The sequence below is a fragment of the Scomber japonicus genome, chromosome 16 (assembly GCF_027409825.1).
Source record: "Scomber japonicus isolate fScoJap1 chromosome 16, fScoJap1.pri, whole genome shotgun sequence".
Lineage (NCBI taxonomy): Eukaryota > Metazoa > Chordata > Actinopteri > Scombriformes > Scombridae > Scomber > Scomber japonicus.
In genome coordinates, this window is record NC_070593.1 from 13,373,919 (window position 1) to 13,446,007 (window position 72,089).

The window sequence follows — 72,089 nt, forward strand, 5'->3', positions numbered from 1 at the left end:
TGTAGAGAATGCTGAAATAACACTTCTCATTCTGCATTAACCAGCACAGTGCAAACTTCCTGTCATGTACTGTATTATATATGCAACATGTGTCTGTCCGCTTTAATATATATATATTTTTTTGACCTGCATTATATAAGACTTCAGTTTTAACCACTTTGCTGCTAGTCTTTTATCCTCTTTCAATCTTGGAAAATTGTGCATATCTTTGGGGAATGCATACAAGTGTACATTCTTGACATTGTGTAGATTAAAAAAAGAAAAAAGCTATATAAACCTGTTTCTCTTCAGTGTATTGTTTTAAAAAGGTTACTTTTCACAGCAGTTGAGTGGTTATGTTTCAATTCTCCAATGCTTTTGGTGCACTGATGATACTATATGTAAGCTTTTTTTCATCTTACAGCGCTTGACGTAACATTTATGTGATTAGTTCTAAATAGTGGAAGACATTTGTGTTTTGAAACTTGCAGTATAAATGGTACTACTCTTAACTATTCTGTAAACACTGCCTGTTTTTTCTTTCTTTTTTTCTCTTACTTTCACTCTCTCTTCTTCTTTGTGCATATTTCTTTCCTGTGCATCTTTTTCTTTTTTTTTTGCTTTTGAGTTTCTTAGTGCCATCGGCTTTCACATCCTGACAACCTCAAAAAAGTGCCTCACGTCCATCCTAGTTTCCATCTTATAACATCTCTCGTTCTGGTTCTATTGGTTTCTACACGTCTAGGTATTTCTTATCATGGTTCGAGAATACCAAGTATATGATGTAAAATTTATAGTCCCAATAACTCATGTCATAGTTGTATTTTCTTTATACAGATGTAGCTTGTTACTTTCATAAATATATAATGTAAATATGCATACATATGTTTGTAACTGTTTTTATGTTACATCATACACTTGTAATTTGACATATCAAATAACATTATCATAATAAAATGGTGAGTTTTAATCTTTTGTTGTGTGTACTTCATTGTATTTCTGTTAATCCGTCCCACGTCTGGATGGTCGAGACTGGAAGCAGCAGCTGGAGGCCAGATGTAGGTGGTGTTAAGTATGCTGTAGTCTACTGTGACTGGGAGGAAATAGAAGTAACCTACGTCCTCATTTGAAAATATTTCAAGTATAGCTCAGGACTGAAATCTCCAGTGGAACATAATTCTGCATTTTAGTCAATGATATACTGTTCTCAGGATCTGTGAAACTACTTGAAAAATGAAGACAATAATGAGTAATTGTTAAATATGTTTCAAAAGCTTCAAAGAGGTGACAATACACTATTATACTGAAAAGTACATTTAGGGAGTAGCTTATTTTGCAATAAGTTACAAGCTAGAACCTTCTTACCTGATTTCCAATTGCCTCCTATGAAAAAAACATTATCCTCACATTTTTGTAAACGACATGATGATGTTTGTGAAGGAAAACATTTGCAACCGGGAAATTTAATCAAGTACTTCAAGTTAGGCATTACAATAGAGTTTATCATACATTTTACTCTATTATGTACTTTTACTCCACCACCACAGTTCCACTTATTTTGCAGATTAATATTTTACATACATTGAGAAATAAGGTAAGTAAACTGAATACAACTACATGTCAAAATCTACCTCAACAAAAAAAAAACTTAATCTAAAATTTTCTAAATTTGAAGTGTGTTTAAAGATGGGAGTCATACTTATTAATTCAACAGTACAAGGTTAAAACTTCAGTCTATGGAAGCCCATTTCTGCCAGTGTGATGGGAAAAAATGATGTAAGCGATTATAATGAGAAACTTTCTCAAAATAAGTATCCTATGACTTATTAGTATATCATTATTTTGAGATAGTTTCTGATTATTTCTAGATACTAGGTCAATATTTTGAGATAGTTTCTTATTATTTTGAGATATTAAGTCATTATTTTGAGAAGGTTTCTCATTATATTGACTTACAGGATCTTTTTTTCATCACACTGGCGAAAATGGGCTTCGATATGAATCAAATGTAATCTTTTATTTTGATGTTCTACTGTGTCGTTTCTGCCTCAGTCTACATTGGAGCGGAACGTCTGAAGCGGAACTACAGATCGAGCATCACATGTTTCCCACCGGCTAGCGTACGAAACTGAAAAAAGCAAACAGGCATGATGCTAGCGCCTCTGAAATGAATGGACTCAAAATATATCTGCATTGAAACACTTGTAGTCGAAACGTCGTCATGTTATAACCAAATAAACGCTGTCTATCAATAATGGAGTTTGACCTTTTAGACTCTTTAGAGGAGCTCGGGTAAGCTAACTCTCTGCTAGCATGTTAGCTTTGCATGTAGCGTCTCATCCACCGTCATGTTGTCAATCTCTGTGTTGAAATTGATAACGGTGGATTTAAAGTGGCTGCGCTTCACATTACATTCATCTAACACGTCGTTCACGCTGGTTTGACTGTTTTTCTCTCCTCAGCTATGACGGCCCCCTCATGGAGGAGAAGGCGCTGCTCGAAGCTGCACAGGCAGGCCTGTCCTCTCAGGAGTATGTGAACCTGTGCAGGTGGCTGTCATCCAGGTTAAAACTGCTCTGTGACGTGGAGGAGAGCATCACTTCTGGTCCAGGTGAGCCTCATCCACCTCAACTCCTCCATGGATGTTGACAGAGAGGATGCTGCAATTCAGATGTCTTTTTTTAATTTATTTATTTATTAAACGTATTTAATCTTTCTGTGCTCCTCCAGATGACCTGGACAGCCTCCAGGTGGAGATGAGCGGTCTGCTGAGGGAGCTGCACTGTCCCCATGAAGAAGTCATCTCAGGAATTCTTAAGGGCAGCACTCGAGATACAAAAGATCATCTTAAGATCGTCTGTATGTAATCACCTCATGCTCATTCCAGCTATTGTGCTACAAGCTCTGTAACTTTATAATAAGATGTGTCTTTCTTTTTTTCTGTAAGTGTTTCTAAGCTCAGAGCTTCAGGCGGCTCATATCGTGAGGAGCAGACACCTTTCTGATAAACAGCAAGACGAGAGGCCGGAGTTCCAGGAGCTCCTGAAAATCTGTCAAACACTGAACCTTCCAGAGCCCCGAGACCAGGATGCAGCAGGCGTCTTCTCCCAAATACAAGACAAGGTGGGGCTGTTGTCATATAAAGTACATTTAATATCAGGGTCACCACCAGTGATAACATTTGATTTAGGTCACCATTTTGTCTATAAGAAAGTGGAAAATGCTGGGTTGAATTTCTTAAAGATCATTGTGATTTTTTGTGTTTTGTCTGATCAAGCGTCCAAAAATTCAAAGACGCTGTTCCAAACCAGTTTGATGACCTAAGAGCCCAATATGAGCGATCCACTTTATTTTAGAATACACATTATTTTATTTTTTAAATGCAGCCTTTATTTTACTTGAATTGAGAAAGGAACATGTATCTACTGTACCTCAACCTATTATTTATATAATCTGTGTATAATAGCATGTTGTTGGTGTATGTATTCATTCACACCTCACATCAGCTGTATTCATCTCTTAATGCGTTGAAGTTGCTGCTGGAGCCCGTTTCAAACAGGCATATTATTAATGTGCACTAAACTTATGTTTGACAAAGAAAGTTTCAAATCTGTCAGTAAATCAGTGAACTGCAAACAGTGTGTTACTAATGCATTCAACTCTGTGTGTCATCACAGGTTAAAAAGGTACTTGAAGATCTCCCAGACGGTGCCATTGGAAATCCAGTGCTGAAGAAGTCTCTCAGCAGTGAGCAGTGGGTAAGTAGATAAACATGTGAAATGAACAATGCTGTGTGAATTCTCATATCTGTGTATCAGTGACTGGCTGTGTTTTTGTATTATGAACAGTAAAGTTTGAATTGATATCCTTTTTTTTTTTTTGTCTCTACAGGAGAAGTTGAACAACATAAACACAGCTCTGTCGTCGGAGTATGAGTGTCGGCGCAGGATGCTCATCAAGCGTCTGGACGTCACAGTTCAGTCCTTCGGGTGGTCAGACAGAGCTAAGGTATGTTTATCTGTCATACAGCAAACCAATATGTCCCCTTCCTCTAATTCAAATGAATCTAAACTGAGTTAATATAGAAGTGTTGAATCTGTGAGGTGTGGTAATTATAGTATAGTAGTAATTTGAGATCAATATTTTTCCTTTTTCCTGGAGCATAATCCTTTTCTCTGTAGAAGCTGTTTTAATCATGTGCATGTCTGGTTTTTTTTAAGGTAAAAGTGGACAGCATGGCGAAGGCCTACCAGCCGAGGAGACACTCTCTGAGGCCACAGTCGATGGTGGACACGGCCGAGCTGCTTGCCGCCAGAGAAGACCTCTGCAACGTGGTGAAGACCAGCAGCGGCTCCAGCAGAGAGAAAACAACGTGTGCAGTCAACAAGGTACAGAAGATTGTTTCCCTCTTCATTATAAACGTCTTCAATGTGATGTTGTCTTCTAAACCAGGCATGTCTCCTCTCCCCTGTCCACAGATCCTCATGGGGAGAGTGCCAGACCGAGGAGGACGACCCTCAGAGATTGAAGCCCCGCCTCCAGAGATGCCACCCTGGCAGAAAAGACAAGATGGAGGAGGGGGTGGCTGGGGAGGCCGTGGTGGTGGACGAGGAGGACGAGGAGGTGGAGGTGGTGGTTGGAGAGGAGGCGGATGGAACCAAGGAGGACACAGTGGACATGGAGGATACGGAGGAAAAAGAGGACGGTACCAGTATTAATATCCACTGATATTTTCTCGTTTCTACATGAACTCGATTTTATTTCGTCAGTAGAGGAAGAAAACCCATTTTTGAAAGTCAGATGTCAGACAGGCAGCATTCATTCAAAAATCATCTGACTTGGATGATTAATAAATGCTCCTATTTTTACTTTTGGTATAATAGTGTTGTGTTTTTATATTCAGTGTTTTTTAATTGAAACTAGCAGTAATGACGTCTTTACAAATCCAAAAATACATTTGATATCCACATTGTGCCATAATGGTGCATCTTAAACCTGTGTTTAGGTTAGGACTGCAATTAACACATATTTGTATTATTAATTAATCTATTCTTTAGATGAATCAATTAGCTGCTGCTGGCTCTATAAAATGGTTAAAAAGCAGATGTGTGTGTGTTTTTGTCTTGATCAACAATCCACAACCTAAAGTTGACTGCCATAGCAGATTAAAGAGAGGTTGACTTGTAAGAAGCAAACACTAAAGTAAACCTATTGTATAATATCTTTCATAAAATGTCAGTCATGTAGTTTAGTCATGTAATGTGTTGCATGTTACACAGATGACAGTGTTAAAGGGATTTAATGTTGGCATCTGATCTGGTTATTAGTGTCTGTGTGATGACTGAAACTGCTGCTTCCTGTCAGAGAACAAACTGAGGACATTAAGGAGTTCAACCACTTGTGTCCTCTGCTGCAAACAAACTGTAATCCATATGAAGGACAGTAGATTACACTTTTTAAACATTTTACAGGTTTCATTTACATTTCAGACAGCAGATTATGTACCAGCTGTTATCCTGATCTTTTCACCTCTGAATTTATTTAGAAATAAATACATTTTTCTCCAATACTGTACACTCCTTTTTGTGTGATTATGAGTCACTAGCTAATTTCTACCACAAGGTGGCGTAATGCACTGATGTAAATAAAGAGACAGAACCATATAGAGACCAAACCAAAGTTATTTCCAAATATTTATTCTTGGCTGAAAAGATTTTCTACACGTTTTTTTTCTTCCAATGGCATACCGGTTTTGCTCAATAGATACAGTTTATACATAGTTTTGTACAATAACCAATATTTGTCATAAGCAGAATTTTACATTGTGTACATTATGAACAGACCTGTACATGGACAAAATGGTTACACCTTGGCCACAAAAAAAAAGAAAATCATTCTCTTCAGTCTTCACACTAAGACTCAATCAGCATCTTTTTAAAAAGCAAAAACCTGCAGCAAATCCATAAGATCCAGTTAAAATACATCGAAACGTCGTTAAGATGCATTTTTCTCCAGTTAAGTAGGTCACTGCTCATGCGTCTTTGACACCAAAAACTTGTCAAGAAAAACATCTGATTAAGAAAAAATTAGGGATTAACGATCACTTCACTTTGGCCACATTATGAATGAAGTTGGCGTCTTGAATTCGCCGACTATTGTATATATCAAATATATTAAAAACATGTAACTTAATGTAAACGTTGTAGTGCCTGTATGCGTCCTCTCAGCACAGGTTATTTTGAATTGATTACTGAGTTTTAAATACTTCCTGTAGCTGCAGAAAGGAAACAGTCAAATGTGATGGTGCAAGTGGTCGTTAATAGTCAGGAGGCCGTTTAGAAGAGCAGGATGTGTCTCTGCGAAGGGACATTTCTCACTGAGGTGAGAACGAGCAGCAGCCAGAATACTGCAACTGGAGATGGTCGATTCCCTCACTCACACGTTCTACTTCACACTAATACTGAGTGCCGCAGCCAAACCCAACACACTGCACTGAACTCTATTACTCTACTAGATGTTCTCGAGGCTTTGTTTTACTTCAATAAAACAGGTGCAGCTCACATGATTTTAGAGGTCTGAACCAAATCTGATAACTATGAATGTGATAGTTTTCTTTTTGATGTATCGATTGGCATTATTAACACATCACTGCAATCAAACAAGCAATACATGACACTGAATAAGAACATTTTCCTTCATATTATGCAAAAATACAGAGCCCTTTTGACTTTACAATACACATTTAGGCACAAAATAGATTTGAATGTATTTTGTTGTTGCTAAAATACAGCACTCAGTTCAACTATTCAGCAGATCGCAGGATTAAAGATAAAAAAAAAAAGTCATGAAAAATGTGTGTATAAAATAAATTTTCCAGTTTTACTTTCAACCCAAAAACCGTCTGTCGATTTTTTTTTTTACTCCACTACACAGATTTCTGGAACCTGTGCAAAGCATCTCTACTTTCCAACAATCCAGTGTTTTACAAAAACCAATGAGGATCATAATTATCCACTGAGACATCAAATACATTTGTCGTTTGTATCTTTTTATAGGTGACATAAGTATCATTCTGTTAAATGTAAATCTATATATTCTCATTTAGTTAAATGCAGGGCGACGTGCCTTTACCATCAGAGGCCACATGACAAAATCCATCTGAACTCTGGGCTCTCTTATCAGACCTTCTTTTAGACATTTTTCTCTCTCTCTCTCCATCACTCCAGTCATCCATTATCAGAACCAATAGTTACCTAGTCAGCAATCCAGTAACGTTCATTTAAAAAGTGACCTCAGTCCAATGAAAATACATTGACTGTTTTGATAGACATCTACAATAAAGATTGTTTCAATGCAGCTTAACATTGGTTCATTATGTACAGCAAGGTACTGTAAAAGTGCTGGGCTTTATTAAGCAATAATGTATGTAAAAAAAAATAATATAATACTGTTTAGAGGCAGGTCACAAGTCCTTCACGTTCCTTCATGTGGCATTGCTTCTTGTACATCCTCGCATTATTCCATCAGCTTTGTCTGATCAAATACTTGGCCAAAACGGGGTCCATCAAATACCGACTGCTACATTTCAACAGTTGTACATACGGCTGCAGCGATGCAGCGCAGATTGGCACAAACCTGCTAATTCCATTTTACAATCATCCGTGATGACTGTGCGTGTTGGGGAATGAAGATATGTTGCGCTCAGATTAGCCTGGAGCTGCGGAGGTACTGGATGAGGACCCTGTAGATGAAGGTGTACTGAGACAAGGTCTGAACCATCATCATCCTCTGATTACGCAGCTTCGACAGGACAGTTCTGACATCCAGCATCTGAAACAAACAGAACTTTAGCGTGAGACATATAAACCTGGCGACCTTTCATCTGAAATAAGTGAACAAACAGGAGGAGATGATGTACAGTAGATTTGGTGTTGTTAAGGTGACTAAATTACCTCATTGTGTTCTAGACAGGCTATCATGATCTCGGACAGGATGATCACTCCAGTGCGTCCCACTCCAGCACTGCAGTGGACCAGCACAGGTAGGTTGGTGTTCTTTGGGTCACTGATGCTGTTAGTGTGTCTCCTCACAGACTGGATCTCCTCCAGGTAGGCTGGAAAAAAAGATGGGAACATTAGCTTGAGATTTAATTAAATATTAAGTTAATAAATTGTGTTTTTATCATAAATCTTTAAAAAACACTTTTCTTAGTAACATTTTATAACTAAGCTAACATTTTCACTGGCTATAAAGTGTCTACCAAACATAAAAAGATGACGTTTGTAGAAACAGAGATGAAAGCAAGAGACAAACTGATCGTTATCCCACTCACTGAGGAAGCCTTTGAAGTCCTCGGGACAGCCGTGGTCGGGCCAGTCTGTGTACTGCAGGTGCCAGACAGTCCTCTCTTGGCCCGTCAGGAGGTGTTTGATCTTCAGCCCTGTGGTGGCGTAGCAGCCAGACTCTGTGCGGAACCGTGTGGTGATCTTAAAGCGGCCGTATGTCACCGTGTTGTGTCGTGAGCCGAGTCGGGGCCAGTACCGGAAGCTCTTCTCTCTGCCGCTCTCCTGGAGAAACCAAATGGCGTGGGAAAGAGTCAATCCAGGAAGTGACGAGAATTAATAAAATGGGAAACTTTTAAATATGCAATCAGCGTACCTCTTCAGCTGTGACCATGGCGATGATGGATACTCCCTGTTCCCACACCATCTGCCAGAAGTCCTGGCATGTGTTTGACAGGGGACCCTGTGTGGCGATGTAGCTCCACTCCTGTCCACCTACTGTTATCTAAAGAGACAAATATCCCTCTTAAAGCAATTACTCACTTGAAATCATTACAAATATATATCGATATAAGGAGAGGCAGAGCAGCAGAAAATGAAATTATTTTTGGCGGAGTATTGTATTACATAAATTTAAGAATGAAGGAGTGAAATGTGACTCATCAACAGTCATAGTGATCTAACACCACCAAACAGCCCTTGATGAGTAACATGCCTGCTGCTCATGACAAGCTTTTAAATGTCTGGTAATCTGGGCTGAGTAACAGGAATACACTGTGTAGATAAAATGCTTCACCAGTGCAGTTATGTTTTTATTTTATTTAATATTCTTTATACTGCTCATTAAAAATTCTGCCTCAGATATTAAATCAGTCTTTGAAAACTTGAACTTTATGTTTTTAGAAGAGATGGGTGATAAATTCCTCCCTGCATAACTTACTCTAACGTGCGACGCATTGATGTAGCCTGTGTTGTTCTCTTTCGTGGGAACCAGCTCCACTCGGGTATCGTCATAAGGCAGGACGTCTTGGAAGCGGTTTTTGTCTCCGCTCTCTGGCAGCTGGGCGATGGTGCATTCCCCTGACGGACGACGCTTTGGGATACTCTCGTATTCCTTTAACAGCTCGCCACTCTCCATGTGCTGCTCCAGCGCTTTACACTGAAAAACAAGGCAACGGTAAACACAGTGCTGTCACAAATGATGCAGGCATGACTCCTCATGTTGACCTTATCAGGCGGATCAGTTCAACTTCAAAAATACATCAATGCTGTGATGAGATGAAGGGAGACATAATCCTAGTTTTGGTCAAAATGACACATGAATGAATGAGAATTATTGTATTATTAACCATCAACTTCACACTGGACAGAAAGGAGCAGCTAAAATACATTTACTTCCTAGTACTAGTAGTTTTACTGCATGGTTGTGTGCTCACCATCAGAGGAGAGTTTACTGTAAATGTGTGTGAGGTGTCTTGTTACAGCAGGAAACACCAAATTGTTTTGCATGTGTGAGAAAATACAAGTGACTGAAAATATATAGCAGCACCACACGCAGTTATTTCTGAAACTGTCAAAATATTCAAGTATTATTATAATAATACATTTGAATAAAATGTGATTTGCAGTAGTGACATTTTTGCAATAAATAAAGAAGCATGCAAACATCTATTATGTATGACTGACTGTATTCATTTGCGTCTTTTGTTGTTATGTATGAGACATTTGTCAATCTACCGCATGCTCATATATGACACCTTATTAACAATGTCCACTTCATTCCCCGGAGAGCTAAGTATTTTTTAAAGTGTCTGGAGTTTGCCTTCACTTTTAAAGCAACAAGCATCAAGATTAACGAGGCTGACCTGTTCAGCTGTTGCTGTCAAAGTCTGGAAGTTGAACAGTGACTTTCTCTTTCACAACTAAGGCTAACCCAACCAGCACCTCCTGGTTAAGAGCTTTTTCCATAGCAGAGCAAGCAACGTCACTAATTTCACTTTGTATTAACTAAACATTACATTGTAGTTTTACAAACCACTGTTTAACAAGTAACAAATCACTGACAAAAAAAAAAAATCAACATTTCTGAAGCACCCTACCCTCTCGTCATTAGAAGCTCTTTCAGGCTCATCCTTGACCTCGTCGTGCATTGGCTGCCTGGATACTGACAGCCCATTGAGATGAGCCACCTTCAGAGGGCCCATCTTCTTCACCTCTGACCTAGCTGCTTTCTTCATGCCCTGGTACGACAGGAGAGTAGACACGGAGAGAAACTGAGAATGAGTGTGTGATAAAAGTGTTTGAGCCTTCCAGATGGTGAGCAGACAGACAGGAGGGGAGGGACGGCGCAGCCTCTCTAGGTATCTGCTGCAAGAATGTCACCTGTCCGGTTTTCCCAGGTAGCCCGACTGCATTCTTTCAATATGTGTCAAAGTGAACCTGTTTGCGTCATTCGACTCCAGCCACTGAAACTACCTCTAATACTTTCTGCATGCTGATACTCATGTGATGTTGATGATATAAAGCACATATAAGTTACTGAGCAAAAACAAGTGTCTACAACTGACTATATTAGAAAATAAGAAGATTTGTTTGTGTTAAAGCTTAGATAGAAATGACGTGGGTTGACAGCTGTGATATGAGAGCAATAAATTAATCAGACTACTCAACATACTGAAAAGATGAACTAATTTGCTGCTAAATAATCAATTTTGCCTCCAGGAAGTCAAAGCAGACTTGGCATTACTGAACCATGACAGCAATTTAAAATGCAAATAATGTAAACGACGTGGATTATTATAATTAAATACAATTATACCTAATTTCTGGGTTAAAAAAAAGAAGAAAAGACTTTAACAGGATGGCTCTAAGCTGAGAAGGCCACTGGGACCTGGACTCACCGGAGGGGGCAAGCCTTCCACTGTTTTCTTCCCAGGTGGCACATCAGATACAGGCCTCTTCTTGAAGTCTTTCTTAGTTTTCTGCTTGGCGTGGCTGCTCAGGTCTCCCTCTGAGACTGAGGGCATAATCCTTGGCTGCCGTAAATCTGGCGGCAGGTACAGAGGCTCCCCCTCCTGGATCAGGGGGTGAACCTTGTAGGTCATGGAGCCGGTTATAGAGGGGTCCAGGGAGGAACCTATGGGGTATGCAGGAGGAGGCTCAATGGGAGTTTGTTGCTGAGGCGTCAGCGAGGAGAGAGATGTGAAGCTGTGATGCGGTTGTGATTGCTGGTCTGAAACAATTGATGCTATAGCGTCCTGAGAAAGTGGAGTGTGACGTCCGCCGTCATCCTCAAACTCCTCTTCTTCACCACTACTATGAACCAGCATGGTGGCGTCCGAAAGGGATTTCTTGTGTCCGTACTGCACATCGTCCTTAATGTCTCCCCTGTCCTCCGTCTTTGTGCGTTCCAAGAACACGTTGAGCTGAGATCCCTGAGAGCGACCTCCACGCAGGACTGGAGGGGGCGTGGCCGTTTCAGCTGCTGAAGAAGACACGGTCCGCTCTTTGACCCTCATCCCCTCGAAACTATGCGCCAGTCCAGCAATCTCAATGGAATTACGCTTCTGGGCATGATGTGGGTGTCTGTGTGGGGGTCCGCTGAAAAGAGGCTCTGACACCTCTTGTAAGGAGTGAGCCACAGGCAGGCTGTCCTCTTGGAAAGTTTGTACTGAATGGTGCACACGCCGCGTGATGATCAGGTCTGGGTTGCTACTGCTGACGTACAGGTGACGCGACAGGTCAGGTGTGCTGTTAGCAGGACGGGGATGGGCGTATGGGTAAGGCGGAGGTGGTCGGTACACGTGTGTTCTCATTATGTTGGGGGCTGGATACTCTTGGGCCTGCTGTAACTGGACATTTGTGAGCTCTGGGACACTGACTGCCCCCACCACAGGTCTCCTCTCTGTGGGGTAGGGGTAAGGAGACGGGCTGTGGAAGCTGGAACCCAGATGGAAGGGATAGTGGTGGTGGTGTGCTGCTCCACCGTGCTCCCCCCTGATCTCTGGCTGGCTGTAAACTAGAGGGTCTGGCCTGCTGTAGGCGTATGAGTTTCCGATGTTGAGGTTCCTCATGGAGTGACTCTGCCGATGCTCTTGAGACAAAACCATTCCTCCTCCTGTTCCTCTGTTCTTTTGACGCATCACTGTCTCGTAATCAGGAGTGGCGCGGTAGGAGGGTGGGATGAGAGCGCTGTGACGGTGCGAAGGGACGTAGTCCGGCCTGGTGATATCACTGGTGATAGAGGGATTGGAGGACATGGGTGAGGGCTGAAGGTAGTGCTGAGGATTGGTTAGAGAACTGGTGCTGTGGGCGCTGTACACGCTGCCGTTTCGTAAACGTCCCCCGCTGTTGTATTCCAGAGGAGAGCAGTCCAGGCTGGTCTGGGAGTGGTAGTAGTAACCATTCTGACTGTTCATGTACAGGTTGTCTGTCAAAGAGCAAAACATCATCCAAGATGAGCAATAAATTATAATTACAGAACAACCTGACATGTAAATTTAGCTGAACACAGAGTAAAAACAATCATCAACATCATGTCATGATTTCTAATTTTAATCCAACTTGCAAGCCAGTCTCTAGTGTGGTTACCTTGTGATGATGTGTAAGGCTCTGTGAAATGGCCATTGTAGTGCATTTGCGGAGGGGGCATCATGTAGCTCTGAGGCTTTGGCTGTAAATTAACAAGAGGGGGATTCAGTGTCTGCTCATATGATCCAAATACAGGGAGCAAAGAATTAAATATAAACTGCGTCGTAGCACATGTGCGACTTGATTGTGATTTCAGAAAACATCATGTGATGCAATGCAAGCCAGAGATTCAACAGGCATCTACATAAGCATACAAACAGCGAAAAGTTAGTGTGTTTTGAGTGTGCGTAGACATTACCAGAGATATTCTGGTAGAAGATCTCCGTCTGACTGGGTTGACGACTGTGGGCTGCGTTTGACTGGTGGGATAATGAATGTGAGTCAAAAAAAAAAGACGACCTAACCTGATACTACAAATGAGTGTACAACAATAACAATACTTCTTAACTTTGAGGAGTTTTTCTACAAAACCTTTTAATTATTCAGCATTTTTACTTTGAGAATGCTCATACAGCAAGGTGCAGACCAGTGTGAGCTTCAATGAAGGTTCATCAAATTAAAACACAACAACTCTCCAGTACACTAATTTTGGCTATCTTGTTTTTGTCATGTAGCTTTCAATATGGCATAATAGAGTTGTGTAATGTGTATTCATTTTGATGGACATGCTTTTTTTTTTTTTTTTTAAACACGCCAAACTTCTCAATCACAGGTCAACCAATAAAAAGATTTGCAGATACCAAATTAATTTGTTGGTGCTGCCACTGGCCCTCAAGTCAAAAAATACAAAACAATTGGCATCTAATTAATCTTTATTAAACCAATAACGGTAAGAATAAAGATCCCATCCCATTTTAAATACATCAATTCAATGTAATGTAATATAATGTAATTTAATTTAATAGGATTGTCATTTGCTTCATCAAAACACAGGCTATTCTTTCCCAAAATGCGTGGAGTAAAAACAAAACTACAGGCTTCACAACCCAAGGCCCATTTCATATATATATATATAGAGCCTGTTGCTGTGGCATCGTTGGCTAGGTGGTCAGGAAGGGATGGGTGCTGGCACCTGCTCGATAGGCAAACTGTAGGCGGTGGCTGACTGTGTTGCTCACCCCTTATTAGAAGGCAGAGAGGGACGAGAGAGCATTGGAAAGCGAGGAAAGGATAGAGTGAGAAGGGACTTCTGGGAGCCCTCAGAAGGCAGGGGGTCACACTCCTCTCTGAAGAGAGAGGAGGAGAGGAGGATCGGAGTGAGGCTACACCAAAGAGGAGACACATGCAGGAGACGACAAGTAACAAAGAGACAGGAACTGGGCTAGACATGTTAAAACAAACAAAACAAATAAAAAAAACACTTACAGGCTGCTCTTGTTAATCTTATAAAACTTGAGTCTGGCCAGACACATCCGGCACACATATTTGGAGGTTTCCATGTCTTCCTACACAAGAAAGGAGACGGGGGAGAAAAAAAAAACATTAGATAGCAAGATTTTTAATACAGTGTTGGTGTTTGCCTAGTTATCTAAAAGTTAAGAATTCCTGTGTATGCTCTCAAATACCTTTACACTGAGTTTCAGCTAATGGTATGTGACTATATGACCCACACCCACGCACGCACACAAACACAGGTGTATTGTTAAGACTAGCTGATGTAAGCTCCACCACAGAGGCCCATTTCCAATTTGGCTAAATCCAATAAGAGAGTGCGATGTCCCAGGAGAAGGGTATAGGAGAAGAGAAGGTGCAACGACAGCAGAGACTTACGGTCTGGAACTGAACACTCTCCTCTCTGTTGGCTAGCTCCAGGGCAAAGAAAGACCTGTTGTGACTCATGTTGTTAATTTCACTCCACCTACGCAGCCCATTTAAGCGGCAAACAGAAAGAGGGAGGAAAAAAAACACATGATGTCATGGCGGTCACATTTTTAACTACACCAAAAACCACACAGCATTTTTTAAAAGAGACTGTGGCACTGCTTTAACAATGCATAATAAAAGCCATACACGCATGTGGGAGTCAGTCTACAGTATCTAGCACTCATAATGGTGTACATAGATACAGTTCAGCCTAGGTCAAGAATGTTAACTTACTCACTGGAGTGATATATAAAGCTCCCACAATCCTTATCAGCTATCACAATGTACCTGACTCATTTCCTCTTGGGCCACATTCAGGTCTAGAGAGCATTAGGGAACATTTCAGGAGACTACCTCCCCTAAGAATAGCTCAGAGCTGTGCCACACATCCCAATTTACAATGACAGAATCATCTGATCCAATATAATTACTGCTAACAGAGTGCTAGCAGACAAAGCTTTTATTCAGCTCTTCATATTGAGAAGTACATCGTATTTTAGGAACTAGGCATTGCTATGAAGTCAAACCAATCAAACATTGTGATTTGTTTGTTTTTAGACTCACCTAAATAAAAGAAGTGGTCTGCCATTTTTATGCTTGACAAAGATGCCATCGAGGCAGGATCCCAGGGTAACATCTGTGCCTGTATTGTCCTGTTTAGATTAAAAGGAAATGATCAACATTTAGAACAGCATGTTTCACCCAAAATGCTCAAGTAAACAAGTTTCATGCTTCGTCATGTTTGGGCTGTTGAGGATTGCAGCTTGGACTCACCTTGGCTTGATAACTCTCCTGGCCATATCCTTCCATTTTCTCCACTTCCTGCATGTACAGCATCTCTGCCTCCGGGGCTGACAAACCCCTAAGATTAAAAAAATATGTTAACAAAATAACCAACAGGAAGCAATTTAAAAAAAAAAAAGTAATAAGAATAGTCTTTATTGTCATTGTACATGTACAATGAAATTGAAATCATATGTTTAAAAAAAAAGAAAAATTCAATTCAATTCTTGCTGAATTCAAAATGTTACAATGGTAACAAACATCTGCAGGGTAATGACATGAGAGCAACCAAAGAGATAATAAAATAAAAGTTTAGATGTATGTACGTAAAACAGAATTTAGCATTATAAATGAATCAAGATTATGAGATATTAAAAAATTGCCTGGATAGATCAAATGGTGTTAAATGAAAAGGATTGTGTTTTCTTTTGTGAAGCAGTTGGTCTGTCAATCCACACACGGACAGGCTGATGTTTTGAAGTCACCCACCTGAAGGACTGATATAGAAGAGCCACCTTCTGAGTGGCCTCTTCCAGTACTCGCTCATCTTGGATCCAGTCCTGCAAAGACAGTCAATATTGATACAACGCTAGCATAAACATATCTGAAACCTTTTTCATTTGATATGTTGATAGTACAAAAAGAAATGCTTACAATGGGGAACAGCACAAACTTCTGCAGGAACTCCTGGGAATCATATCGATTGAAGTCTCCGAAGTCAGCTGTGGACAAAAAGAAAGATGCACTAAATGAACAAATGCTGCCCAGCATTCTGCACTCTCTGAATGAATCCTATATGAATCCTATGCTATTACATGTCCATTTCTGCATTTAGAACTAAGACAAAAGCTGCATTCAAGAACTGCAGAATGCTGTAATGCCTTTTTGGAAAGCTGCAGTGTATGATGACACAGACTAATTTTAGGAGAGGAGGGGCCCGTTTGTTATGGAAGGGAATTGCTTCAGTGTCTAACAACGTGCAGTCCAAAAGTGTTACAGCTCTAGCCTGCCTGCTGGCAACACTAACAGCTATGTTGGGTATCCCAGGCATCAGTGCTCAAGGCTCAAAAGCTACAACTGCCCTTCACTCCAAATTATCCCGGTCAGGGACACAAAATAGGGCTTTATTTACACAAAAATTGTTGTGATTGCATGACAATTTAACTAGTTTGCAATGTGCAAATAGTTTTTAGGGCTTTTCTCAGGGCACAAACTGCATGCTAGTCACAGTAAGTGATCTCAGTGGCTCTGCTATGCTAACACCTAGGCCAGTAAGTTGAAGTGCCTGATATAACTTTGCCAGCAGTGTTTGAGATTCTTCTGGCTGAGCAAAAGTTGGAGGATATATCAGAGCTAAAGCCTATGAGAGGGGAGCTCTCATTCACAGACAAACACACCCCTGACCAATTTTATAGACTGGTCTAAGTTTCACAGTGCTTGTTAAATACTGTATATTACAGTAATCATGAAAATGCTCTGTGATACCTTAAATAAATGGTTGTAGAGAGCATTCAGACAGACTATTGTGAGCAACAGACACTTGACACAAAACATGGGGCGTAAAAAGAACAATATATTTTTGAAAGTGCTATTCTTTGAGAAGTTAAGATTGCAGAAATATAGTTTCCCTTGCTCTAATGGAAATTCAAGTGGAACTTTGATAATCAATAGGTTTATTGTGGTTAAGTAAAACACTGACCCTTACAAAGTTGCAGTACACATACTTAATGTTTCCAGGCGATTTGAGGAGGAGTTTAGTGTTTGAGCAGGTGTTGTCAGATATCATGATTTATGGAAAATTACTCTGCAAATGCACAAGTTTTAAGCTGCATCAGTGAGACATAAAGCTGCCTGGGTTAGCACCAGGCTTGTAAATCTGAGTCTTCTACTACAAGACTAATGGTATACATTCAGATTACCTTGCACTGCTAGGCTAGCTAAACGGATGGCTTGCTCTAGAGAGCATGAGATCCTGCCCTCCAGAACATCCTTCTTCAGCTGCAGGTAATACTGATATCTGTGAGGAAAGAGACAGGTTATTTAAGAATGGGAAATAAGACATGGGTCCAACAATCAAGTGTGAACTTTGTTTAAGTTTAAAGACACAGCTGTGAAGTCATTACAGAGCAAAACGTAGTATCTGTATTAAAATAACATGAAATCTGAGTTGAAATGGAAATCAGTCACATATTGTGCTGATGAAGTTATTTTTCTACAGGCCAGAGTTTGACAGAAACTAACACCTGAGAAGTTTGCACTAAACTTTGCTTGATATTTATTTCATAACAAAAATGTGCAACTTTTTTGATCCATGTTTTGAATATAAATTTTGAATATAAATTGATACTAAAAGAGTTTAGTGGCTTAGACAAGACACTGACATGTCACTGATGGCACATCACCTTGTGATCTCCTGTTGCAGTTGGGTGACACTGGGTATGTAAAACACAACTCCAAAGTAAACGGTTGGCTCCAGCCCATACTTGTCCAGCTGCTTTTTCAGCGGCTTCTCCAAGTCAATCCATCTCTGCTGGTTCTGCTTGTTGAAGTACCACAGACTGAAGTATGTTATCTAACAAGTAAAGAAAGAAAGAAAACACGAACATTACACCTGAGCCATGCTTTGATCAGTAAATCCTAGAGCAACTTGTAAATCTGGCTGACCAATTTAGGAAGGAATGCAAACTCAGCAAAACTATAAGTTTAGAACAGTAATATACAACTGCTTGAGATAAATGTCAGTTTATAATCCACACACTATTCATAACATGTAAATAAATGTAAATAATTCACTAAAAAATGTGCCCATTGTAAACTTCTCTGGGTGGCACTCCCTGTTCAGTCTTGTGACTGTCTGAACATCTGACAATGAACACTGGTAAGTGAAGTAAGCCCTGTAGGCTCGACGTTTAGGAAGGACAATATGGCTGAAAGATAGCTATTGTAATTTGCTGGCACTAAAAACCACAACTGGGAAATTACTTGCCAACCTAATCATTTAAGACAGATAGCATCTGAGAATAAATATAAGTTAACACTGAGTAAATATTACTCAAGACTTTTTCATTATGAGTTGAGAAAATAACAGTAAGGCAGTAAAGGGCATCTTATTTGCAGAGAAATAACCGTATGTCCTCATTACATCGTACCATCATCAGTCTGGTTCTGAGTGAAAGCAGATCTCAAAGCACAAAGGCTCCACAAAGCAAGTTTAACAAAATCTGAACCAAACGATGAACTCTGACCTCATGCTTTTTGGGTTGCAGAACAGGTGATTAACATTCAATCAACTGAGCACATTAACTATGTGGTTAAGTGAGTACATGATGATCAGTGAGACCCCCAATACTGTAATTCACCATGGTGAAGTGTACATTTTAACCACAGAAGCTAGAAGTGTGAAATATGTGAGTATGCAGACTATCATATATCTGCAGAAAAAACAGCAGTAGCAAAAGAAGTTTTATTAAGCATGGTCCATTCATTTGTCATTTACCAGACTTGAATTTCTTTAATGAAAGATAAAGTAGTCACTCCAGGTTACAGCGACTGAAGATGAAATACTATATATAGATTGTACACATTTTATTTAGAATGACACTTGAAAAAGCTTCAAGGGTAAAACATTTTTAGATATATACATTTTTATACCCCTATTTTAAATACAAATCCTGGCTCAACGACATTCTAGTGTATGTATATTTCAACATGTAGTTAAACCATGAGAGTGTGACCAGTCTGACCACGAGAATATGAGATTATGATTCATTGATCAGTCATTAAAGCTTCAAACTGAGTTTTTGTTAGTTGAACAGAGGATACCACAGCTACCTTATCAATTTACACGGTGTTAAAAATAAAACTTCCACCTGCGAAAAATCTGACTGAAGCATTCTGTAAAGCGAGTCCTTGGGTAACGCCCTAACATCCCACAGATTTTGATTTTCCTCTCTAAAACATAAACCTCTAAAATTAACAATACCGACACAATCAGTAAGGAAATAAAACAGTGTGTGGGAAAAGAGAGAAAAACTCAGTGAGCAGGTTAGGTTCACGGACTAAGGTAACGCAGTAAGAGACACAAAGTGATCTGTTTCGGGAAACCCAGTTTAAACTCAACTCAAAGTTCACAGAGTCAGAGTTTGAAACTATCCTCTGGACTGGATCCCACAACTTGGTACTCTATGAAGGACATGCAAACAATTGTGAATGAAGTGTGACAACTTTGGTTTTATAATCCCTGAACACAAATATCAGTAGTAGTGTGTGTTGCCAAAGTCAGAATAAAACTGTTCCCTAATTCAATTTCACTAACAGAACATGCATGACCTTTGTATCAAAGGCTGGCATCCCAAAGAACCGCATGATTGCACGCTGCTGGAATAAAAGGCAAACAACATGGCATTACCCTCTTCATAATGGAAAAAGGCTACATTTGGGTGTGGGGGTCTGTCATTTTTTCCTGAAGGGTTGTGACTTAAGTGTTCAAGAAAGCACTGCCTGTATAACAAGATGACAAATGTGAGGCGGCTGCTACATTAATTCAGCACAATAACTGAATCTGTCACATACTGTAAGTTCCTGTACCAGGTGGTTTGTATATTCAGCTCTAGTGTTGATATAAGGTGTAAGTGGGTATAAATGCATCAAGTCTGACATCACTTTCAGTTCATGACTAATGTGATGACCAAATGCAAACATCAGGCTTGATACATTCTTCTGTCTCAACTCAGAAACTCTTTTCTTTAATGTCCATGCTCTGTGAGAGCTGACACATTTGTGTACATAAAACCTTCAAAAACATACATCACACGTTTAACTGTTTTCTGATGTGTATGATGAGTTAGTAATGTGCATGTTATAACTTAAAAACAAAGTCTGTAATAGACAAAGTCCTAAATTACGCAGTAAACAGGAAAGAGATTAGAGAGGTTTCATTACAAGAGTAAACAATGACAAACTGGTTATCTCAGTTTCTGTTTACAAGTTCACGTAAGAATGTGACCAGAAGTCAACCTCACCAAAAACACTTTCTTGCTGAGATGGTGAGTTTCAAAAACAAAAATTATAGTTAAGAACAATCAGCACTTGGTATTTGCAGAAAAACACATACCTCTCTTAACTCGAGTCTCTGAGCAACTGCCTCCAAACATTCCTGCCCGGTGCTCTCCACTGAAAGTGTAAACTCAACAAACTCCCCATTGAGCAGCTGAATCCGAGTGACAAGACAGCTCTTGCTTGAAACAGTATACCTTCGAGTCCTTTTGAGTTTCAAGCCAAATGGCAAGGGCATGTTTCACACTTCTTCAAGAGGGAGGTCTTCACTTAGTCCAGAGAAATTATTCTCCTTGCTGTCCCTTCAAAGATGGTGTCTTTATAAGAAGTCATGAGGCTCATCATCAATAGACAAACCTAGAAGACCAGAGAGAAGATATATGTAGTCTAACACTTATTGTACTTTCACTCATTTAACTGTAATAAATACTAGTGTAAAAACACTGTCTGGCCGTTTCTATGTGGTCATCCCCATCACTTCATGTTATGATACTTTTACATATAGTTGTACAAGGTAAAAGACAGTCTTCACACCTCATGTTTAAACAGATGCCACACTAGACAAACACAAGACTCATCGTAAAGTAATCCTCTTAAATACTTCATTTCGTTTTAAGTTACCTAACTTGACTATTTCAAACTTGCTACCAATTTAGTAGAGATTTAGTGAATTTAATATAACATTTATTTCCTTAAGTCTACACTCCAGATATACCAATAAATATCAATGTGTGTGTATTTTACAGCAGTTCGGCTATCTGACCGATGTGATTGACTACAAAAGAGTTTACTGGCTTTGTTGTTAGAATAATCCCCATCCGGTGAATAGCCTGATCCAAGAACTGACAAGAGTGACCTAATTCAATACGCAGCAATCTAGTAGTTAGAGATATTTGTGTTTAAAACTAAGTAAATGTTACACTGCAAAATCCTTGCTGCTGCTTTACTCCTCAGCCATGCATCGTCCATATTACAAACGATCTAGCTAATAGTTAACTAACAACGTTACAACTTTGCTTAATGTTCGCTTAAATGCTACCTTAACATAAGTTTAACTATTTACAGACCAATTCGCTACTTTTCATTGTCAAGTTTGCATGTCTTCATGACATTAACCACAACTAAAACTAGCTCAAATGCTAGCGTGCTAACTTATGTTTCAGCAAATAGACGGCACCTTTGGGAAGCTGACGTCGCCGGTAAATATTTTGGGCAAAAACGTTGACGTTACCGTTAGCCGTGAGATGCCAAATTTAGGGGTCCAACTAGGATTAAGTCCCGAAAGGTTCCGCCATCAAGGTCAATGGATTCTTACTTCTTTTTTTTTTTTTTTTGATATTTAACTTTATCAAAGACAGCGGATCTGTCTTCGGCTTGTTTCTGGATCCAAACTAATGTAACACCCCATGCCTCTTGGTCCAACAGTTCACTCAAGCTCCAAGCGTGTTTCGCTTCCTGGGATTGGAAGCGCAACAAGTGTATTCCGTCTACATCCGCGGCTCTATAGCGTTCGTGTTTCTACTTCAATAGCTGATCAATTCCACAGCTGCCATCCTGCAATATACTTCAACTCAACTATAAATGTATATAAACGATATTTTTATGGTATTTTCTCAAGTAGACGCTCAGAAATGTGTTATATTGCCTCCACGGCGGATGAATACATGGAGGTTTTCAGAGCCATGACATCAGACTGCTGGAATGCCGAGCGGTGAAAATGCCAGAAATGGGACAGCTGCCTGGAAGTACTGGCCGCTGACCTGTCTGTTTACCTTTTACATCGACTGACAGCTGTAATCGCAAACACAGAATATCATGCAATGATTAAATCGTTTCGCTTCGTAATTGCATGCGAAACAGCCAAGTCATATATATTCCTTTAATGTGGTAGTAATGGCCATGTATATCTGTTGCTAGTTGCAGAGTGGGTAATTACCGGTGTGTAATGTAGTCTTAATGATCAGATGCAAGTTTACAGAAAGCAGAATAGAAAATTTATTGCAATTGTAAAGACACTTTCTGGTGACAGTTTACTCCTACTGGCTACATGTCAGCGGCCTATGTCAAGTCAAGCACAAAACCAGTCTTTGTAACAGCATTGTTTTTCTAAAAATTTGAAAATGTAAACTGCAGCTACATCATATCGAAAACTGCCACACTTTGTAATCCATTCAAAGTAAATGATACCGCTAATTTCACACATCTGATGTCAGTGCAGTGCTATAATTATTTGTTACAATTTTGCTAATCACACCAGTTATCATGGGGCAGTAATATAATACACATTTAGAGGATTACTCCTCATAACCTGCAGCTCAACCACTGTGTCTCTAGTATGATTTTTAAAAAAGCAGAATAGAACTAAAACACCTAATTGATGGGGTTTGTAAAATATAGAAAATGCAGCCAGTGTTTAATTACATTTACAAAATTATACTTTCAGAATATGAAATTTTACATGTCTCTCTTTAACAACACTCACTTGGTAACAAAATCATTAAAGGTCATTCAATCCCTGAATACAGCAAAACTCAGAAGAACTCCTCATCACTGGCAACTGTATTTCTATGTTGCTCGTTTGCCGCCTCCGTGTTGTCACAGTGTGTATTGTTGGTAATATGCAGTGACTCTGACAAACTTCTTCCCAGGTCTTCGACCTCTTCAGATTGCCCATCGTGACTGACCTCAGCTTGGTCTTGATGGGATCCTTCATCCCTGAACAAAGTGGTGTATTCATGCTTTTCATTGATGGCTTCTGTTTCTTTATGAACCTGATAAAAGTCCTCTTCACGGAGTCCTGCATTAGCAGAAACATGCTCAGTGAGAGAAGGAGAGCTGATTCCATTTTCCTGATTGACATCCTCCTCTGCCTTTTCGCTTGTTTCAGCTGGTGAAGCAGTCCGTTTAGGAGAGCACAACGGTGTAGAAACCAATAAAGGGTCATCATAGCTTGGCGACCCACCATATTTGATCAGTGACACATAAGGGAGAAGGTCATGGTCTTCTTTGGTTTTCTGGCGGTTCATATCCCCTGATTCTAGCCCTGGCAGGAGTTTATCAAGCAGATATTTCTCCTTTTTTTGAAGCTCTGCACTAGAGGTGGACGTGTTGGTCGGCTCCTCAAAATCTTTACGTAGAACTTCCAGAAGGTGGCGCATTTTACCCTAAAAACAGGCAATGCAATTAGATGCATAAATTGAAGAGCCCTCTGTGAAAATGCTCAACATATTTGGCATTGTGCATGAAGTTATATACTCACCACATTAAGCCGATGCCGATTCATATCGATATGACGCTTTATCACCCGGTCTAGGACCCTGTCAGAGGACACAGACACTTATGTAAGGACTCTATACAGGTGATATCATTCATTTTGTTGTACACTTATTCTCTTTTTCTACCCCTTTTCCCCCCCTCATTCAATTGTAGTCTAACACTTCACTCATTTAACTGTATTTTTATTTCTTTGAGTTGTTTAATCACTCTTTTTATTATGTTGTATTAAATTAAAGCTTTATCTCATTTAGATGTTACTTTTACTCTGTGTTCTGATATGTTTTTTTGTACATATGAAACGAAGCATAACGTCACCATGTCCAGCTATCTTTGGATGTAATGGATGCTTCACAATAAAGATATTTGAAACAGAAGACACGGGCACGAAGACCATTGCAGACTGCAGCCCATTAGTATTACACAGACAAGCTAATGTTTAAAATCTGTAAGCTAACATGAGGCAGACAATTCAACATTTCAAGTATTTAATATTAAATTGTCAATTAAAACCTGTCAGAGATGGACCCCCTGGATAGGATGTCTTCCGTTACATCAGAAACAAATTCGAGGTACATTAGTTCTTCTTCCCTGTTGAAGAACAGAAGAGATTAATTTATTTCCCATGCTACATTATTTCGGATGGTTCTCAATGTCAGATCTTTATATAAATATATATACACTGCAATAATTGTCTACCATATGTATGAAAATCTCTAAAAGCATCAGGCATTATTAAAAAACACTTACTCAGCAGATACACTCTTCATAATAGGAGATTTTCCGCCCTCTGATAAAACACTAAAAGACAGCATATGAATTATTTTAAACCTTTACCCAAGTTGATACACAATATATAATATAATGAGTAAAATGAATCATTTTCTAATATATAATATTACCTGGTTGAGGAGAGAAAGAAATCATGGTCTCTGGTCTTCTTAGCTTGAGTCTGTTTTGTAGATGCTGAGAAATATGTGCCATTGACCTCATCCTCAGACAACTCGTGCTCAGTAGCAAATTCCTGTAAAAAAAAAAAAAAAAAAAAGGACTTTAAATGAGAGGTGATATTCAGTATTGTCAAGGCTGCCTCGTGATATACTGTAGCTTGTGTGGAGCGTGACTCTAAACACGTGAATTTCCAAGTGTTTATGGTTTAAAGAGACAACACACCACACAAGGTTCATTGACAATGAACCACAAATAATTATGCCTTACAAATTTCATTGATTTTATTTTCATACCTAACCACAGAATCTATATCTATAGATTCAGTCACTGTTGGTAATACTAATTACGTCATAACAAATTAATGATCACTGATAATGTCAGAAAACTATTTTAAAATGTGATAAAAAAGGCATATTATTTGGCTAATGGACAATTTGAATATATAACTTTGATCATGTGTTAGTGCATCTGTCAAACATGTCTTAACAAGTAAAATAAGCTGTCTAAATTACCTGAGATGGCTCATAAAATTCCTGTGCGTATTCCTTTGTTTTTGTGCTGCATAAAAGAGAAAGACATTAAATACATTAGGCCACATCTTGCATATTGTTTTATGTTTTTAGAGACACATATTGATTGATATTTTTTTAGACACACTGAAATGTTTGGTAAGTACCTTCCATGATATGTCTCCTGTCGCATCAATCTTGAGTTGGTGCAATCCTGAGTAAGGTTCCTTCGTGGTGCTCTGTAGTAGCGATATTTTGACAGGTACGAGCTCTTTTCTGATTTCAAGGTCTTAGGGGTGAAAGGTTTGTCTTGAGTAAAGTGCCGTGAATGTTTCTGGAGCAGGTCTCCACTATACGTCTTCTGGACAGGGTCTTGGAAAGTATTGTAGCAACTTTGGTCTCCTGAAGCTTCAAGTGAACATAAAGACAGCTTTCTGTGTGAAGTGGCCCCTGGGCTCCGGTACTTCAATTCTGAAGCTGAGCAAGTGTGATGGTTCTGAGGACCTGCTTTATATGATGGATAAACTATCTCCTTTGCATGAAAGGAGGTGCTGAACCTTGGGCTGGAGACCATGGAGCTCCTTGAGCAGAGGGAGGGGCTGTCATCATACTCCACAGACAATCTACTCTAAAATGCAAACATATTGTATTGAATCAGACATTGTACATTACTGAAATGACAACTAGAAAATAAATGAGTAGCACAGCCTTGATTTCTTACTTGGGCAGAGGAGCAGGAAGCTCTGCTATTCCTCTGAGAGAGAGAGTGGGCTGACTGGGGACGACCTCCTTTCATCAACTGCTCCTGCCTGATTTGGTCATTATCTGTTAACAAAAGGGTTTTTTTAACAAAGGAAAATACCACCTTTAGATAATAGAACACTGTTATTTTATACATGGTGATGCTCATTACATCCAAGTGGTTATTTTATGAAAGAAACCATTGTAATTTACATTAGTGATGTAGCCACTTCTGCTGAGTCTGCCATGATTTATTACATTTCCTTTATTGAATTTACAACCCCCCCCTCCTCCCCCCAGAGAACAGGCAGTACATGTAGCATAGTTACAAGTGGAGTAAGAGGATAAGGATGAGTTGCATCCTGTACTCATATGTGAGGAGTGGCTGGATTTTATTATTGCTCACTCAGGTTACAGTCTGTATTATGATTCATACATTCCTGTAATGTAATAATCAGTAGTAAGGTTGGGTTTCTAGTCTGAGTAAACATTATACTAATTATCATGCTATTAAACCCCAGTGTGTCTGTGGGTTACAAACAAAATGAGCCTAGAAATGTTAAGTGTTTTATTCTTTTTGTACTTCACTACTTACACTTTACACTGTGTGTCAAGCTTTTAGGTACTGAGGCATCAACGGCAGCTGTGGAAGAAGGCAAAAATGTAAATTCACAGGAGATTATTACTCAAATTTTTAGGCAACAGAGATGCAAGGTTTTCGACACTTCAACATAAGTACATGTATATTATGTGCAAGAGCTGAATGTTGTTGGTCTTATGAATGCCACCGAAGGCATCATAATGAACTCACCTTTAGCTGAGTAAATCTTTTTGTAATGAGCCACCATGTGGTCTTTAATGATGGACTGTGTCAACTTGCTGGAGGAGCGAGGGCAAAAAGCTAAAAACACAAGACAGAGAGCAGCAAAAACTGTTCAAATGTAGCCATTATCTAACAAAGCACAAATACTCATTTCATACTTGTTTTCTCATACTAATAAGCAAATATAACACGTATAAATACTTACGACTACTTTTCAAGGTTTGTCCTCTCTTACCAAGACCAGGTATAGATGATGCACTCCCTAAAATGGAGATACCACAAACATGTTAACCCCCATAAGTCATTAATGACATTTTTAATTATATAAATAATAAATCAAGGGTAATGATGTACAAAAAACTGCTGCATACAGATTCTGAAATGTTATGACTCATATAGTTTTTAAACTAAATGAATCCTATACCCTAAATGGGTCAATACTCAGAAAACATGGCTCTGATAACTTGTGATGGGAATTTATCATTATTCATGATTGACTAAACAATCAAAACTATATTAAAATATTGTTTGACTTGTCCTATTATGACACCAGTATATACTGTATACATTTTAATTTGTCTCTCTCTTATCTTACTCTTCTCTCCGTCCTTTTCAACAATTGAAAATGCTTGATTATTATCTAATTGAGCTCAAGAAAGTCAAATTTCACTATCTCGAACATTGCCATCTGCTGTGTTGCTGTGCATGTGACAATAATATCTCTTGAATCTCTCTGCAGCCCCATAGTCAAGGTCATAACTATAGTTTATACCATACACGTTTTTGTTTTAAAAAAAACATCTTTCAAGCTTTAGTATTTCGGTATGGCTGATTGTTCAGTTGAGCACATCCATTTACCCAACAAGTGTGTGATGTAAACAATAAATAAACAAAGATTTTGTAGTCAAGAGTGGTTTCACTTGTGTTTGTGTTTATATGCAGCGTTTTTACAGATGTTAATGTTCGTCATAAATGGTACATTACTGTAAAAACAGATAAAATACCGATCTCAACATGATGAACTAACATAATATTATCCAACATAACCCAACTGAGCGATATCAAACTAACTCATCATTTTACCAGTAAACGATAACATACTAATCTTGATTTTGGTTCAACTTATTTTGGTCTTCCTTGAGAAACAATCAATGTCAGCAAATGACCTGCCTTTGTCTAACTAGATGAACTTGGAGCCACATTACTGAGCGTCTAAGCAGTCAGCGAGGAGTTTATTTTTAATTTGCTGTCTAGGCATAATTTGATCTTGATCCCCTCTGTCGAGTAAATTAGCCTCCTAGCAAGCTAACTAATGCTAGCGCTAAGTGCATGTTACGTACCTATTCTCGAGTCCATGATACAATTACACTCAGCGTATCCCATTTTCCTGCGAAATATTCATGGGCGGCGACGACAGAGATTCGAGACATTCAAAAACTACAGTGTATTTAAGTGTAAACATTTTAACGCGATAAGGCATTCAAGTCACGTAGGCTACTGGTAACTAGCTTATAAACCGATATGAGGAATAGAGCAACGCTTCTCCGTCGCCATGCCGGTTGCTATGATTGCCGCGTCATCACGCTCAGGCGTGAAACGAACGACACCCCAACCCCTCCCCCCTCTAGCCAGAATTTAATTCAACCCAATAGCATTAAAATGATGCCTGTCTACGTTACATATTCTAGCTTTCAGTAGTCATGCACTAAATGGCTGACTTATTTTAATCACAAATATAAATGTCGATTGTTTATAATATGGTATTATCAATAGTATGAATCATTTCTTGACTGCATTGTATGGCTACAGCACATGCTATGGACTACAAAAAAAGAGAGAGGGGGGGGGGGGGTTCTGGGTGTGGTTTTGTGGTATTTTTGGAGCCACAGATCGCACATTAGACAAAAAGGCTGAGGCAGGTGGAGCCAGTGTGAAACCCATAAACAGCAGGAAAAGCCAGCATATATTGTCCTCAGTGGTCATAAACACAGTGGCATGCATGCTCCAGACCTTGAGCCAGTTAAAAGCAGGCAGGATGAGATAGATGTGCTTGAATTGTATACAACCCTCTGCCTTATAGTGTTCATTATTATTTTAATATCAAGCAGAAGGGGATAAAGTAGTGCTACTAGAAATTCAGGGCTCTCTTAGGATCCTGAAACAGTAAATATCTATCATGACTAACATGTTCCAGGGACCCTAGCTGTCTAGCTCTAGGTCTCCTGATTCAAATGTCCTTCCCGATTCAGCAGGAGGCATTAGAGGAACTATGCCATTCACTTATATAGCCTATGTCATGACTTTAATTGGTCATTACAAAATGGAAAATATTTGAAGATGTGTTCCCATGCATGGGGTTAAAGCAGGATTTGGCAGGTGCTTAAACCCCAAAATTGGGTGTAGCAGTGAAGCGAGAAAAAAAGATTCACCTCAAAATAACTCCCAAATTGATTTGCACTGTGAGTTCCAGTTTTCTATGTGGAGAGGCTATGTGATCAGCTGACCTTTTAAGGACCAAACAGCAAATATTGAGTGTTCCTCTTTCATGGCAGAGTGCAGTAGGCTATGCATGCCATCAGGCCTGCAGAGAACCACAACCTCATTTAGTAATGGTCAGTGTGAAAAAACAGACCAAGAGCACAACAAATCTGATTAAACTGTTGCTCATGAGAACAGTCTGTCAGCGGCATATTGTTAATTTTGCCAGGTTCCTGTTTTTGATTGTTTTATAGACCTTTTGACCTCCTGCGTCATTTACCAACAAAGTATTGTGAATTATTCTGTAACATGGAACACGTGATAGCAGCTTTATTGAACAGTGCTCATTCATGCTACATTTAGTTTGTTTAACATCTTGCACAGACACAATTTGATGTAAAATGGTGAAATAATAATACCTGATGATGTTCTCTCAAACTGAACGACACTATAGACAACAGTTATATGTAATATCTACACCAGTGGGCTCATCATTGTAAACATATGAGCAGAACATGATATTATTAATGATAAAGAACATAAATGAAGATATTCCATGCGTAAAATAACAACTTTTTCTGTCATGCCATCCTTTTGAAGATAAAATAATTTCCGTCAGTCTGTCTTTACATGTCATTTTGCTGTTTGAATAAATCTTGCAACCTGAATCTTGCTATTGTGTTTTCGTCCTTCCCAAATGAATCAGATTCAGAAACATTTCAACAGCAGAAATTTTGGTACAGTTGGAACTAATGACATTATTGATTGTGCTGTTCCAGAAATTATTGTAATGCAATAAAGAAATGAATGCTATTAGTTACACCTGTGTTGTGAAAAGGCACATTCAACTTACTTTACATGATTGCTAATCTATTTTCAGTGTATGCCTGTTTGTTTTTGATTTCCCAAGTGTTCCCCCTTATGTTCAAGGCAGGCAGGGGCTTTCGTTCTTATTTCTGGCTGGCCCAGGGACTGCAATCTTTTAAAAAATTGTTGATTTTTAAATGGTGTTATAGCCATATCTATGTAGCCCTCTCCTTCTTTTATTTTTATTATTCACTCAGTTTTTTTTCAATTTTAATTTTTTTATTCATAATGTTTGTGTTTCTGTTTGTTTCTTGCTGTATTTTGTGTCCTGGTCTGTTTTAAAATGTTATAAAGCAATTTTGTGATGAAAACTGATATATTAATTAGATGACATTATTATTTAGTTGAAATAAACGGAGCTCTCAACCATGTTTTAAACTAACTTTCAAGCAGCCTATTGACATGAATGGAACCCCTGCTGGAGTTTAGAAAAATCATTCAATTAATATGATTCAAAATGAATGAGTGGAAAAACAACACCAAAAAAGAAGAAGAATACAATCCTTCAAATATAACCCAACTTGGAAACTTGCAACACCTGAATACATTTTCTCTACATAATCATCAAACACATGTGCAAATGTTTTGTTACACACATATATTTATTATTTTAATATTGGTCCTGTTCGAAAAATGCTCCCTAAAATAATTATCTTCATCTTCTGTCAGCTTAAGGGGGCTGGCGGGATGCAAGGAGTGACTCGTCTTTAGCTATATGTAAGTTCATAAATAATGCACTGTTTCCCACAAATGCGAATGATGTAATGGTTTAAGTCTGCTTCTGATTTGGCCAACACCTCCGACGTGCCACCCTGCGCCATGTGCTCAGTCGCCGGTTGCCAAACGATGAGAAGATAATTCAATTCTGGAGGAAAAACCAACAAGAGTGAGTATGTTAAAACGTATTAACGAAATTGGTGAAATTGTAGCATGTGCAAAGGTTGAAGCAAATTTCATTCAGCTGTTTATAGGAAAGAGCAGGTGGAGTACCGCAATTTGGGAATGAAAGGGAGGATAGCATCCTTCCCCGTTGTTCTTGCTACCGGCGTAACGCGTGCGTAAAGTTGCTTGTTTGGACACTCTCAGGTTGTGTTTCTGGACCGGACCACTGATATGTTCGTGTGTGTATGTTTGAGTGTAAGGTGGTATGTGGTTTGATCCTTCGAGCGGTGAGACAGCTCAGTGAAAGGTCTCACAAGTATCTCAGTCTGTCAGACGAACACCACGCGTCCGAGCGAGGTTGGGAAAAAAGGAGGGGGGACAGTAGAAACAGACAATGCGGTTTTACGATGCGCTTATTTCTCCGTATTTACACCCACATCCAGGAAAAGATGCATGTGCCAAATATGTGGGCAAATAATTCCTCGTGATCGAGCTATTTTCCTTCATTTTTTACAAACGTATTGAACCAATTCCCCCGCGTTTTGTTTAAGAACAAAATAGAGATGAAATTTCCAATAGAAAATCCGAGGAAACAAGTTAACTGGGACCCAGAACAAGGTCGGTAAATACTGCTTTGCTATTGTGTGATAACTTTAAATATGTGTCATTTGAATAGTACTCTTAATTTCAACATGTCTTGGAGATATATGACAATAAATCACATCAGGGTTTATTGTTTACTGGCCTGAACAGTTTTACACAAATTCTAATTCATGATTGTGTTCACCTCACTTTCTATTTGCTTGTATTTGTGTGTTTCTGCAATGCACAAACGACCATTAACGCAAGACAAAGCTGCTGGGGTTATTTCTTTATTCTCCATCCTTCGTATGCTCAGCTGGGCAAGGCAAAGCTGCTGGGAACGGAGCTTCTGCTGCGTCAAACTCACAGAAATAACCGGCGAGACCGGAAAAGCTTTCAAAATGAAAATAAAAAGTCACTAGACGGACGAAATGATTAGTGATTTCAGGATGAACAAGTGCCAAATACAGACATTTACGGAAGCGTTGAATTGCGAATCCTTTTTTCATTTAAATAAACTATTCTACTTTTGGTCTCAAGTAAGACTGTTCTTTGCGATTTCAATTGCCGGAAGTGGTAGGACTACGCTTGTTATTCAGGCTGGCTTGACATTGTATTGTAAGGCTCAGCTGGTAATTTAAACGCCCACAACCTGTCTTGTGCCATATAGCGAATAACCGAGCCAACCTAAAATGTGCCATCATGTTTACTAGTTTTGAGTTTTGCTGATCAGAGAAGGTACAATTTGCTTTATACCACGCGTTTCTCCATAATAGACTGTGCTGACAAACTCATTGTCATTTCAAATATCCCAACATGCAAATAGTGTGGTAAATGGTAGATGCAACATTTCATAATGGCTATGAAAATTGTCATCATCCACACCAGTTTCTATGGCTGAATTGAGGAACGTTGACTTTATGGACATGAGTCTCCTGATCATTTCCTATGCATAGGCTGAGAGGGAGTATGAGAGAGGGAGTATCAGATAAAAAAAGAACACTGCTCCACTCAGGCTTTATTTGATTTGCAAAAATCAATATGAAGCAGCTTCAGTGGTTTGATTTTAGATTAATGCTACACAGAAATTTGAATCCCAATTATGTGCAGTAGAGTTTTGTTTTTGGAGGTATGGTTTAAAATATCAATTGCAGACATATATTATTTTACTCGTAATTGTTTTTCAATCACTTACATTGATAGCAGTAAATAAATAATAAGAAGCTTTCTGACTTGCCCTACAATGTCCTTTGTCCTTGCCCTCTGCCCTGCCGGAAACTGCTGATTTACTCGATTTCACTTACTCACAAGATGAGACAATTAGTCTCTTACTAAGACTAGTTATGGACTTGGCCCAGTTTGCTATTCATCAGTCAACGTTCCATCATAATGTCTGCACCAAAACGTCACATGATATTGATAAAGGGTCATAGTCTTTCTGCTGCTTCCACTTTCAATCTTAATTCTCTAATTCATCTCATGTTCTAAAAATAGCCAGCCACCGCCCTTAAAGGCATATACTGTAAATTGAAAGTGGCAGTTTTGCACCTTCCTGAAGCTTCTGACATCACTTTAGTGTAATTGATTCACTCGTGATACAGGGATTAACTAACAAGATTCATAGCTGCTGGAACAGTGAACAAGACTTCCTGGATGTCCTTGACTCATCACAGACCCTGTGTTTGTGTGTGTCTGTTTAGCATACCATATGAGTGAACCTGTCCCATGAAATAAAAACAGTATCTCCCACAAACAAACCCCTGTCTTATTCCTATGGTATACCTCTGACAGTTGCATCATAGTAAATACCAGGCTCCGCCTATGGCACTGAGACACTCTAAGATCTCTTGCTTGAGAGAGGTGGGGGTGTCAGGGGTGAGGGCCGGAGCCCTGAGTATCTTATAAGATGCTTTATATAGATTAAAATTATCTAAATTTGCCTCCTCTAAGGTGCTGCTTTGCCACTCAGATGACCTGCCCCAGCACACTGTAATTTATCATAAAACCCAACCAGAATCCATTGGCTGAAAGTGGCACTTATCTACATTTATAGTCAGTTAGAAAAATTGATTTCTGTTTCCCTGCAAGGACAATAACATTATTTGCACTTCTGCTTTGTATTGTAAGGGCTTAGTTGTAAATGGTGTGAATGTGTGTGTGGTTAAATATTGCTAATGCTTTTCTGGTGTAACTTTGTAGTTTTAATCTTCAGACAGTAATTTAAATAATGCACCTAATTCAGGATGTGTTTCCTTTTAATTCATGTATTTATTTAGTGACAGCCTTCAACTGGCTATATGGTTTTCTGTATTAGTGATTAAGGCAGTGACTGTGGACTTTCGAGGCTCCACTTCAGTGGACAAATGGCTTTTATGTGTAAAGCCCATGACAAGTGATGGAGAGTCTCACTCTGGCCAGGCTTTGGCACAGCTGCAGGCCAGATAAACAATGTTTTTGCTGACAGCTTTGAATGTTGGCTTTATGAAGGGCTCTTTATTAGCCCTAGAGTAAGAGAACAAAATCACTTTTTTAATGCTTCATGTAGGTGAAGCATTCAAATCTCCTCATGCTCCCTGATTTAGAAATCCAGAATTTATGAATATGCAAATATTTTTGATATCGATATTTGATTTTTTTTTTTTTTTTTTTTTTGGGGGGGGGGGGGTCATATCCCTTCTAGTGTCCAACTGTACAGATTATTCTACACAGTAAAGGTCAAACATCCAAGTGAAATAACAAGAAGAAAAACATGTTTTTGAGTGCAGGGGGACTTTAAAGTGGGAGACAATAATGTAATTACACAAATTCAATGCATAAAAGTCCGTTTTATCTATTCTGTCACTGTAACTGTTATCACAGACCAAGACAGACATGGTGATCTTTAAACACAACAACAGTGGAAATTTCCAAGATGCCCTGTGTAATAATCCCCAGCTCACCTATAAATCCTTAATGATTGCCTACAAAACAACATCTCAGATGATCTGTACTCACATTTTTCATATCCTGTCTGATCCTGAAACTGATTCAGGGCCTTCAGCCAACTATTTGAAATGTTTGTCTGTTTCTATATGTCAAAAAGTGATCAGAATCATTTTCAGAAGATACAGTATTGCTGTCTCTGTTTTGGTATCCTCCAACACAAAGGTAAACAACACAAATGGTAATCCAGTCTTGTTTTTTCCTCTCATTCTCTTTTTTAGTGGCGGTCCAGACCAACTTGGTCCCTCCCAAAAAGGCACAGTCTGGCATGGCGAAGTCAAGTCTAGTCCAGGCTAGTGTGGCTACCATGCAGAACCCCATGGGTTGTGACCCAAAGGCCAATGGTCACTGTCCGCTGCCACGCTTGTCCATCTCCTCCCGCTCTGCCAGTGTGGTGGCCAGCATGGATGCCAGCTGTGATGGCTCAGCTGCAGCACTCCACTCTGTGATGAAGTGGAAGACGGTGCTGGCAGTGTTCATAGTTGTTGTTCTCTACCTGGTTTGTGGGGGTCTGGCATTTCAGGCTATGGAGCAGCCATTTGAGAGCAACCAGAAGACCAGCATCACTCTGGAGAAGGCTTCCTTCCTGGAGAGACACCCCTGTGTCACTCCTGATGAGCTGGAGGCACTCATCAAGGTGAGTCCTTAGAACTAGAACTTTAGATAGAAGTCAGACATGGTATCAATGTTTAATAGTCTTCTTCTTGTTTTCTCCCTTGAGCTCAGACAGCCACATAAATACTGTGTATTGTATTGTATTTGTTCACACAAGCTGAATCTATACTGAATCACCATATATATAATATATTATAATATATGGACAATAAGAAGATTAACATGAAATGAGTGTCATTCAGTTTGATTGGTAGATAAGAAGACAGTCAGCGGACTGACCTTTATAGCAGTAGTTTTATAGATGGTGATTGCTATCAGGGTTAATTGGGGGTCTCAGTGTAATTGATTCTGGTTTCATTAGCTAGACACATGATCTTGGAAAGCATGAATACTGCATCCTTGTCCAGGTTGTCTTCCAGCAAATGAAGTCTTTAATCCTAGTGGGGAAAAAAATTGCAGCAGTATTTTACAGAATAATGGCTCACTTGCCTGCAAGTACAGTAAAACTTGTTATGTAACCTCATGTAATTTTGATTTTAATGACTAAATAACATTACATTTGAAAAAAAGTGACTCATCTGTAGATTTCAAGGATTATTTATAATTTTGTGACCTGTGCTGCTCCTAATGTAAAATGATGAACTTTCATGTTCATGTAATTTGCATTGGTTACTTGTTACTTGTGATTGTACTTAATGCTTAAGTTGGAGCAGGTTTGTTATTGTTGCTGCAGAGTCAGGCACCTGAGCAGCATCATTTTAGATCATGTGGTTCAGTTTGTTACGGAGGAGTGTCTGTACCTGTTGCTTTAAATGTCTCTGAATATTTATCAAACAACAAATTCTACTCCCTGTTTCAAAGTTTAGAAGCGATTGTCAGCCTCCGGGACTCTGGACTGTTAATATTGTGCTGCTGTATTTAGCTGCACTTATGTAAATGCCAGTGGGTGGGTTGGATTCGTCACCCAAGCACACTCTGTACTTGCTGTAAATCGAAGGAGCCCACTTGGGATTTCAAGTTTACATTTAAATCAGTCACAACTTCTTCTCCAAAAGAGTATTGTCGCAGCACTAATAGACATTTTAATAGCAATTACTTTAGGTTTCTTACTGCAGGGTTGATGATTCAAAAAAGGACTGACAACCATCAGAAGATATACCCCCACAGCCTCTTCCCCCTGGTTGCTTGAGAGTTGATGGGAAAATGTCATGATTAGACTTCGAGGCAGGTCCATCCTCTAGCGAGAATATCTTCAGGGTCACCACAGAGATACCCGTAATCAGTGACACTTCTGTTGGCAAATACATACAGTATATGCTAGCACATGTTACATAACAGTACATAAAAGTAATTGGGCAGTCAAGGGTAGATAACTGTTTCTTTTTTTCAGTCACTGTGACCTTTATACTGTATTCACAGTTGCCTAGAGTGACCAAATGTGAATTGTAATTGAAGCTATGTATTGATTTGGTTGTACTATTTTGTTGGTCCTGTCTTAAGTCTTATGTAAACAAATAGTAGTGAAGCAGAAAAGGAATGGAATATTTAATTGCAGAAACGCTAATCAGGTTACTGAAAATATACGAGTACATTTATTTGAAAGATAAGTTGATTAAATAACTAAGTTAAATGCCCAATACTGTTGACAGTGAAGTACATACTCTGCAATATAGATATTCCAGAGTGAGGCTTTAACACCCACACATATTGAATAAGGAAACTAGCTTAAGGCTAAAGGAGCACTACTGTATTAGCTGTAAGAAATGTTTGAAGTCAAGTCTTTTCATAGCCAAATATCAATTTTCTGATATGTGGTGCATTTTCTATTTGAGCTAAATTTAGTAAATCTTCCAGTTTGTAACGATGCAGGAAGGTAATTATGAAGACAGTGACCTTCTGATACTAACTAATGATTTACAAGAGACTCCATCAACGTGTTTCAGGCCATTAAATGAGAGATGGAAACTGTAAAAAATAAATCACATCTCAAATATGAACCTGGGCACAAGGGTCTGTTGTTAAAAGGCATGACTGACAACCCTTCATCCATGACATGAAAGTTGATTGAAGTGGACCTATATCATTCTATCTCTCCAATCTTCCACATTTTACCAACATGGCTTGTCATGCAGCAGGATGTGCTGTGTGTATTGAACCAGATAACAAGCAGAGTGAATAAATCAGTCCCATCATGATTTAAGTGTGTATTTTACAATGTCTTTTTACAGTGTTAGCCACTTTATCACACAGAGTATGGCAATTCTTCACGCTGCTCTGTGATATCAGACCCAGAATTACGGGTCAAGATTTAAGCTCACTACATAAAGTTGACATGTACAACTGGAAGCAGGATTGAAAAATGATTTGTGAGGGGGTGTGATGATAGAAAATAGTGGAACTGAGCTTGGTGAAATACCCATTTAGGCTGATATTACAGAAGATGTTCAGAAAGGGATTGTAACACCAAAGGAATATGTGGGAAAAGTCAAGCCTATTTTTCAGGACATAATGAACAGTATACAGAAAGCATATGGAAATGCAGACTGATGACAATAAATTGTTTATATTTGAGGCTAAATCATAGCATTTGATATAACCTTTACAAAAAAAAAAAGCTTTCCATGTTTGTCTCTTGTAGTCTGAGAGTAGCAGAGACCAGATTTATGTTACTGCCACCGTGGACCACCTCTGATTCTTTTAAATGTGAAATAACCCCAAAGAGAGAGCCAACCACATGGTATTTGGTGTGTTCCACTTTCTGCTAGAATGACTTCATTTGATGGTAGGGTCTTCAACACTGCTCCAGTGAATATTAGTCTGCCTCGCTCTCCTCTATCCCACGCCCCCCTCTGTTCCTATGTTCTTTCTCAGAAAAGCATCCTTTCTTCTCGCTCTCCTTCCCTTGCAGTGTTCAACCTTTGAGCCACAAAAGCGCTATCATAAGTTTTTAAAAAATCAATGAGAGTATTTCCTAAGGAGAAGTGTGGAAATAAAAACCTTTAGCATGGTGTGCCTGGGGTCCGGAGGGAATCAATTATTCATTGCACAGGCCAGCAGTCACGGACCTGTGGCTGAAAGCAGCAGCAGCAGCAGCTGAGTCATAGACAAGACTGTCTTCTGAACAAATGATCAGACAGGGACACAGTACAAACCATATGACAGCATGTCTCACCAGGAACTGATTTGCTTGTATGAAATTAGCATGAACTAATTTCTAACAAATAGAATATATGAAAGGCACAGTTTGGAAGATGAAATGAGAAGATCAATATTAATATCGTGTTTCTAGTCTAAGTATGAAACAACAGCCAACAGTGGGTTGGCTTAGCTTAGCATAAAGACTGGAAACAGGGGGAAACAGCTAGCCAAGGGTCCAAAGGTAAAAAATATCTTGGACCAGGTCAGGCCCTTATTTCTAGTCAAGTTAAGATAACATCTGCCAGATGTAGCTTCATATGTTCAGCTAAGACTCTGCAAGAAAAAGCAAATGAATGTTGAACTATTTCTTTAAAACCGAAAAAATTATATTTATTTATCAGTTGTTTGACTGAGTTATTGTGGTACTTTGACCCTAAGTGTGGGAAAAAAACACAAATTTTAAACCATGTGTGAAACTCACACTGACAAATAGCTAATTTTTTTGTGCTGTCTCAAGAAATGGCCTTCAGGACATGCTGCTTCACAAGTACTCCATCAAAAAGTCTGTCTGGTATTCTTAACAGGTTCCGTTATCAGCTTGTCCGTGTTGCATCAAGGCTGTCAATCAGTCCAAGATCCTCTATGGCGACACAGTGATGACTCACTGTTGTCAAACTATTTGGTGGAGGAGTTGACAGAAAAATGGCAATCTTACAAAGTATATGTACAGTGTGTGTGCCTAAGATAGAAAGACTGAATTAGAGAGTGTGCACATGTAAAGGTTTGCTCCACAGCACACATGAATAAATGTGTGTGAGTGTTAGTATACACTCGTCTGTTGATCTCCTCATGTCTGCTTCAGTATTTGGGCAGTCCACCTACCCACTGTGCACCCACAAGACATCAGACTTAATTGCCTTTTTCCAGTGCCGTAGGGATGACTCACGCTAATGCACAATGTGAAGCCGCGCTGTTATTGACACTAGTCAAGCCTCATTTATTGATGAGTCACTTATCTACAAATAAACCTTTATAAACACTAAGATACCTGCAGAAACACTGTCAGGACATGCAACCAATAGCGTCATGATTTTTTAAATAGCATGAATTACATGATTTTGTAAAAAAAACTAACAAAAAAACCAAACTCCAACACAGTCTGAATTTCATACTCATAGATTTACTGGTGTTTTTAAGAACTACTATTAAATGTACATTTCTTAATCAAAATGCTGCAATAACATGTTCAAGATGTTGTGATGTCCACAAAAATGTTCTTATAGATCCTTATGTCTTCAAATGTTTCATCTATTAGTTGGCCTTAAGAAATCAGTATCAATAAATATTTTTGTCATTTGAATATGAGAAGGCAAAACATCTATACATCTATACAACGTACATACATATATATACACACACACACACTATTGTTTATTCTTCTAGTGGCATCCTTTGTCACTGTATATCATCTACTTGTTCTGTGACTTGCTTCTGCTTAGTGCTCACTTCATAAAGCGCTCTGATAAATTCAGACCAGTCTTATCAGTGAAGGACCCAAGTGCTTGGCAGTCATTTGTGCAGCTTTAATCCCACAAGGTGGTCAGCTATAGATATTAGCTACGGTTAAGTGCTACAGAAGAGAGTGTTTGGCACCATACCACGGCTCACAGTGAGGGTGAGTGAAGGAGAGAGTGAGGCACCATGTTGGCTGGACCACTGCCGTCACCTGCTGTGGGATGGAAAGACACGCTGAGGGGATAGAGATCTGCAGTCTGTTGACTTACTGTCTAATGATCCCACAGTGTAGAATATGAACCACAGATTAGCTAACAGCTCATCACAATAATGTCTGTGCTCTGACTCATTTATGCAGTCAATATGGAATAGAGCAAGTGTGAAACAAAAACACAGTGTCGTCCCTAATTACCATTATACAACACATATAATAGCAGCCATCCGCATGCCTCCAAAGTGCATGTGGAGAGGAAGGGATTTACCACATCTCTAATGCAGCGTGAACTTGGCTGTGAAAAAGACGAGAGACAAAAATAGACCTCCTCATAAAGTATTCAGATACATTATGAGGCTATTTATAGTTCTCCCTTGACTCCAGAATTAGGTTATTTGGGGTTTATTATATAATTATAGCTTTGATATTGCCCCTTTAAAGTAGCTGTGTCTGCCAAAACCTATGTAATAGCATTACTGTAATTGTCTAATTTTTGATACAAAAATCTGTCTCATTATGGGGGTGCTGATGAAGCTGAGGTACTCACATGCAAGATTATGAGTGGGCATGTGCAGTGATGTGTGGTGGTGCATAGAAGTGGTCCTCCACTCTGTCTGCTTTGAAATGTATGTCACGAGAGTTGATACATATTTTATGGTATGGATGAGCATCTCACTAACAGCTTGTATGGATAGATTGGGGGTTGCTCTGAATGAAGATGCTGTGTACATTATATTCAAGCCAGAAATGTTGTTAAATGAAGCTATTTCTTACCAAAGACACAACTCTTAAGTCAGAAGGCAAAATTCAAACTACAAGTTTCCATGGTGATAAGAAAATACAGTTCTCATAAAATACCCATAAACCCAGAATTTTAAAAGGAAAGCCAGATTAGCAAGTAGATTACATTTTCATGGCTATATAATGGAGCACAGACGGAGATCAGTGACAATACTGATGCAGTAACTGCAGAGAATTGTGGTTTCTTAATGTTTTCCAGACACTAGACAACCTGGGGATAAAGAAAGGCTGATGGAGTAAAATAAGATAGAGATAAAGGTCTTTGTGCTACATATGAAACTCCATGCACATTTAGTCAGCAAGAACTCTAAAAAATAAATATGCAAATAAGGTACACTCTGAGTGCAGTAACAGCTTCACGTGAGGAGGCAGACAGAATTATTTAAACAGATCACATGCTAGATGTTAATGTACATTATATCTACAAATGTATTAACTTTATAATGCTGTATTACAAACAACAGCCAGCATGAGTTGTTCTACATCCAGTTTTTTTTCATATAGGAAAAGATTACCCCATGAGAGGCTGCAAGAAAAAATGGGAGTGTAAGATTACTAACAGGAAATGAAAGCAGAAAAAAATTGTTACACAAAGTTACACTTACTTTTAATAGTTTCTGATTTACTGGATAATTTCACATCTTTATAATTTGAAATGCTTTATGTATGTATTGATGAGGGGTTACAAGACATTGCATTGTTTTAAGAGCTCACAAGCCAAACAACATTGGGAACACTGCTTTTATACAAAATGTTAAATAATACAATTATAAAATCTTCAATTTATTGTATTGTAATGTTCACATATTTTATTGTTTTTTAATTACAATTTGCTTTGAATCACTCATTTGATAAAAGATAACAGAATTTCGTAAAACAATAACACATTAAGATCATATTGTCATGATACAATTTCAAAAGATACAATAATATTGAACTGGTTGAGTCAATTGTATCTTCATTCTCTTGACTCTAATTGCTGCATTCATACAGCTTCATATGTGTAAATAATTCAGTTCTTCATCTAATTTACATTCCCCTCACCCCTTTTCAGGACCTTCCCAACATGCTTTCTTCTCCTTTATCATTCTCTTTTATCAGGTTGTGACCTTTCAGGTTGATGTGGGAATAGTCACACTCAATATATCCTCACTTACCTCACTAGTGTTACACAATCAGTGGCATGGGTGACCCACGCAAGCACAAACAAACACATAAAAGACACCTGTATAGAATTGTGCACATAAGCAGGAGCAGGGTGTGGGTTCAAGTATTCTCTCTCTTCATGCCATATGTAGTGAAATCAAAGCAGACGTGTGTTGTGTTGAAATCAGCTGAGCTGACATGCAATTGTGTCCATGGGTGTTTTATGAGGAATTAACAGTATATAAATGTTAGGGCTTCTATGTATTTTTGTATGCATTTTTTATTTTTTATTTTTTTACTGTCCAAGTAAAATTTACATTTACACATTTTGCCTTTTAGGCACTTGCAAGCATCTGCTCCATGAGGATATAAATGATCATCATTATAATGTATACATTTTCCTCTTTCCAGCATGCCATGGATGCTGTGAGTGCAGGGGTGAGTCCCATTGGAGACACATCCTACAATTCCAGTTACTGGGACTGGGGCAGTGCCTTCTTCTTTGCTGGAACAGTCATCACAACTATAGGTATTTATTATTTTTTATACTCTTATGCCAGTTAAATCTGTCATGGCCAACAGTAAAAGCAACTGCCGTTAAATTACTTTTTAAAAAATTGTCTTAAGTTTAGGATTTTTTTCTGCCAAAAAAATGTTGATAACCTCCAGAAATCACAGTTCCCTTAGCTATGGATTTAATGTGTTGAGAGGGAAAGGGAAAGGTGTATATATTTAAGGACATTAATCTATTTTTAGTGAAGAGCATAATGCTCCAATGAACAACATTATCAGCACATAATACTAGTCTCATAGGCAGCGATTAATGTTCTAAGAAGCAGTTTAAATGGGATTTGTACCTTTGGTGGGCAAAGCTGTGTAAATCCTGCCCTTACTGCTTCCCTCCGGTGAATTTTACAAATCCTTTTTCCTTCATGAGGTGGCGCTAATAATGCAAATCCAAGCAATGTGGGATTTAACGGCTTGTGAAGATCAGCATCATACAAAGCTGCTGACGATGCTGATGATGTGGTTTCACACAGTCTCTTCTTTCCCATTTTCCCTTTATCTTGCCTTCATAAGACAAACATGGCATTTACATTCTCTTTAGTAAAAGGTATTTTTCCTCATGTCCTTTTGTTAACTCTATGAGCTATAACTATAACATACAAGTTGATACAATAAAGTTTGTATTAGCTTCTTCATTTAAATAGCAGGAAAAGCATAATGTCCCTAACCTGTTGACACTGCATGTAGTCCAGAGATTTAATTAACTTTGGCATTTACTAATATGCTGCTGATCATACTTTCAGTGGCTTCTTTTATTTCATCACTCTGATAGGAAAATATGTTTTAACTCTAACAAGGACATCCAGCTTCAATTTACTTAACTGCTACAATCTGATAAGAATTGTTGATCTAGACACACTCAAATTTGTAAAATTACTCAATTAATAAATACATTTATGGGAAATATGAAGGGATGTGTAAATCATAAAAAACTAAATGACAGTAAACAAGCTACAGACAGATGTAAATATTCTGGGCACAACAGGTTGAAATGGGATGACCTGAGTATATGCCTTGTCCCCTGTCTCCCTGGGTTCTTCATTGTATCTCTGTCACTGTAGGACCATAATTAATGTAATTTTCTCCGAGGGGGAACCTAATTAATGTCTCTCTGGGAGCTTTATTTACCTACGACCCCTGCTGCAGTAACTAAGATGTATTACATAAGGGTTTCAATTGATTATGTTGCACAAGAAAGTATTCATTGTCTTGTGCGTCTCATCTTACTCTTAATTCCCCCACCCTCCTTTCTGCTTCTCTCTCTCTCCATATTACAATGTTTTGTTTTTCCACTAATTTACCCTCATTTCTCTCTCCTCCTGCTCCTTGTGCTTTCCTTGTGCTGACAGGTTATGGAAACATTGCTCCAAGCACCGAGGGTGGGAAAATCTTTTGCATCCTTTATGCCATATTTGGCATCCCTCTCTTTGGTTTTTTGTTGGCGGGGATTGGAGACCAGCTGGGAACCATCTTTGTGAAAAGCATCTTGAGAGTTGAGAGGATATTCAGGGTGAGTTGTCAAGTATCACAAACATTTCATCTCTTTTTTTTATGTACTTTGTTGGTTTTACTTAATGACTCACATTTGAGTTAACTGTAAATAAATTATTGTTGCTTCTGATTAGTTGTTTTTTTTTAGCCCCTTTTCAGTTTTTTCAACCAAATCACTAAACTTTTATTATATATGGTTTTATTTGCCTTAGTTGGCTCTCATGGCTCCTTTGATTTCATTTTCACAGCAAAAACACAAGCAGATCAGTCAGACTAAAATCAGGGTGACGTCCACCATCCTATTCATCCTGGCTGGTTGCATCATCTTCGTCACCATCCCTGCTGTCATCTTCAAACACACTGAGGGCTGGACCACACTGGATGCCATCTACTTTGTTGTGATCACTCTAACCACAGTGGGAATAGGAGACTATGTGGCAGGTAAATTAATGCAGGAAGCATTTTTTTTTCTGTCCATAATAGCTGTTTTCTGAGCATTCTGACACTTTTCCTTCCCCTCTAGGTGGAAACCGTAATCTCACCTACATGAAGTGGTACAAGCCATTGGTGTGGTTCTGGATCTTGGTGGGCTTGGCATACTTTGCAGCCGTCCTCAGCATGATTGGAGACTGGCTTCGAGTGCTGTCTAAAAAGACAAAAGAGGAGGTGGGGTTCATTTGATTACACAGCTCACTATTACATTAGAGTGGCAGAAAATAAAAGGTCACTCAGCTGCTGCTTTTCCTGCCCCTTCTGATTGCTCTCTGATTTTGCGTATTAATTGCTGCTTGGACCTTGTTAGGAGGCTCTGTAACAGGCCGCTTTTGTTTGAAGTGTTCAAGGTGTAGCTGTTTAATAAGTGCAGACAGATAAGATACATTATTGGTTCTCCTGAGTGAATAATGATGTAATGGGGCTCACTGTAGCACCAATAGCAATACCATTTTTGGCACTAGTAAATGGTAGTTGTTGAAACGTTTTTGTAGACTGACCCCTGTTAACTTTCAGATAGATAATTATGACAGTTGTGGCTGTCTGTAACAGTCCTTAAACACTTCTATTTTAAATGTATCTTAATGATCAAATATTCATGACTAAATAAGAAACAATCAAAGCGTAAGTTAGAAAAAAAAGAAGATCTTTAGTTATTATTTAAAAGACTGGGTGGGTGTGGTTCAATCACATTTCATCGACAGTGCTGGTTATGAAATAAAAAAGTACATTATTTGTTTCCAACTGAACCCTTCCCCATTTCAAACAAGTGAGAAAAAACTGATAAATGTATGTTTGGGAACCCCCTTGAAAATAATATAATAATGGAATAACAATGGAAAACACAAATCTTTAATATGAAATAATCAAAAACTATGCCTACACTGGCAGAACAAGAAGGTAATGGGGAAAAAATGTAACAATAGTTAAAACAATGCTAGTGCCTGGCTGTATTCCCTGTATTCCCTGATTCCTGATTATTTCTTTGTTGCACCATTGTCATAGGTTGGGGAGTTTAAAGCTCATGCAGCTGAGTGGAAGGCAAATGTACGAGCAGAGTTCCGTGAAACGCGGCGGCGCCTTAGTGTTGAGATCCATGACAAGCTCCAGCGGGCCGCCACCATCCGCAGCATGGAGCGCCGTCAGCTGGGCCTGGAGCAGCGAGCTCACTCCCTAGATATGCTGTCTCCAGAGAAAAGAGCCATGTTTGCCAGCCTGGATGCTGGCCGCTTCAAGACTTCCTCCCAGGAGAGCATTGACACCAAGCTGAACAACCTGAGGCTGAAGGGGGCCTGTGAGCCGTATGACCATCAAGGGAGTGAGCAATCGCAGCAGACGGAGTCTTCGTCTGAGGACAATCTCTTCAACCTGCGCTTCGGATCCCTCACTAAGCTGGCCAGACGCAATAAGAGCCGTGAGCTGCGGAGGAACATTCCTGAAGATATTCGACGGGCAAGTGTAAGTGTAAGCATAAACAACGGCAGTGCCATGCTGGGTGAGGAGAGGGCGGAAGAAGGTGAAGAAGATGGGGAGACGGATGAGGAAAACAGAGAAAGGAAAGAGGGAAACAACAGTCTTGCAAATCTTTCACAGTACAGTATGGAGCGTGCCAAGTTGAATGGGTTCTTACCAACACAGGCCAAAGATGGAGAGAATGACTAGGTTATGAATGGATGAACAATTCAGCCACAGAGAAAGATTGTGAGAATACCTAGTCAGAATGAGAGTGCACGGCCCTTTGAGATATTAAGATTTGTGCCTTTCTGTTTCCTTTGCTTCGATTGGAACAGCTCCCAGGAAACTCAGTCATCGTGCCATACCAATGGGATAAAATATGTTGCCAAAAATGAACATAAGAGACATAAGAGGCTGTACTTAAAATACCTCATTTTGGATGGGCTACTTGAGAACTTCTTCATGAACTATCTTGTCACTCAGCCCTCATGACCCTAGCTGTATGACACACTTGAGCAACGGCTGTCTATTAGTGTTAAATCTTCTTATTTTTTAACACTGTGGGCAGGACTTCCAGAGAGCTAGATTCATGTCATCCATCTTCAGAAACATTATCGATCTCCGCTTCGTCATCTCATGCTGCGGATGGCTATTTTTAGCACAGCAGCCTGCTACAAAAAAAACTTTAGGGTTTAATGAATGGAGGGTAGGAGGTTGTGTTTCTGCTGGATCAATCGACAATATGAGCATTTCCCTAGCTGACTTGTACAATTACTCCTTCAAGGTATGTGACTTTGAAAATGTAGCCTTGAGGTATATCTACAATATACAAAGAGCTCATAAAATAACACATTATTCTCATTGATTGTACATGGTTATAAAACACAACCATAGCAAATGACGTTAACTAACTTGAAAGCTTGGAGTTACAGCTGCATTGTTTTGCAATGTTTCTAATGAAATGTCATATTTTGAGAAAAAACATACATACATCAGTAATGATTGCCAACAGTTTCTGTACCATGAATCAACACAGCACTGGAATCCAACCGGATAGATACACATTTGGCCACGAGATTGTCCGCATTATTGAAAACACTTTAGTTCTGACCTTTTTATTTAATATATGATGTTCACCTTATCACTGAAACTTTTTCTATGAGTTTTTAATTGATGAATGTGTTGCTATTGATTTTGTACTCACCAAGCATGTTTGCATCTGTGTTTGTCTTTTTATATCAGCAAAGCACTTGAGCTGTATTTTCCATTCAACTGTAAAATATGAACTAAATGTGTCATGTTTTTGTATTTCTTTTCCTAAACGCAGTCTATCACCACACTGAAATGTGTATTCCTGTAGTTCTTTGGGTTTTACTGATTAAACGTTTGACACCACAGGTACTCATACTACAGCCCAAAGTCTACATTACATTTTGCAGAATTACCAAATGTAGTACTGGCACACATTGCATGCATTTCTAGAAGATGAATTACACACAAGTTGGTTGTACCTGTTCATCTGATAGTAATAACGTTAACTGTTCCATGACCATGACCTGTGACAAGTAAAGCGACTATTTGTTGTGTCCATTTAATCAAAAGATCACATTTAATGTAGTGAGTGCCTTTTGCCAGATAATAAATATGACGAATGAAATGTAAAAGTTTATAATTGCTTCTTATAAATAACAGAATCATCTTGTTAATTCAAAATATTTGACTATGGTATTACAAGGTGTATTGGGATGGTATCAAACTGGCATTGCAGCAAATACAATTAAAACACAATAAAAAATATAAGCAGTCAATGATGGCCAGCATCTTCACAAAATATCAGGACACACAACACAGAAAATTAAACTTATGCTGAAACTGCACTGACGTATTATCACCTGTCAATATGTTGGTGAACTTCATAGCAAACAATTGTGTATTCACACACCTAGTAAACACAGAGTGACATTAGCATTCATTTGAGGTCGTGTTTGTATGCAGCTGATGAATGCTAAGTTCAGTACTAACTCTTTTTTTAGCTCTGTTTTTAGTTTCCCCCAACTCCTGAGGGAAATATCTTTAGAAACATAAGACTCTTTAGTTGCTAAATGCTACTCATATTCACCAGCTACCTGCTAACTTAGTCTGTCATTTGATGCTGAACAGCATGCTGCAGCTGATAAGAGTGGTAAGAATGAGCTGAAACAGTCTATTTATGGACTGTAAAACCATAACAATGAGCTGAAAGATGCCAAAAAGCTCTAAATAGCTGAGGGGAATGGCAATGTCAGGTGTGGGTTCATCTCACTAAGATCGACCTCTCTCATAAAAGGAATCATGTGTTCTTGTTGATATACACATCTTTATTATAGCAGCTTTGAGGTGAACCTATGTTTACATTTTTACTAGTCTTACATTATTAAACTTATCCCTTAACTGGCACATTCTTATACAAGAATCTTGACCTGAAGACATAATGTAATTACTTCATGTTAAAAAATATTTTTTGTTCAGCAATTTATGTTATTGGATTTCATTATTCAAACAAAACATCTCCACAATTTGAAGCAAACATTAAATACTATAATGTACCCTATACTGTACCACACTATTTAATGATTGCATATCTGTTACAATCATATATCGATAATATTTGGACAATTTTGCCACTAAAAAATCAAGGGAATGTGGACAAAAACAAACGTAAGTCACTCAAGGACACACTACAATGTACTCAATTGACTGCATATGTCACAAATGCATTGCTTCTCTGCAGAACAAAATTTATTTTTATCCTTTAGCCTCATCAATTTTTTTAAATATACATTATCCCCATGAATTTGCCTTGATGCAGCTTTTGGGTAATTAAATGACAGAATTCATTATTATGTAACTGACTCCTAGCGTGTTGCAGGATGTTGGAGCCCAAGGTCTCCATCCGTGCATGTGTGGCTTGGAGCCACAGTCACGTGTGTCAACGTGTGTACGGCACCCAGTAAAAACACCCGGCTGACAGCACCACAAAGGAAATTAATCAGAAAGGCAGGTCAGTAAAGGGAGAGCTATAAATTGCACATAATTGAAAGGGTGTGTGTGTATGTGTTTGTGGAGCCTTCCTTCAAGGTGGAAGTGACCTCAACCTGCTCCGCCCCCTCCTCCTCTCCATCTCTTTTGTGTGTCTCTCACTATATGTCCCTCCATCCATATCTCCAGTCCTCCCCCACACATGATGAATAAACCAGGGAGTTTTTTTGATGATCTGTGTTTGTGTGTATTTATTTGTCTGTTTACTTACAGCTATAGACAGTCAATCAGTATTATCAATACTGAAGTGGATGCTAGAGTAAGTGTCCCTGAACAGCTGAGGAAAACACATAAATGTACATCAATTTGCCCTATCAATGATTTTTTTCATGATATAAATTATAGTAATATTCACATGTACAACTGAGGAGTTTTGTTGAAGAATAAACATTGTCATATTTTAAAAATGAACTATAATCTATATTAATCTGACCCCTTCATATATGGTAATTAAATGGGCAGGGTAAGAATCTTTCAATATAATAAAAATCATCAGAACTTTACCAAATAGATGCTCAGAAATAACAATAGAGTTTACAATTAGAAAATTCAACTTTTAAGCGTCATCAAGATTGAATTTACTGCATTTACAAACAAAAAATGTAAATGTTACTCTTTTTTTTTCATGGTTTAATGTTGTTTCTATCATTTCATGTTCTATCATGTGGGAATCTGTGGTTTAGAAGGTAGACCGTTGTCCACTAATCAGAAAGTCTATCGTTGGTGTGTGAATGTGTATTGAATTAGATCCAGATGAGTAGGTTGTGTGGCACCCTCTGCCACCAGTGTACATGAATGGGTGAATGCTGACATGTATTGCAAAGAGCTTTGAGTGGTTGGAAGACTAGAAAGGCATTTACCATCATGTCAAGTGTTACAAGAAGCCAGCAGTGATTAGGCTAACTATGTCACTATTTTTTTAAATCCATTTGAATATGAATGTAACTGTTAAACACAAGATGTATGCTGGAGCTAGCAAGAATGCTAATGTACATCTGTAGTTCCATGGCAGGTAACAAAATAGAAGCAGTATAACTAACAAATACACTAGTCGTAAAAGACAATATACTATGTACACATGTCAAGTTAATGAATATAGAAATATAATTGAAAGTATCAATTTAATTACTGACATAATAAATATCAGAAAATAAACAAAACAAAACATACAAGCAGCTCAAAATGCAACATTAAATCAATAATGTGCAAGTCATTGCTTCAGATCACTATATAAAAACAACAACTGTTCTGTACACAGTATCCAAGTCTGACTGACCGGTCGAAACTGGCACAAAATGTTTTTCTTCCCACACACACATGTCTGCCCTTCCTCTTTTTACTTCTCTTCATGTAGTTAGTGTTGAACCTTACACATATTAGCAGTGTTTTTCTCAGCTAGCAGGGCAGAAAAGCCATGAGGAAGACTCTGATGGGTGTCTACTCACATGACAGGCCACAGCAAAGAACGAAAGGGAGCATGTGGTCGAGGTTGACTATGGTGGCTGATATACAGACGTGTGACTTTCTATGCTTTTGGCTCATACCCATGACACCTCATCCTCAAGATGTTGTATAATTCAGCCATTCTGTCTTATGTGCCTTATATGTGGGAACAAATATTTCAAAGTTGCCTTAAACTACATCTGCTAATGATGCACTTAAAATGTTAAAATCTAATTCAATGTTTCAAAAAGACTGGAATTAGTATGCAACAATCTTAATTTTTTGTTTGAAGCTTGTGCTCATGGGTTTGTGTGTCTCACCTAAAAAGGATGGACATGCATGCATGTGCAAACATTCTGACCTTACTAAGTGCACAAGTGCTCTTAAATAAAAGCAATCTTAGTGAACGTAGCAATGGAAAAATTACCCTACTTTCATTCAAGTGATAGAGTGCACAAAATGAATTCTCTCCCTATTGCAAACACATGGAGTTACACCAGAAAAGGGATTTGTATCAGTATGTCCAGCCCACTTTCAGTTCCCTTTAAACATGTTCAAAATGGCCCTGAATCACCCAAGAGAAGGGCTTCTGTAAGGCTTCACTCATTCCCTATGTTTGTGCTTCTTTAGACTTCTTGTCTTCTCCTAAATTTCAAAATGGAGGAAGGGCTGTTGCTCTTTTAGGTATCCTTTACATCCCAAAGGAAAAAAATATGAATGTCCTGGAGGCTAAAAGGATGTAAGTAAAACAAAAGTTCCCCTTCTATTTTTTTTCATCTGCTGTCAGCAGTCAAGATGGGAACAGATGCACCTAATCCATAATCAGTCAAATTGGTCACACCTGGTCTGCACTGCCAGGAAATTACTAATAAAACCCTGGCACATTTTCAATACACTAAAACTTTTAAGGTTAATTAAAATGGTTTAAAAAGTTACAAACAATACAACGTATTTTCTGCCAAATTAATGATTTAATGAAAGAGAGAAAAAAACAGTACATGAACTGTAGAAAACTGGAAAAGAAGATGGGTACTAAAATAGCCAAGAGTTGCTGCCCTCCTTAAAGTGTGACTGTAATTTTCCCCAAGATGATGATTTCAAGAGATTGTTGCCAGAACAAGGAGTTGCTGTGGAAAAGGGAGAAGTGTGAAAGTGCTGAGGGCGACAGGAAGGATGATGAAGAGGAAAGGTTGGAGAGAGTGTCAGACGTTCGCCCAGAGAAGCCCAACATGGTTGACATCAAATGCAACAGGAAAGAGAGCGAGCGAGCGAGCGAGCGAGCGAGAGAGAGATGTGAAATCTGCCTGACATCATGTCTAGCAGCTGAGATACTGAAGTGAAGAGAGGTGTAATATGATGCCATCTAAACCACTTAAGGGAAACTGACAAACCACTGCAATATTTGACACTGAAGAACCACAGAGGGCTTTCACTAAGACTAAGACAGAGGATGGGTCTGAACCTTAGACAGACTTTGTATTGAATGAGATTGACATTGAAAGACAATTCGTTAAAGATGCCAATTTTAACAGATGTTTTTTTTTTACTGTTGTTTATATTCTGTATACATCTCATGTATAACTTTAGCTGCCAACAAAATAGAATAATATTTGAACTATATGGCTGAGTCTTAATAAAAGCTGTGAGTAATGGTGTGGATGCAAATCAATTGTGGAAATAGAACAGGACAATGGTGGGAAATGGTCTGAATTGTATTGAGCCATGCATGGATTTTCTTTAAAAAAGTGTCAAACAAACCATGATTGCATTTTTTTTTGAAAAAATTGTGCATGTAAATTAAGGTCCAGATGAAAGTAAAGTTTTGAAGTTTGAATTTTGAAAGATTAATGTTTTCAGATTTGTTATTTTACTTTTTACCCCAATGTTGAAATAATGAAAAATGGGGTAAGATTGTATGACTTTTTTCTCTGTTCTCTAAAGACTAAAGATAACCATTATTATAGCTGAATCAGATGCTATACATACATCTGGTAAGTGGGAAAGAAACAAGTAGTGCAAGGGAAAAGAGTCAGTTTGGATTAAAGACTGGGAGACTAGGAGCAGACTTTTAAAAGCTGTTTGATTAGAATTATCAATCATTTAAATACACAAAAGGGCATAAAAATAAGTAGCAGCAATAAAGAAAGGATCAAGATTTGAGGTTATGAGAAGGGAAATGTTACTATTACAATATCATTGCAGTAAATTGCTGAACATAAATTAAACCATATTGACAGCTTAATTTATTCATAAAACTACTGCAAACGATACAGATACATAAACATACGGTGGCCGAGACCCGCCATAGCTGCAAATAAAAGTAACGCTGCAAACAAAAAGAAACGCTGCTGCAAATAAAAAGAAACGCTGCTGCAAATAAAAGAAACGCTGCAAATAAAAAGACACACCGCAGCAAACAAAAAAAAAAAAACACCGCAGCATATAATAAAAAAACGATGCAAATAAAAAAAGACACAACGGAAGTGGATTACCGGGGACTGTTTTTGCCGAAACACCGGAAGAAGAAACAACAACAACAGGACTACGAATTGGAAAACGAACTAGAAAGTAAGTGAAAATGGTAGTGTTTGAGGGTGACTTGTCTGTTTCAGCCAACATGGGGATGAGGATCGGAACTGCAGACACTTAAAACACGCTGTTCCGCCTACGGGACGGTTCGTAGGTTGGGAGGTAGCCACAAGTCCTTCTGAATGTTTTAAACACCAACCCTTAAACATATTTATTCATGCCGTACATTGTTAGAAAGCATAGGTTGCCCTGATTCATTCAAGACCACTCACGAATTATATTGGTTGCTCACAGCCGTAATAGTATTCAGCCACTCAGCTAAAGTAAAAACAGCTATAATCTCTACATACCTTCAAAGTCTTCCCTTTATCCACAACGATCATCTTATGACTCAGCACTTTCTGTACAGCTCGCCAAGTATCCATTCTTGTGAAATATGAAATCCGTTTCCATAACATCGAAATACTTTCCTCAATATGTCCATGTATTTAGTCCAACACGTAACGTAATAACACAAATAACAAACCATATACGGTCCCTTTTACGTCTTTTCCTGACCTACGTACAAGCAACAACTTCTTCCGGTGTTTCGGTAAAAACAGTCCCCGGTAATCCACTTCCGTTGTCTTTTTTTTATTTGCATCATTTTTTTTATTATATGCTGCGGTGTTTTTTTGTTTTTTTTGTTTGCTGCGGTGTTTCTTTTATTTGCAGCGGCGTTTGTTTTTATTTGCAGCGTTTTTTTTGTTTGCTGCGGTGTGTCTTTTTATTTGCAGCGTTTCTTTTATATGCAGCAGCGTTTGTTTTTGTTTGCAGCGTTACTTTTATTTGCAGCTATGGCGGGTCTCGGCCACCGTAGAATAAACAGACTGGATCTATTCTTACTTTACATTACAAATGGCTTATGTAATGTTGTTACCACACATGACTATATTTGCCCATCTGTTTCTTTTTTTAGCACGTGTGTATTTTGTGCAGATTTGCTCTGCAGCACGTGTATGTGTGCAGTACCTTGAGTATTCCCATAGCTCACCTGCCAGCACCTACAGCGCCAGTCACAGCTGATAACAGTGCAGATAACAGTTCTGTTCATTCATCATACCTGGGAGGAAGTAGGCTCTCACACATTTGTCTCCAATGAAATCCTGCCAACATCCAGGTGCAGGGATCCACTGACAAAACCTATTGATCCTCTGTTATCTCCATCTCAGGATGCTATACACAGGGTAGACTCAGGATGCACTTGTATTTTACATACAAAGAAGGCTGTCTGTTACACAGTCAAGGACAGTGGAAGGTGAAGAGATGGGTATTTAAATGGGCTTCATAACCCTCACGATCTGCTGATGCAGGTAATTCAGTGTTAGGTGAAGCGCATTATCTGACATGGATGGATGAATGGATAGAAGAGAGGGGCAGGACAAAGACTCACATGGAGCAGCACATGTCCTCACCTGCCTGTATTGTTATGAGGTGTCGCATGTTAAATATCTGAGAGAAAAAAAAAGGAAAAAAAAAAGTGAGATGCAAAATCTTTCAAGTATGAACATGTCTGCATTGTCATAATGTCAAATAAGGAGGAAAGCATACTTTTAAGGTATAAACTCACAGTCACATGTACACTTTCCTGTTATCTATAAAAAAGATACAACACAAGATTAGATTTCTCTTAAAGATGTATGGTCAGTATGTATCTGTGCATGATTGTGAATGTTTTATTTATGCAGTTGTCTATGAACTGCAGGAATATGTTTGCTTGTGTAAATTATGCACATTCAACTATGTGTAATTTAGAAACACAGATAAAGATGGAAAAGCTTATGATGTTGTCATATTTCTTTATGAGGCAGTATTGCAGTAATAAAACACAAAAGGATTATGGGTTCAGAGAAAAGAATATTCATATGAGATAAACCTTTTTTGAAGTAGTCTGGTTTGATTAATTACATTGTCAGATGGCTGCACTTCAATAACTGTCCACTAGAGGGAAGCTTATTACACCATTTGAAACACACCAAGTTTGGTGAGTCTGTATGAATGACAATGATAAAGAGTAAAAGTGTGAAATATATTTATTTTTATTTCTTATAAGCTTATTTCTTAGCTTTACATTTAGCTGTCCATTAGATTTTATACAAATTTGATATTATTGACAGAGTTATCATTTTAAAATAATACATTATGCAGACAAATGCTTAATGATTTCATGAACAGTTTGCAACAATGACACATGAACTTAAAATTAACATTTTGTCACAGAAAACAAATGTCGTTCAAACATACATTGTAATTTCAGAATGACACATACAGAAATCGGGGAGTGGCTGTTCTGATACAACTACTAGCTTAAATGATAAGTTTAAAATTGTTACTGAAATGTTTCTTGAATCCTTTATTTCCAAATTCACAGTATTTTACTGAAGGTCATAATGTGTTTCATACTGATAAATTAATCTCTCAATTTTCCACATTGTGTATAGTGTTTTAATGAGAACATATGAGACAGGATTTAAAAAAAACAACAACAACAAACCCAACTTTTCCAATTAGTAGTTCCTACTTGGAGGTTTATCACAACAGAACATCTGTGATGTTTCTCACACACCCCGGGAAGAGCTATTTCCATTACTCATGAAATGTGCAAACATGAGAAAACAAAACTATGTAAACATTTGCACTGAAAATTAATTTTAAAGTGACTACATCATGATTGCAATAGAAAGGATGGGCGCTGTAATGTAGCATGTATATATTTTATGACACATCTGTTGGTTTGTCAGTGAGTTTATTTACATACTGTCTTGATTTCTTTCGTCTCTTATATCAATATCTGTGAATATATTTGAGGCAGTGTCTATAAATAAGTAATTTACTTCAAGATTATAGTCTAATGTTTAATGTCTTACTGTAAAGATCACCACAAGGAGTTTACATTATTTTACTATTATTATATTATTATTATTATTATATTTTACTTAATTTACCCTACACCATCCCTTCATTGTTGCCTCTCTTCTTTCCCTGAAAGAAATAAACAACCTGATTGACATTTGCCTGCCCTGTTCTAGTAATGAAGCAATAAAGGAGTGGGTCTGCGAGGCAGTTGAGGCTTGAGATAGCTATGCTGATCTTGTAGGGATAGAGAAGCCATTCAACACTGCTACAGTCATCTACCAGCATGCGGAGAAGCATCATAACATGGACAGGTCCAAAGCAGAACAAAAGGCAGAGCAGAACTACTGTCTGTAGCTTCGAAATCCGTTTACGTTCCTGTTCCTCTGTGGCCTGGTTGGATTTTACTGCCTCACAGATGCCCCAGGTGGTAAACATCACAAGAAGAACTGGAACAATAAATCCCAGGATGAAACGCACTACATTAGCTCGAGCCAGATTCTCTGACAGTGGGAGGGAGATGTCAAAGCACACAGAAAACGTGTTGTTTTCATAGTATGAGTCTTCCCAAGTGATAGTGGTAGCATTGAAACAGACTACCAGCACCCAAATGGCAACACTGACTGCGGCTGCTGTGGCAACTTTCCTCAAGGATGTGAATTTTAATGGATGAACCACTGCCAGGTATCGGTCAACAGCAATGCAGCAGAGGAGAGCATCACTGGTGTAAAAGTTAGTGAAGAGAAAAAAAACAGACAGCACACATACGTGTCCTCCATGAGCCCAAACTCCTTGCCACAGGAAGTCCACCCACAGAGAAAGGCCAATAGTGAAGGTTAGGTCACTCAGGGCCAGGTTGAATAGATACACACCAAGCTCGTTTTTCTGTCTGATGTGCTGCCAGGACACGTACAGGGAGAAGGAATTGGACGGGATAGCAATAATGATGATAGTCAGATAGAAAAGTAGAAATGTTCCCCTCTTGGCTTCACTTTCAACCAAGTAACATTTTGAATGATTGGTGGCCAGGGTTAAGTTTTCCATTGCAGATGTGATGTATATGGACATACCTTTAGAGAAACGAAGGAAGAAATGCAACAATGCATATGAATATGTAAACCTTTAAATGATCTTCAATTGGAATCTTAATTCCATGCATTTTTTCCATGCATAATTTTTTAGATTACTTTCTTTCCCAACTTCCAGGTAGTCATTAGTACTGCTACATTTCAATAAATTATGTGCAGTTTAGAAACTTGGTCCAACACCAAGTCTGCAAGTTCAGTATATTATATTACATTGTGCTCTGAGTAGTCTGCCTAAAAATACTACAATAGCTGGCTCTCAAGTCTCTGATGTTGCAATGTTCTTGAACACAACAACAAGGAAGACATTTCAAAACACACCTTGTTGGCTACAGTATTTCCACACATCAAAATTGTAACAAAAACAATAGCTGGTCAAATTTTCACTATGATGGAATAGAGTGTATCTACCTAGAGCAAGTCTAGATGCAATGTTTACACCTTGCTGATATGAATGCAAAAGCAATGACGTCCTGGAAAGAGGAAACTCAAAATGTATTATCTAAAGAATGGAGCGATAACTTAAAAAGGGCCTATGCTATATCCTATTAATAGGCTAGTTAAAGGACATGAACGTCAATGTGTCAACCATAACCCTACGTAAAATCAGTATTTTATAAAGAAAAGCATTACTTCATTTCCAGTTAAGGTTTATTTAGAATTATACTTACTTTTTATGTAGTCAACCTTCTGCTCCAAATTTTTTCCATAAAATTCATGATTCAAATGTAAAAAAATATAACTCATGCAGAGTGGATTTATTCAGTAGTCCACTCCTATAATGAGTATAGAAACAGGAAGAGTGTGCAGCTGCCTCCCTGTTGTCCCTGACTACTGCATGTCATTTACTAGGTGACAGGCCATAGCAGAGCAAACTACTGGTGTTAGAAGACCACATAGCAAATTTAATTTGGATACTAAGTATATAGCTACACAGCTTACTAGTCTTTATGTTTGGTGTGTCAATATGGACATGGACAAGGGTAAAGGTGATGCTGATTATTCTTGTCTGTCCTCTGACAAAAGAATACATGTCTGCTTGACTAGTTTCCATACTGTAATGATAGCTGATTATTATGTTTGTTATGGCTAAGCGTATGTGCTCTAAAATAATAGGTTCACATTTTTTCCCCAGTCCGTCAGTAATACAGCCTTATTCAGATTCAGATTCAGCTTTATTTATCCCAGAGGGGCAATTCAGTTTCTACGAGCCTGACCTCACATAAACAGACAGTAAACAACGTCAGAGCAGGCGACAAATGACCAGAGGGGAAATAAAATACAATACTACCCAATACGATATTAAATACAGCTGAATAAGAAACAGCTGAATAAAGTGCTTGAGAATATTGCACAGGAATGTTGCTCTAAGTAGAGTAAAGTGCAAAGTGCAAAGTGCAAGTGCAAGTGCAAGTGCAAAGTGCAAGTGCAAAATGAAGGGCTTTTTTCACATAAAAAATATACAAAGGACTGTGCCAGGCCACAGGAAAAGAAAAAGAAACCTTATTCTGCATTAAGCAGCTGAATGGCAGAGGGAATGAATGAACTGGAGTACTAAAATTGGTCTTTGTGTTACTGTTAATCTACAAATAATTTGGACCAATTCTTTCATGTAATTATATACCACAAACACAATCAACAGGGTATATAAAATCATTGTTATTCAACTGAAACAATCAACCAAAAATCAATTAAATACCTTTTCATTTACACCACAATCAACCATGGTAAATTACAGATGATTTGCCCAATAAAATATCAAAGAAAAATATTAAGGCAATAGTACTCTTAGAAATACCTCTACAACTACACAGTCCCAAATACAACGTTTTTTTGTTTTCATTTGAGATTAGATGTTAAACATAAAACACAAAATCAAAAATGTGGTTGTTATGCAACTGACTGAATAGTAGAGCTCACTGACCATTTTTTCATAAAAACCTTCCTGCCTTTCACTACAATTTTCTTGATCTCTTTCTTAGCACTCTCACTGATTAAACAGTATATTATTGGATCTATTGCACTGTTTAAGGTGGTGGCAGCAACCGTGGCCAGATATGGATCACTGAGCCACGGGGCCCACGTACAGTCTCTGGACTCCAGTATGGCCCTGAGCACCATGACAGTCTGGTAGGGCACATATGCCACTATGTAGGTTAGAAGGAGCGCCAACAACAATACTCCCACTTTCCTCCGCTCCTCTGCCTGGAGGGAGGTGCTCTGTTGGAGTGAGTGCATGATCCGCTGAAAGCAAAAGGTCATGATGATGACTGGTACCAAGAAACCCAAGATGACCCGTGTGATGGCAATGTTGGCATCTTCTTTGGTCATAGGTTTTTGCTCCTCGCACAAGCGTCTTGAGGAGAAAGCATACAGCGCCCCTGTGTGGTGAAGCAGGATAATGTGGATGATAATCTCCAAAGTCCATACAGCAATACTCATAACTGCTGTTGTACGCATCTCTCGGACACAGTGAAAGTGCAGAGGGTAGACCACTGCTAGATAGCGATCAACAGAGATGCAACAAAGGAAGCCTGAGCCAGCGTAAAAGCTGTTGTACATGACCACAGCTACCGAGCTGCAGAGACCATCACTCACAGGCCGATGTAGAGCCAGTTCAATCCACACGGGCAGAGAGATTGTGTAGAGCAGGTCAGAGATGGACAGGTTGATGAGGTAGAATGCTGTACTGTTCCTTTTCCTCCTCAATATCCAGGCTACATACAAAGACAGGCAGTTAGCCGGAAAGCCAACAATAAAAAATAGAGAATAGACAGCTGCATATATGTGCGGCTTCATGGTGTCGAGTGTGTTCGTTTGGTTGTTGAGTGTTGTTTCCATCCTTTCACTTGATGCAGACCCAACCTGAATGGGATTGGAAATGGGAAGCTCTGTGTTGTGTTGAACTAAGATAAGTGCCGCAATGCAAATAATGCTCAGTGTAATGTGTTTGGTCACGCTAAAAATGGAAATGGCAGCCAATGCCGTTTTATTTCCTTAGTTTTGGAAGCCTAGCTAGCTAGGGATCAACTAACAGATTACACAGTATCCGAGAGCTTGTTGGATAACATGGAAATTAGACTGTAAACATTAACTTTCCATGTTTATGTGGAAAGAATGAACTCATAACTTTGATTACATAATCATCAACAGCATAAAACAGACCAAATTTGGTGCCCCTTTTAGAGGCATTTAGACAGCATATACAGACCATAACTATAGGATAAACTGATGCTGGAAACAGCTTTGCAGTATTTGTACTTTCCATTTAATGCGACTTTATACCACTGCCTTACTACATTTCAGCACGAAATTTTGCACTCTTTTCTTTTATTTGACATCTAGAATTTACAGGAAAAAAGAATAAATCTATAAAACACAACACATTACTGGAGATCAAACCAGCCAGTCATTAAGTTCAGATGTCTGAGTTGTTTGCAGTTCGACTAAAAATATCTGCTCTAAATTTCTCACATGGTTTAAATTAAACAATTGAAAAAGGGACCTAACCCAATATTTCATAGATGCAAACAAAACAATTTGGGCTTAATATTACTATACTAATATTATTATCTTCTGATTGGTGGAATGTGGCTTTACCTGCTGAACCACAGCCTCCCTAACAAAACTATCTGCATATAAACTTGTTTAATCTTGCTCAGCATTAGCCAACTAGTAAAATGCCATGTACGGTGTGCACTGATGAAACAGTATCTAATAATATATAAAACATATCCAATGGTCCATTTATTTCTTATTACAAAAACTTTCACTTTTGAATCTTTTAAGTATAATTTGATATTTTGTTACTTTTACTCAAGTAAAGGATCTGAGTACTTCTTCCACCATTGTAGATTGACTCTGGATAGTATATGCAGGCCTTTCCAGGAACAACATGTGCCTGTATTTGCATGCCATCATCATCACCTACCAGGAACACCAATAGGGGTGCACTGAAACAATGATCATGCCTCATTATATTGAAATGTGGTCCAGGCCACCCAGGCACAGACCAAAGCAGCACCACAAATGAAATAGGAATTTAGTATTGAGATCTGCTCTTCTGCTTAAAAATAGAAAAATGCATCCACCCATTTAGACACCAGTCCTTATTAAGAATTAACATTTAAGGGAATGTCAAGCTCAAACTGGATTTTGGTTTAGTCCCTGTATGGTGTTCGGGTCTGTGTTTTATCAAAAGAAAAACAATACAGTTGCCAAATTATTTTTTCAAAATCAGAGTCATTGGGCTTGGACTCATTTTCTGTGAAGAACATAAATCAGAATGCAAGAAGTACATGTGTAACACACACACAGCAAAACTCTGCCCCTCATGTGTTGTATAGGCTGACATGGAAAAGTTGAATTGTGTTCAGGTGTGCTGATGGTTACTGTATGTGTTTAGTTTGTGTTCTATAAACTGACCTGAATGGGTTAAAGTTCAAATGAAGTTCAGAGAAATAAAAATAATTAGTTATGAAAAACCTTGCTTCATTTGTAAATTTGTTCAACATAAACATATTTTTCCCACTAATATCTTTATTATAATTGATTTTCTTTTTTTTTAAAAATTACATTTGATCAAAAAACAACCAAAAAACGTAGCACTTTTATTCATAAATGTGAACTAACAAAGGTGACAAAGGCATATTAACCATATATTCTGTTTATATTGCTTGTAACTTGGATGACTTAAACCTCTGTTGAGGATTTTAACATAGAATACAACACAGAATTTTTTTATTGTGTTGAATTACAAATCCAAAAATGCAGCGGGTCCACCAGACCCACGAACACTGGCTGAATAACAAAAATATGAACACCACACCACGGTTAATGTGTGTTGCACTAAAATGAAAGATTATGGGCAACAGATGCACTTTCATTTGCATTTTAATTAGGATATACGTGGACTTTCAACAGTTGTCTTGTGTTTTTTTTTTTTTTTTTTTTTTTTTTTTTTTTACAGCACAATATATTGTACAATAAACTGTAATTCAGACATATTTCAACATGCAAAGTTACCAAGAGAGGCTATATATAGACATACAAAGTTATATCTGCCTAAACTAAATTGTGACATTGATCCATGAAGGACTAAAGGAAACAATCTCCTCAGAGCCTCATCTGGGATCATTAAAGTGTAATCAAGTTTGCTTTTTTTCTTACTTTCAAACCCACACTTTTAGACAATCAAATGTTACACAAATCAACTGCTTGAGTTTAATAACTGTATGAGACCAGATCTCTGTGATTAGCTTGGAGAGTGCAAGGTCATTACTGGAAGGTTAAATGGAGGCCAATAGTAAATTGACGACATCAATTACAGTTGCAAGAAGTGGCGCAGTTCAACTTTGAGAAACTGTTGTGTGTATGTGTGTGTACATAGCTGTTTAGCAATGGAGGCTCCTTGCAAGCATTTTTGGAGAAATGACTTTGGTTGTTAATTGTATATGTGTACATTTATGGTAATACCAACAAAGTATTTTCTAGTAGTATATACCCAAGTGTAAAGCTTTAACATTTTTAAGTGTTGCATCAAGTTGAATATACAAAATATACATACAATTCATGCACAGACATTTTTTTCACACCAAACAAAGAAACTAGCATGCCTGAGTGAGTCACTACTTTTCAGGCTGCTGTGACTTTGAATAATAAAAATAGTGTACAAAGAGACCAACTGTACAAGCATGCAAATGTGCTCACAGTGTGTAGGTGGCCATTATCTAGTTAGTTTGCAGATTTAAAGTAGTCAGTCAAATTAAGGATGCATGTAAAAATGACACAAAAGAGAGTAATATTACATGGATATTAATAATGCATTTTTAGCATTAACATATAACAAGTCAGAAAAGAGATCACTGTATTGTGTGTGTATATATATGTATTGTATCATTGTATATACTGTATATCTAGGGATGGGAGGGATCTTACTATTAAATTACCATCACTGCTACAAAGAGACACAAAGTCTGTTTCCACCTCCCACTACTTCCATTATCTTAGTTTGTGTCCATTATTTCCTCAAAACAGAACACAATTTGAAGGACTGTTTAATTAGGCAACAATTGTGTAAGATCTGAAAGCTATTCAGATCAAACAACAATTATGGCATGAGTGTTAGTATGGTAGACAGTGTAATATGACTCCCATATCCTGTGTGTTGTTCCGCTTCATCCATGTTGGACCAGAAGTGGTTGAAAATGTAAAGAGGATGTCATGAGTCACATCATCATGAGTCACACAAGTCACACATCATCCATGAGTGCTGTGGCCTCAACACCTACAACCTCGCCCCTCTGTGGTTATTCTCCACCTCGAGCAAACAAACATGAGGAAGAGGGAGTTCACATCCCAGCGTACTGAGCAGGATCTGATGGGCTACCTTCCAAGGGGTATGTCATGCATACAAACAAATAAACGGCATTATCTTGTATTTCACCTTTCTGTGATGAATCGTGATGCAGATATGACTTTTTTTTCTTTTCTCACTTCTGTGTAATTAACCAATTTCAATCACACTTCATCATGTGAAATAATTCAAAACAAAAACATACTCAAATTCTCAATAAATCACAATCCTGCAGATCAGCTTGAGCTATCCTTACTTTGAACACTTCTCATCAGGGTGGTGCGCATAGAGGTAAGGCTTAAAGTTGTTCTCGTAATGGTACGCTGTTTGAAGAGCTCCTTAACTTTTTTCCTAAAGTTCTTTCCCACAATGATGTAGAGGATGGGGTTGAGAATGCTGTTGAAATAAGCAAAGTAAGTGGCAATCTGGCCATAGATATATAGGATGGAGAAAGTGTCACATCCTTCCAGGATATCAACTCTATATAATGTATCCAGTATCTTATGAAGGTGGAATGGCACCCAACAGATCAGGAATGCCACGAGTACCACCAGTACCAGAGTTGTTGCCTTGTGCTCCGTTTTCTGATTGTTTGATACCTGCATCACTCGATTATTCAAAGTTTTAATGATCTTTAGAGTGCAGTAGGAAATTATGCAGATGGGAAGGATGAACCTTAAGAAGATGAGTATCCCCTCATACGACACGTGTACAGTGTTTCTAGGGTTAGGGTAATCCATATAGCAAACAGTAATGTTATTAACATTGTCATATCCTGTTTTCCTGAAGATGAATGTGGGAACACCCAGGAGTACGCCAAAACCCAATACCAGCAGACATCCCAGTTTGGCATATTTTGGCCTACGAAATCTGTCATTGGATAGTGGGTGCACCAGTGCCATATAACGATCTATCACAATCAGAACAAGGAAGTAGATGCTGCAGCCGACGTTCATGTTGATGCCCATGTTGACCAGTTTACACATGAGATTACCAAAGGGCCAGTGAAATTTCTTGATTATGACGACACCCCAGAAGGGCAGACAAGAAACCAGAACAAGGTCGACAGCAGCCAGGCTGCTTAAGTAGATCTCAGCCACGGTTAAGGCCTTCTTGTGTAAGAAGAAAACCATCAGGACAAACACATTTAACAAAATTCCTAGCACAGCAATGAGAAAGACATATATGGCAACCCATTCCTTGGATTCTTCCTTGGGACAGTGAGTGATATTAGTGTTGTTTTGATCCATATGAACAGCTGTGGTGCTGAAGGTAGTAGGGATGCTGTGGAGGGAAAGAGGAAGATAAACAAGACAAAACATTAATATAATCACAATGTGGAATACTGGAAAACTCATTTTAGTGCAGCACCCAAAGAGGTTTGTGCTGGACAAACTTTTGGGTCAGCAAGAATCTGTTTTACAAGTATCCTGCCTGATTGTTTTTAATAAACCAGCTTTATTAAAAGAATACAATAATCCTTATCAAATAACTTTCACATTTGTCACAGGTTCATACTTTTTTAAATTTATACTTAAATCATTTTTGTAATGCTGTCTGACACATAATTTAACTGAGTAATAAATGTGGGAAAAACAAACTCAGATGTTTCCACAAATATTATTGGTGTAGGGTGTATGAAAAAAATAACAGAATGACATCTGCAGAACATGAGTGGGTGGCAGTGGTCCATGAATGAAAATTTGCCTGCTCCTGTCTCACTGATTTATCAAGTACTAATTTTGTTTCATTTTGTACATAACCTATGAACAATTTAGAATGCTTAGAGTAACTAAATGTGTTAGTTACTGTATCTATAACTTTCATTAATCTGTATGTGAAGCTACAGCAGTGTGGCTGGATGCCATACCAGATCTTGTAACCCTCAACTTCAAGCTGTAGATTATTTCACATTTACTGTTAGTAATGAATAACTTGTGATGGTGAATGGAAGTGGTAAGTACCTTTAAACACTTATATATACACACACACAATATATTTAAATTTCACTGTTGTTAGCTAATTTGTGATCATTGTTCAGATATATAATTTGAATAAAATAAGTAGCTGAGCTTTTCAACTTATAAGAATACTTTTTTAATCAAACATTTATCTTCTTTGACATATTTAGGACAATTATTCATATAACATCATCTCCCCTATGGATCAAGAACAGAAAACATATGCTTCATTATGAAATGAATATTATTTATAAAGTGAATTAGCTGCTTTATGAGGCTCATTTTATTCCTAAAAATCCTGTCAGAGGCAACCTGAAGAGCACAGAGACATACAGACAGATATGAACTGCTTGAGTTCTGTCGCCCAAATCAACAAAATGAAAGAAGGGCAGAGCCACATAATCTCCGGAGAAGCTTGAAAACCTTACAGCAGACTGTAGGTTTAAACATTTACTGGGAAAATAGACCACATTCATTTTAAATACTCATTTTAATCTCATGTTTGTATTAATAAACAAAATGCAAAAAGTCTGAAATTCATGTTTGTTTTATGCAAGTTATATCCGCAAATACATACTCAATGAGCGCTTTGAAGAGTTGTACATTGCATGTGTGTATTTTTGCATATGAAAGAGAAAACAGAGATAGAGAGCATGCACAATGTTGATTTTGGCTGCCCTTTATGTCCACATTAAAGTTACAAAGCTAAACTATGTCCTTGGCTTAAGATGACAAAGTGCCAGGAAAGGTTGTTTATTTCTTCACAAGTAAAATCAGTCCTTCACCACTTGTATGCATATGCTGTGGTGGCATTCGTTGAGTACAACTTCTCCTTGTGTATTACTATTTGGCACTTTACAGAAACTTAATCTTTCACATTTAATGCATCCACAGTTTCCATACAGTACATTCAGAGCTCCAACGGTATAAAAACGCTTCCAAATGAAAATACGTCTAAAGTGATTATCATTATATTTTATATTGTGCATCAGCATAATACAAATAGTATAACAGTCGTAAATACTTATATACACTCTTACTGTCTATCCATTAAATCTGCTGACATCTAAAACTAAACATAGTGAGACAAAAACTGAAAGAGCAAGGTCTTAACAGGTTCCAACCACAAAAATACTTTTACAATGCACTCATTTTAACAGGCTCCACCAGTCTGTCTAGATTTAACCCTTTTCGGTGAGAATAATAGTAAAAACATGAAAAAGTAAAATACAGACCAAATACAATTTACACATACCTTGTATTCATTTTTACTGAATAAGTCCAGATGTGAAGTGTCCAGAAACACAGCCGCACTGTACTTTTCCTACCTCCTTCCACTGTATTCGGTCCGTTTCCCACTTACTCTCTTCGAGGAGTGAGGGAGCAATAAGTGCTGTCAGGCAACATTCTTGGGAATATCAGTTGCTGTGCTCTATTGCCCCACCTCCTTTCTTATTTTTCCTCACACACTGTTTGAGAACTTTCTCAAAGATGTCCAACATTCATTTTGCTGTAAAAGGTCCTTAGCAGTATATGAATCTTTCTCTCCTGTTTTAAGCAATGTGTTTTCTCAAAAGACATAAATAAGTTGATACTAATGATTGAAACCAATGTCATATTTACATTGAGCATCTCATCACATCAGTATAGCAAGTGCAGCATAAGCACATTGATACACTAGAAATACCGTGCATCTCAATTAATCAAAGAAAGAAAGGCATATAGTCTGCCTCCCTGGTAGTTTTCTAACTTTTATAGTCCATAAGAACAGAAATGGGCGAAACAAGAAACAATACACTATTTGAGAGTAATAATAATAAAGAATTGAGTAAATAACTAATGAAGCAAAAAAAAAAACAAGAAAGGAAAAGTAAAAGGGGGGAATAAATAAATAAATAAATAAATAAATAAATAAATAAATGAATATATGAATAAATAAAGGGGGAGGGAGTAGGGGTCCATCAATCAGGGGGCAGAGAGTGAAGAGAGTGAAAGAATGTCAAAAAGGGAAGCCACTTGTTGTAGAATTTATCAGAGTTACCTTTCAATGAGTGTCTGATCTTCTCTAGCTTTAAAAAGGACATGGTGCCATTGAGCCACTGAGAGCTAGAGGGAGGTTTAGTTGACTTCCAGTGAAGGAGGTGGCATCTTGCCAGTAAGAAAGCTAAGATATCTAATTGCTTAGAGGCAGTGGTGTGCACAAGGGGGAGGGGGGGGGAGCAGGGGCGGGGCAACCAACTGTTGTAAATACACGCGCTAAAGTGCCCTCCTGGTTGGCAAAACACACTAAACTGCCCTCTTGGGAGCCAGAACGCGTGCTAAGGTGCCCTCTTCAGTGGTGAGAACGTGCTGTTTGCCCCTGCCCTTCAAAAAGTCTGTGCACACCACTGCTTAGAGGTAAACCGGTTATGGTCTTCTCTAGGATCTATAGCGCATTGTGCAAATCGTGTGGTGCAAGTGCCTTTGGGGCGTGTCCAAATCCACTTTTGCTATTTTAACGGTGGGAAAATGGTCACTGTGCCAGGGGCATGGTCTAAAAGGGTTGAACTCTAGTCTCCTCATTAATCATGTTTTGGGCGTAACAGATGGTAAACCAATCAGAGTTTCATCTCCCATTAAAAGCCAGGAGCTCTGTCACTTTGGCAGATTGCAATTATAATGGCACATTTACTTTTCCTGAAAATAAAAGGGAAGATAAAAAGGAAGAATATGGAGTTTTAACCAACCAGTCTGAATAGTGTAAAGGTGTGTGTGGTTAGACTGCAGCAGCCTGGTGTCATCAGCTGATTAAGTAAACAGTGAATGGCTGTGCATAATGGCACTCTGTGCAGCATCTCAGAGGCTTCAGATTTATCAACAAATCAGTTCTACAGTATAAACAGCTGTGGATACAGACAGAGAAGCTTTCCTCCAGAAGCAGACGTGGTGCAGTGACCCATTGTCCACAAAAGCACCAAAAACTCACTCTGTGCTGCATATTTTCCCGTCTCCTCCCATCAGGTCACCATGCATGCAGGTGCACCACGACAGACATCGTGGTGCTTTAATTTCATTTATTTATCTTTTAATTACATCTTTAAAATTGTTTTCTTCAGTTCAGTTCTGAGCAACAGGTAAACTCGGCAGCTATACAAATAAAGATTGATTGATAATGGCAACTCAATGTGCTTTACATAAAACAGAAACATTAAAACATACAATTAATTTATACCGCTAAAGCAGCAAGGGCGGGTTTAAGCCAATAACGCAGCAGAAATTTTGAAACACAGTTTTGTGAAGCATAGCTCCATAATTCAAATCTAAATGATTGAAATGCTTTTTACACATTTTTTAGAAATACATTTATGGCTTATGTAGTGTGTTTAGAAGAAAATGTCTGAATTCAATTTACATGGTCTATGAATATTGTTCAAAAACTGTTTTAATCATGTTAATCCCCCCCTGACTGTTGCAGTAATCTACACATAAGATAAAAGCATGTAAAATGGTCTCAGGGTTATTAAAGGCCTCTCTCCTACAGCCTAACCAAAACAACATCCACCTCACACAGATGTGCATGGCTGAATGAAAATATGGTATGTTGCGGTTAATGGTAGGTGCCTTAACTCATAAGCTACCAGGGCTCCCCTCTTAGTCTTTCCAAATGGGTTAAATTGCATCTGTCAATAAAAGGAGGAAGAGCTCCATGATACAGTGCATAACTAAACACAATACATGAATATTGCAATTGTTCATAATTTGTTTTACTGCCACCAATCAACAAAAACAAAAAACACATTAAGTATTGGTGATGAAAGAAACACTTATTCAGATGCATTTTGAAGAAACACATGGTAAGGAGGAGAACATTTGTTGCAGTTGGTGTTAATATTTGATGAGTGGCAATACACAGATAAATCTCTCTGCTGTCATGCTAGCAGCTCTGTATGCTGTACTTAGAGCTATGATTTTTAGCTAAATGCTAAAATCACAATGACAAAGCTGAAGGTATTTGGTCAAACCAAGTATTGGACAAATTAAAATTTTGAACACAATGATTTACTCTAAATAAAATGTCAAGGGACCACCAAAGACATAACGATTCATTCTTTGGACACAATGGATATCTGTACTAAATGTTGCTGAGATAATTGAGAAAAATAAAAAATAAAAAAATGTCAACCTCAGAGTGCTAGAAAGACTTATATATCCTCTGGCACTATAATGTAGGGGATCACTAAAGGACCATGAATGTTTGTACAAAGTTTCAAGACCAGCGGTACTATTATTGGTAGACATACTGATCATTGTCATTCCTAGAGCAGTAAACAGTGCTGCTTCATGCCCTTTTAAAGGAATCACTGGAACTAACTGTAGTCTCAAACAGCTGCTCCCTATGCACTAATGTACATGTATTGCTATTCCAACCACATTTGTACTTATCTCCATCTTTAACTATTTACCAAAAACATATTTTCCCATGAAGTCCTTGACTGGGACAAATCAGGACACATTAGCATTTATACAACAGATGTGTGGTCAAATGCATCAAATTTGAGTGATTGGATCATCCGAGGTGCATGTTAATGCCAGGTGTAAACAGGGACTCTGACCTGTCATGGAAGGAAAGCAACAGGTGTACCTATTTTAAAAAGGGAACAATTGCTGAATGTCATTTATCTGCTTCAGTTTTAGTAAGGTAGTGTTGTTGAATAGAACAGAGGCATTGATGATTGTCTAACTTGTGATCTTCAAATCATGTCTTCTGTGTAAAAATCAATGTATAAAACACTGAGTCATTCTGAATTAGAATGAGTGAATTCTAATGTCAGGTAGAGGCGAGATAGGCTCCAGTAACTTGCAGTCCCCAACCACACCATTTTTTCCACTGCCTCCTTTTTACCCCAATGTGAGTGTAAAAGCCCTGACAAATTTTACTCTCAAGCTGTAGCATGACAGGAACGTGATATCCAGTAATCAGTGCCAAGTGAGGCATTCCGGCATTAAGCAGTTGGAATCAATAATAGAGCACATGGAAATAAACATCTCTGCTCAACATCTGCTGTTGTACTGTGTGGAGGAAGGGAAAGTCACAAAACAGCCATGCCAAGAACAACTTTTCACAGTAAGTTACTCAGCTGTGCCACACATATTACAAAAATCAAAAAACACTGAAACTGGCAGAGTTCCAAGTTGGTCCATAGAGCAATTCGAGCCAAATCAAAACAATGCATATCCTCCCACCCATCCCTAGGAGTGCATTTAAACTAGAGTCTCAGTCAGATTCTGTGTCAAGAGAAGACCGAAAGGTGTCAGTCTGTTCTGCTTTTCTACTGCTGGTAACTTTCTATTCACCATAGCCCTGCGCTTACTGTAACAGGTGGAGGTGGTAGGACCCAGTTGCAGCACAGAACACCAGTGAGCAGTCTGAAAATGTCTTTATTTTAGTCCGCAGGGTAACTGAACTGAACTGAAAGTACATACAGAATGTGCAGGACAACAGGCAAGACAGAGTTGGCAGCAGGTAAGACTATGCCAGTAGCACTCACGGACATGAGGTTGACAAAGCTGGAAGTTCTGCGCTCTCCTGACAAGATCGAAGCCAGAGGATACCACACAGCCACAGGCAAACAGGAACAGACAATACTTGAGGTCAGGGACAGAAGGCTGGTGTGTTTACCAGGGAAGACACAAGGAGAGGCAGTCAAAACCAGGAAAACAGTCCGTGAATAAGTGCAGGAAGGTCTGGCAATGACGATCTGGCAAAGAGTGAGTGGACAACAGGAGTATATATACACAGGCTTGATTACAGATGGGGTGCAGCTGAGTGCCCAGGTGAACAGAGTTAACTGATGAGGTGGGTGTGGCTGATTAGCAGGAGTAGAGCAGGGGTCATACTTGCTGGCCTGCAACAGATTCAAAGGAACTCACACAGGAGAATTGATATCAGAAGCCTTTGATTCCATATGTGACGAATATGACATCAAACAAAAACTTGACTTTGTCATTTGTGACAATGCTGCAAATATGAAGCGAGCATTTACAGTGTATTTTCCAAAAATGGAAGATGGTGAAGTAACTGATGACGACAATCTGGATGATGCAGAATTGTGGGAAGACCTATCCAGAGGTAAATGGGAGACCAGATGCTCATCCGAGGAAGCCCTAAACGTCCTCCCCTGTGTATTATCACTACATAAACCACCATTTGGATAAAATGAAAAAGCAAGTGCACTTACTGGGAAGCATGATTCATAGCCTGTAGTGCTCTCTCAAGAAAAGATTCTGGGGATATTTGTTAATGTGATCATCAGCAGCACCGGCAGGAGAAGAGTTTCCATTTGCAGACCCACTCTACATCAGAGCAGTTGTAATGGACCCAGCATTCTCTATGATGTGGCTTCAGCATGACGTGTTTGTCTCTAATGACATAAAGAATGACATTGCTGATAAGGTGAAAGGTCAGTGAATGTATCTATTTATTTCTTTATTTATGTCTTTGCATCACCATTATCAAATTATGTCTAATATGGACTTTGAAAGCTTTTGATTCACAAAATGTTTAAATAACAATGTAAAACATGTTTAGAGCTTTTTATGCAAGCATATCAAACTGAACTGTGAAATAATGAATGACACTTGCCCTTTTATTAGATCTGATTCTACACGAGCTGCCACCTGGCACAATACTCC

General features: G+C 38.5%; 5 protein-coding genes across 5 annotated transcripts; 2 read left to right on the plus strand and 3 right to left on the minus strand.

The window, feature by feature from the left end:
- The first annotated feature begins 2,116 nt into the window (after positions 1-2,116).
- fam98b (family with sequence similarity 98 member B) lies at positions 2,117-5,540 on the plus strand. The gene is made up of 8 exons (XM_053335675.1): positions 2,117-2,271; positions 2,442-2,590; positions 2,710-2,838; positions 2,927-3,102; positions 3,657-3,737; positions 3,871-3,987; positions 4,200-4,367; positions 4,458-5,540. The coding sequence occupies exons 1-8, from the start codon at positions 2,234-2,236 to the stop codon at positions 4,695-4,697; spliced, it is 1,098 nt and encodes a 365-aa protein (XP_053191650.1). The 5' UTR covers positions 2,117-2,233; the 3' UTR covers positions 4,698-5,540.
- A 119-nt stretch (positions 5,541-5,659) lies between these two features.
- ptpn21 (protein tyrosine phosphatase non-receptor type 21) lies at positions 5,660-22,044 on the minus strand. Its single transcript, XM_053335541.1, has 19 exons — positions 21,784-22,044; positions 20,611-20,909; positions 17,900-18,069; positions 17,417-17,514; positions 16,152-16,219; positions 15,987-16,057; positions 15,489-15,576; positions 15,279-15,367; positions 14,622-14,709; positions 14,217-14,296; positions 13,150-13,210; positions 12,852-12,933; positions 11,162-12,690; positions 10,361-10,501; positions 9,202-9,420; positions 8,638-8,766; positions 8,312-8,546; positions 7,932-8,092; positions 5,660-7,809 (listed from the first exon to the last, which is right to left on the minus strand). The coding sequence occupies exons 2-19, from the start codon at positions 20,788-20,790 to the stop codon at positions 7,681-7,683; spliced, it is 3,618 nt and encodes a 1,205-aa protein (XP_053191516.1). The 5' UTR covers positions 20,791-20,909; positions 21,784-22,044; the 3' UTR covers positions 5,660-7,680.
- A 485-nt stretch (positions 22,045-22,529) lies between these two features.
- Positions 22,530-28,317, minus strand: spata7 (spermatogenesis associated 7). Its single transcript, XM_053335801.1, has 12 exons — positions 28,190-28,317; positions 27,055-27,111; positions 26,838-26,927; positions 26,622-26,669; positions 26,007-26,110; positions 25,453-25,913; positions 25,289-25,334; positions 24,728-24,849; positions 24,576-24,626; positions 24,339-24,416; positions 23,812-23,869; positions 22,530-23,716 (listed from the first exon to the last, which is right to left on the minus strand). The coding sequence occupies exons 1-12, from the start codon at positions 28,230-28,232 to the stop codon at positions 23,084-23,086; spliced, it is 1,791 nt and encodes a 596-aa protein (XP_053191776.1). The 5' UTR covers positions 28,233-28,317; the 3' UTR covers positions 22,530-23,083.
- A 3,322-nt stretch (positions 28,318-31,639) lies between these two features.
- kcnk10b (potassium channel, subfamily K, member 10b) lies at positions 31,640-46,281 on the plus strand. Its single transcript, XM_053335775.1, has 7 exons — positions 31,640-31,694; positions 34,862-35,277; positions 42,481-42,598; positions 43,986-44,146; positions 44,376-44,568; positions 44,651-44,793; positions 45,625-46,281. Exons 1-7 carry the CDS (start codon positions 31,640-31,642, stop codon positions 46,279-46,281), a joined length of 1,743 nt encoding a protein of 580 aa, XP_053191750.1.
- Positions 46,282-63,692: 17,411 nt separating this feature from the next.
- LOC128374915 (B2 bradykinin receptor-like) lies at positions 63,693-64,778 on the minus strand. The gene has a single exon (XM_053335135.1). It carries the CDS (start codon positions 64,776-64,778, stop codon positions 63,693-63,695), a length of 1,086 nt encoding a protein of 361 aa, XP_053191110.1.
- Positions 64,779-72,089: the final 7,311 nt, after the last annotated feature.

What these genes read in the sequence shown, in the direction of transcription:
- fam98b (XM_053335675.1), top strand. Translation starts at nt 2,234, where the DNA reads ATGGAGTTTGACCTTTTAGACTCTTTAGAGGAGCTCGG. An exon ending in GGTGGTCAGACAGAGCTAAG is followed by an intron (nt 3,988 to 4,199) that starts GTATGTTTATCT and finishes GTTTTTTTTAAG; the next exon opens with GTAAAAGTGGACAGCATGGC. An exon ending in CAACGTGTGCAGTCAACAAG is followed by an intron (nt 4,368 to 4,457) that starts GTACAGAAGATT and finishes CCCTGTCCACAG; the next exon opens with ATCCTCATGGGGAGAGTGCC.
- ptpn21 (XM_053335541.1), bottom strand. Translation starts at nt 20,790, where the DNA reads ATGCCCTTGCCATTTGGCTTGAAACTCAAAAGGACTCGAAGGTATACT. An exon ending in AGAGACTCGAGTTAAGAGAG is followed by an intron (nt 18,070 to 20,610) that starts GTATGTGTTTTT and finishes TTTACTTGTTAG; the next exon opens with ATAACATACTTCAGTCTGTG. An exon ending in CTTCTACCAGAATATCTCTG is followed by an intron (nt 12,934 to 13,149) that starts GTAATGTCTACG and finishes GTTAATTTACAG; the next exon opens with CCAAAGCCTCAGAGCTACAT.
- spata7 (XM_053335801.1), bottom strand. Translation starts at nt 28,232, where the DNA reads ATGGGATACGCTGAGTGTAATTGTATCATGGACTCGAGAATAG. An exon ending in CTTGACACACAGTGTAAAGT is followed by an intron (nt 26,111 to 26,621) that starts GTAAGTAGTGAA and finishes TTTTGTTAACAG; the next exon opens with ATAATGACCAAATCAGGCAG. An exon ending in ATGAAGAGTGTATCTGCTGA is followed by an intron (nt 24,417 to 24,575) that starts GTAAGTGTTTTT and finishes GTTCTTCAACAG; the next exon opens with GGAAGAAGAACTAATGTACC.
- kcnk10b (XM_053335775.1), top strand. Translation starts at nt 31,640, where the DNA reads ATGAAATTTCCAATAGAAAATCCGAGGAAACAAGTTAACTGGGACCCA. An exon ending in AATAGGAGACTATGTGGCAG is followed by an intron (nt 44,569 to 44,650) that starts GTAAATTAATGC and finishes CTTCCCCTCTAG; the next exon opens with GTGGAAACCGTAATCTCACC. An exon ending in CTAAAAAGACAAAAGAGGAG is followed by an intron (nt 44,794 to 45,624) that starts GTGGGGTTCATT and finishes CCATTGTCATAG; the next exon opens with GTTGGGGAGTTTAAAGCTCA.
- LOC128374915 (XM_053335135.1), bottom strand. Translation starts at nt 64,778, where the DNA reads ATGTTTTGTCTTGTTTATCTTCCTCTTTCCCTCCACAGCATCCCTACT.